Source organism: Cyprinodon tularosa, unplaced genomic scaffold (assembly GCF_016077235.1).
Source record: "Cyprinodon tularosa strain WSP-4 unplaced genomic scaffold, ASM1607723v1 ctg195, whole genome shotgun sequence".
NCBI lineage: Eukaryota > Metazoa > Chordata > Actinopteri > Cyprinodontiformes > Cyprinodontidae > Cyprinodon > Cyprinodon tularosa.
In genome coordinates, this window is record NW_024038707.1 from 1,269,540 (window position 1) to 1,341,628 (window position 72,089).

Consider the following 72,089-nt stretch of genomic DNA (forward strand, 5'->3'; position numbering starts at 1 on the left):
CTTATTAAACATAACATAGTGCTTTTTCGCTCTGGTTCATAGACACTAATTCCTAAAAATGTCTTGGCTCCAAATAAATTGGTCATTGTCTCCCCCTAGTGGTCTGGAGCTTTTCCATTACATCAAGCCACTTTGCAGCGGAATATTTTTTTGTTTGCTGTTATTTTTGCTACTCGAAGGATTTTCCCTTTGCGTGTGTGTTGTTTGGTAGCATTATTTATGTATTTGCAGCAAGTTAAAATGAAAGGATTTACTCAAAAACATCCTTTTTTTTGATTAAAGGTTTGTTTTTTTCACCGACAAATATAGGATATTTTATTCTACAAATTTCTGACTTTACAGTGTCATAAATAGACATAGTTTAAAGCAGAGGTCTTCAAAAGGGGGTACTGCACGGGGGTCGCGAAAGTCTTAGTTGATTACTTTTTTTTATATTCCCTCCTGCAATTTTTGCACTAATTAAAATGTCTTTAAATCCACATTAACATGAATTCAAAACACTGTAGTAAACAGATAAATGGAGGCAGAAGATGTCTTTCAGTCATCAATGCACACATTCAGAGACACACAGGAGCTCTTTAAAAGCAGGGCACCGTTTCATTCATAACACCTGTCCCATCAACCAGGAATCAGAATCAGAAATACTTTAATAATCCCAGGGAGAAATGACTTTCGTTACATGACTCCATATGTAATAGAGAGACTATAGGACCAGTTTGATATAACACAATTTCATACAATATATATAATTAGGGGGTCCCCGCTCCATTTCGCAATCAGTTTGGGGGTCCTTGGCCTCGAAAACATTGAAGACCCCTGGTTTAAAGGTTGAAGAAAATTTGGTTTTAATCAAAATTTATGATTTATTTATTTATTTAATTTTTTGACAGGAAATAAAGACTTTAGAGCTTCAAAAAAGTAAGGTGTTCTTTGACAGATTTGGATGACTTTGTAACATTAGATAAATTTACATTTTTATTTTTTATTATTTTTTTTTTTTTTTGAAAATGTGCAAATTAATCCAAAAAACTGAGATTCCTTCCAGCAGAAATTAGAACTTTTCATTTTCAAAAAGTTTGAAGTTGGTTTGGTTTTTCTGGAAAATATGTGAAAATAATTAAAGAATTACTTCTTTTTTTTTCGCAGAATTTTCTAAATGTTTAACATGAGAAAGCTGCTTTTTATGGAAAATATTTTGAAATTATAAAAAAAAAATCTGTGTTTTTATGGTGAAATGTATGACTTTTGAACATCAAGAAGTGCCGAGTACTTTTCTAGACTAACAGTATTTGGTAAAATTGATCACTTTTCAAGTTCCATATATTTGAAATTATTCTAAAAACCTTTTAGAAACCTTTTAAAAAACAATTTTTGGCAGAAATGTACTCCTTTTTTTCCCTCTCATCCACAATGGCCCTAATACTGTGCTGTACTTTAGCTACTGTAAGAACTCATGCATGAAAAACTTCTGTTTGGAAATGTTTATCACCCTTGCAATTCAACCAGACACTGTGATGAAGGAGGTACCTGGTACTTTGGCTCTTTACCAAATTGAGTCAAAATACATTAAAGTAATTCCTGCCATACTTGATTTACAAATTAGTTCTACTCCAAGCACCCCAGCAATTTTCTGATTCCATCGCCACCTACTGGTTCTTTTTGGGGAAAAAAAGGTGATTGATTTAATTTAGAGGAAGAGAACCCAAAGACACTCTGGATCTCATCGTGTCCTAAAGACGAAGCAATTAAGTTGACGTGTTTTCCAAAGTTTAAATGTAAGGTTATCTATCAAATGTGATGACTTTTTCTGTCTCCTTTACACCTTTAGATCTAATAAGTGAAAGACCTCTCTTCGGCTGTCAAGATGCCAGAGCTGAACTGCTCTCTCGCTGCTCTCGTCATGACCGCTAACACAGTCTTCAGTGACAGGCGCTGCCCGGAGATTGCTATGATGTGTGGGATGAATATCTCCTGGCTTTTAGCCAATGCTACAGAGAGGGATGTGAGGGAAATGTGCTTGAGTGAGGAACAGTACCTTACCCTGCAATTAGGGCCAGTAAAGTCCCCCTGCTTTCTCCCCGTGTGTATCACCTACCTCCTCATTTTCATGGTAGGCGTCCTGGGAAATTCCCTGACCTGTGCTGTGATTTTGCGCTACAAAGTGATGCAGACGCCCACCAACTACTACCTGCTCAGTCTGGCCATCTCTGACCTGCTGGTGCTGCTGCTGGGCATGCCGCTAGAGCTCTACGAGATGCAACAGAACTACCCATTTCTGCTCGGGATGGGGGGCTGCTACTTCAAGATCTTTTTGTTTGAGACCGTCTGCTTTGCCTCCATCCTGAATGTGACAGCCCTCAGCGTGGAACGTTACATCGCAGTGGTGCACCCCCTTAAGGTCAAGTACCTGGCAACCCGCGCTCACGTCAAGAGGGTCATCTTAGTTCTGTGGGGGCTTTCCATGCTGTGTGCGGTGCCAAACGCCAGTCTGCATGGGATTGTGGTCGTTCCTCCACGGTTTGGACGAGAGTTTCCACAATCTGCTACCTGTAGTACGTCAAGAACTTCGGACGTATATAGTCAATATTTACAGTCTTCTGGACTTGATACCTCACTGGATGGGATTGTTTAATCTCTTATCTCTGTCCTCAGGTCTGGTCAAGCCCCCCTGGATGTACAACCTGATCATTTTGATCTCCACCATAGTTTTCTTTGCCCTCCCTTTGCTGATCATCAGCATTCTTTACCTGCTCATTGGTCTGCAGCTGCACAGGGAGAAGGTCAGAAACATGGCAGGGGCCAACGGCAGCTTAGGACCTGACAGTCTTTCCAAGTCCCACAATCAGAGACTGAGCAAACGCAACCTGCAAGTCACCAAAATGCTCTGTAGGTGTTTTATTTTAATTTTTTTCCTTTATTTAACAAATAATAAAAAGGTGGTAGCATAAAAGGAGGCAGAAGATGCTGATGGCAATGTGGAAGATTGTTTGCATTTTGAAAGAAATCCCTCTCATGTTAAATTTCATTGTTAGGTTCCCATTTTGGGTCAAAGCCTCGGTTCCGGGTCGTTAGACCCGAGGAAAGGTTTAAGCATCTGACTGATTGTTGTTTAAGTCAATTTAATTCAGTTTATTTATAAAGTGGAAATTCACAAAACATTTAATCAAAAGGCCCTTTACAGAGACAATTCAACCAGATCATCCAGTCAGATTAGTTCAACTTTTCTAAGGAAAACCAGCTGATTGCATCGACTCATTGACTCGAAAGCAATCCCTCACACCAAGCATGCCTGTAGCGACAGTGGAGAGAAAAAACTCCCTGTTAACAGGACGGATCCTTCAGCAGAACCAGGCTCAGTGTGAGCTGCAATCTGCGGCCGACTGGGATTCAAAGAGACAGAAGCAGACATAAAAAAAATAAGCAGAGATATAAGTAAATATATAAAGATATAAAAAAAGACATAAGATAAAAGGATTCTTTTGTTTTTTACAGTGATGTTGAAAGGGTAAAAGCACATGCCCGGTAAAGAAGTGTCACTCATTCACTTTTTAAAGTAAAAGTTCAGTCAGTAAAGAATAATCAATGGATCATTATTTATACCTAAAACTAATATGTTTGCAGTGATTTAATGGATTTAACATTAATCAGTAAAAAAATTAAAACAATAATTCTCGTCGATTCACTGAGTCTGGGAGCGGCCATTTTTGCCCAAATTTAGTAGCCCCTCCCTCCTGCCATCTTCCAGCAGTGACGTCACGGTGCGGTAAGCCTAGCGCCATTCTCCCCGCTTTACAAGCAAAATCAATGGGAACTACTAGACACATCTGCAATCAACAACAATTATTGAAGATTTCCAGAGGACTTCACCATTGAAATTCACCAGAGCTATAATGAAACTGACAATGTCCACGTGCATGGCAGCTGGATGTTGGAATACATCGGGTAAAAGGGGGGAAAAAATGAGTTATTCCACCTTTCTGATTCCTGATCCTCCACGGACGGGTTGGTCTTTGGATCGCCAACATGAAGAGGGAGGATTTGCCATCGAACTTCTGGCCAGAGAAAAAACACGTAATATGTAGCCAACATTTGGAAGAAGAATGTTTTCAAGATGACTTGGATAATAGCGCGTTGTGACAAACACCAGATACAGCACTGGGACTTGATCAACAGCTGATACCGCACCGTGACATCACAAACCAGTAGGTGGCAGTAGTGTTCTTTGACAAACATGGATGCCTCCAGTAAAGCACATTCAGAGGACAATTACTCTGAATTAAAAACACTTATTTATTGAACAGTATGTAATAATTTCTTATTTAAAGTACTTTCAGAAGTTTGAATTCTGAACATGACCAGACTTTTCCTTTGAGGAGTTAAGAACCTTAGTGATATTTTTTTGGTGTTTTTTCCCCCATCTTCAAAAAATAAAAACAATACTAAAGTTTGATCCTGTTCCTTAAAAAGAAAATAGGGGGGAAATGTTTTGTAATAAGCTGTAGGTTCTGTTATTTGGGTCCTTCAATCCAAAGCAGACATACTAACCTGCACAGCACAGATATTTGTAAAAAAAAAAAAACTTCCAAAGTTTAGCGCAAAATATGTTCTGTGGCAGTAAAGACAAAGAGTAAATAGCAGGTCTGTGTGGTTTTATTTTACCTACAATGTTAAGTTTAAATTCTGTTCTTTGAGTTGGGATTAGGTTTAGAACTAAGGTGTTAATTCAGTTTAGGTTAGGATTAGGTAAATGTTGGGTTAGGGTAAGGGTCTGGGTTAGGCTTTATAAAAAGAATGCACTTCAATGAAATGTCCCCCATATGACATGAAAATAAAGCTGTGCGTTTGTGTGTGTACTCCAGGCGTGCTGGTTATCGTCTTCAGCCTCTGCTGGGCCCCCTTCCACGTGGACCGCCTGATGTGGAGCTACATCACCTCCAAGCAGCATCAGATGATCTATGAAAAAGTCCACATCATCTCCGGGGTCTGCTTCTACCTGAGCTCCGCCGTCAACCCCATCCTCTACAACCTGATGTCGACCCGGTTCAGGGAGAGGTTTGGCCACATTACATGCCACGCCAAAGGCTGTCCGGCACGTTCACACTTTAAGATGAATCAGCGCAACACCTTGAACGAGGAGGTGCAGAACAGCAAGAATTGGACTAAGAGAGAGACCTTGAATTAATAAAAATAAAAAATAAAAAGTTGCCAGAAATAAATTGGCAAAAGAAAAGTGAAAGAAGGAAGCGGGGGCAGGAATTGGACTTGACAGGGTTTGTTTATATGGTAAATTAATGAGCTCTGAAATCCTCTGGAGGATTCTGGGCTGACCACCACTGTCATCCAGGCTCCAAATTAGAGGATATCTTTTAGAAAGGAAAGTTTTTCCTCATACCAACAATTGGCTTTTAAGTTAAATCCTATTATAAGCATCAAAGCCCTCCTCTGGGCAAAAAAATCCAACCTGCACTGCGATGTGTCTCTAATTCTATATCTATTTCTCACAATTATGGTCAAAAACACTCTGAATATGGAAGATTAAACTAGTAACTTTTAATCTAATTCTGAATCAGAAGGCCTCAACTTGACTTGGTTTTCTTGCACTTCACTTTGTGAAAGTTCTCCATCTCTTCTCAGCTTGAACCACTGATGTTTCTCTGAACTCTGACCTTTACTTTCCTCTCATGCGGTGAACGGTTCACTGCTTTTGGAAGCGTGCTGGGACTCATGCTTCATGACTATGAACGTTTTTAGCAGACACCTGCAGCGTTTCAGCCTAAACCGACTGCTGCTTGTAAATGCATTCACCTCGAGTTTCATCCGAAACCTGAGAGTATGATGTCACCTCTATCCTCTGGTATTCTTGTGGTGATGTGCAGTGCTTTGTTTGTTGTGCCAAACTTAACTGCAAAAAGTTAAAGTAGCCTAAGTATTTTTTTCTTGAAATGAATGTATTTTCCCTTGATTTAAAGTTGGAGGGAATTTTGTTCCATTATTTTTGCAAGCAAAAGAAAAAGATATTTTAAAATGGAAATTTAAAAAGAAATTATGAAGAAATGATTTAGAAAAAAAATTAGTAACTTTGCTGTTTCCTCAAAGTTTAATCTTTTTGGAAAATTATAGTTTTCCCACTTTTCATTTTATTTTTTGCTGATTTTATATTTTCATGTTTTATTAAAATTCCTCTTTCAGATATTACTAATTTCAGTCTTTCCAAATTGCATTTCTGAGCATCCTCTTTACTTCTGGTTGCAGGTTTTCCTCTGGAGTGAGGAGCAAAGATGCATTTCTATTGATCTGCTTTGTATCTGGCTTAAAGTGAAGAGAATATAATCTGTTGAACTCAACTAAAAAAAATAAAAATAAATAACTTAATTTTAAAAAGAAAAATCTGAAAAACTTAAAATACATTTTGAAATATACAATTTGTAAAATAAATAAATAAAGTTTCTTTTTTATAAAGTTAAAAATCATTTTTGGAAAAAAAAATTAAAGGAATGGGGAAAAGAAAATGCTATCTAAGGAAACAGCAACATTTCTGAAAACCTTTAAGTTCATTTCTGGATTCTTCACATTTCCATTAATAAAACTTTTTTTTTTTTCGATTTAGAAAATTATTTACTTGGAATAATAATGAAACAAAATTTACTCCATATTTGAGCAATGGTATAAGATGATTGATGTTTAAAAAAAAAGGAAAAAAAGAACTTCATCAATTCAGGTGAAAAAACCCTGGATTCATTGGCAGATAATGTTATTTACCTGCTGAAATTGAGTGTAAATACACTTATTTTGAGACATTATATTGCATTTTTCTTAGATCCGTTTTTGCAGTGCATTTCATTTATCACCTAAATGTTTCCGTTTGATAACAAACCATAAAAAACATTCTCCCATGAGGTTTTGGTGTGAATTTTGTCTTGAGTAGTTAAGCCTTCTTTTTCCATCAACTTATTAAGAAATGTGCAGTTGTTGGAACTATATTTAGAAAACTTTAAAATGATTGATCGAAGTCTTAGTTTGTCATTCAGGGTTAGCCCTGGGGGTGGGGGGGTGGGGGGGATCAATACCTAATCCTAAATCAGGATTAGGTATCAAAGTCTCCACACTTTTGGGTTTAGGCTTCCTCCAAAACATTATTTTTTTTATTTTTTTATTTTTTTTTTATTTGTTTAGTTGTTTCAAACAATTATTTCACAAAATGACACCAAAAATTGTACTAATCTAGAAAAATGGCTTAAAGCTACAGTGTGTAATTTTCAGCGACATCTAGCGGCCAGACTGCAGACTGCAGCAACATGAACATCTCCCCCCCACCGCTTCTCCCCCCCAACAGTACGGCGAGCGTTACGGGACAAAATGTCTTCCACGACGTCCGCATCACCTACCTTCTCAAGTGATGAGGTTTGTTTACATAGATAATTTTACAGATAGTATTTCATTAGTCTGTGTAGGGTATAGATTTCATGTAGACTTAAGATAATAAATATACCCGTTATTTTTTCTACGTCGTTGTGACGTTTTGGTGAGCTGCTTTGCATGGTGATATAAACAGACGAAGTAATTGTAGTCATTAGTTTAACAGCGAGATTGTGTTCGCTGGAAGAATATATATTCCCCGTTTACAGAGTCCAAGTCTTGTTTGTGGCACGGGGGTTACAACGCGAGGGAGAGGGAGAGGACGAGGGCGAAGGCAGGGAGGCCGTGCAGCTAGGGCCAGGCGAGAGAGGGGAGCCAGCGGGGTGAGAGCAGAGGAGGAAAGGCTTGAAGATCTCCAAAGGAGCCGGAGAGAAGTAACCGAGGTATATATCCAGAAAATTATTTTACAGAAAATTACTGAATCATTACCTGTGAAATGTCAGGGACGTTGCTGAATAAGTATACTGGAGAGTAACAGCATCATCACGCCGCATGTTATTGTTTTAGACAGGTCTGAGCATCCTGTACTCCAAAAACTGCAGTGATATTAGACAATTGTGTGTATAGGATTAATTACCTGTCCAAGAGAAAACTGGCAACTTGAGCGTCACTTTGAAAACCTTTTTCCTCCATCAGTGACTTCCATCGTGTAAATGCCGTGCCAATGTTGATCCGTGTTTTTTGCCGTTTCTTGTCACTCTTGCGTTTATTCTCGTCGTGTTTCCGCTTCTTAGATGACGGGGGTTCGGTGTCCGCCGCTTTTCGTTGTGATACAGAGTAGGCATGATCCTCCATTCGTCTGATGTTTGGCCACACAGTGCCAAACAGTTTGCAAAGTCACTCACGCCTGCCGCCTTGTTTACCTTTCTTGTTACCGAGGCGCAGTATACCTGCTTCTTCTTCTTCTTTGGTTTCAGGCAGACTAAACGCTTCTCAGGCATAATACTGCCATCTACTGTTCAGTACCGTCTCAGTTCATCTCTCTCAACTTGCCGTAGTTATTTTCGAGCGTCATGGGAGATCTCGCAATCGCTAGTTTGTTGCCTCTGCGCTGCCGTAGCGCAAAGATGTCAGCCTCCATGGCTGCGAGACCCGCTCCTATGTAATTATAAATAACGAATTCTAAGGCAACGCAAATGTTATGGTTAAAAGGCTGAGCTCATAGGTGATGATAAATAACATAGTTATGTATAATATATTAAATTTCTGAATTTATATGCCTGTAATTATTACACACTGTAGCTTTAAAGAAAATGAGGTAAACCAAGACCAGCTTAAGTGAGGCAGCTTCTGAATAGCGCAAATCGGTTAGGACTCTTTAGCCACGGCAGAAATTAGTCAGCAGGCAGCATGATAAGTGCTATTCGAATGGTTTCAATTCAATTAAATTCAATTCAGTTTATTTATATAGCGCCAAATTCACAACACATGTCATCTCAAGGCACTTTACAGTTCAACCAGATCATACAGTCAAATTGATACAAAGTTTTCTATCTAAGGAAAACCAGTTGATTGCATCGACTCAAATACAATCCCTCACACTAAGCATGCTTGTAGCGACAGTGGAGAGGAAAAACTCCCTTTTAACAGGAAGAAACCTCCAGCAGAACCAGGCTCAGTGTGAGCGGCCATCTGCCGAGGCCGACTGGGGTTCAAGGAGACAGAAGCAGAGATACAAAAAGCAGCTGTAAAAGGCGGCCCCGTCCAGGAAACACACAGCCAGGCAGACGAGCTCCAAGGCAGCTCCCATGCCAGAGGACGAAGAGAGCACATCCAGCCAGTCACGGTCAGAGAAACAGGACCACTCTGGAAAACAGGCCGATCTCCAACATCTATAAACAAGGGTGTTGATGGAAGCAGCACAGCTGATGTTTCTTTCCAGGATGACGTCACAGCCAAACAGGAACAGACGAGGCAAAGCTACTCTGAGGAAAAGCAGAGAGAGCAGAACGTTAGAGATTGAACTAACAGATTCTGCAGTTAGGAGAACAGAGAGAGAATGAAGCAGAATGATGAAATAGGGGTCCCTATGTCCTCCAAAAGTCTAAGCCTATAGCAGCATAACTATAGAGATAGCTCAGGATAACCTGAGCCACTCTAACTATAAGCGTTATCAAAAAGGAAAGTTTTAAGTCTAGCCTTAAAAGTAGACAGGGTGTCTGCCTCACGGACTAAAACTGGTAGTTGGTTCCACAGGAGAGGAGCCTGATAACTAAAAGACCTGCCTCCCATTCTACTTTTAGAAATTCTAGGAACCACTAGTAAACCTGCAGATTGAGAGCGAAGTGGTCTGTTAGGAACATAAGGAACAATCAGATCTCTGATATAAGATGGAGCTTGGCCATTTAAGGCTTTATATGTGAGAAGGAGGATTTTAAATTCTATTCTTGATTTAACAGGAAGCCAATGAAGAGAAGCCAGGATAGGAGAGATATGATCTCTCTTTTTAATTTTCATTAGAACTCTGGCTGCAGTATTTTGGATCAGCTGAAGGCTTTTAACTACAGTTCGTGGACTTCCTGATAGTAAAGAATTACAAGAGTCCAGCCTTGAAGTAACAAATGCATGGACTAGTTTCTCAGCATCACCCCTGGACAGGATATTTCTAATTTTTGCAATGTTCCTCAGATGAAAGAAGGAAATTCTAGAAACCTCTTTGATATGGGATTTAAATGACAGGTCCTGATCAAAAATAACACCAAGATTTTTTACTTTATTATCTGAAATCAGTTTAATCCCATCCAAATGAACTGACTGGCTAATCAGTTTCTTTTTCAGAGACTCTGGTCCAAAGACTATAACTTCTGTTTTATCTGCATTCAGAAGCAGAAAGTTAAGAGTCATCCAGGTTTTTATGTCTTCAAGACATGCCTGTAATCTATGTAATGGGTTAGCTTCATCTGGATTTATAGCCAGATATAGCTGGGTATCATCAGCATAACAGTGGAAATTAATCCCATGCTGTCTAATAACTCTACCAATTTGGAGCATGTATAAAGTAAAGAGAATTGGTCCTAGCACTGATCCCTGTGGTACTCCACAGGTAACCTTTGAGCGTGTTGAAGATCTATCATTAACATGAACAAACTGAATTCGATCAGATAGATAAGATTTAAACCAGTCTAGTGCTGTTTCTTTAATTCCAACAAAATATTCAAGTCTTTCTAAAAGAATATTATGGTCAACTGTATCAAATGCAGCACTAAGATCCAACAGGATGAGCACAGATACAAGTCCATTATCTGAGGCCATGAAAATATCATTAGTAACTTTCACCAGAGCTGTTTCAGTGCTATGATGAGCTCTAAAGCCAGACTGAAACTCTTCAAAAAGTTCATTATGGTGTAAGTGATCGCAAACTTGTTTGGCAACTACTTTCTCAAGAATTTTGGATAAGAAAGGAAGATTGGATATAGGTCTATAATTGACCAAGTCATCTGAGTCAAGAGACGGTTTCTTAAGCAGTGGTTTAATTACAGCAACCTTAAAAGCTTTAGGTACATATCCCTGTAACAGAGATAGATTAATCACATCTAAAATGGAGGAGGAGATCAAAGGGAATACCTCCTTAAATAACCTGGTTGGAACTGGATCTAACATACAAGTTGAAGGCTTAGATGAAGACAATAATTTTGCTAATTCAGAAAGTTCAACTGGATCAAAGCAGTCTAAACCCGGTTCAGATTCCATGACTACCTCAGGTACAATCGCGGATAGAGGAGTGCTTATGATTTTATTTTTAATAAGATCAATCTTATTTATAAAGAATCCCATAAAATCATTGCTGCTAAGAACAGGTGGAATGGACGGTTCAACAGAGCTATGGCTCTGGGTGAGTTTGGCAACTGTATTAAAAAGAAATCTAGGATTATTCTTATTCTCCTCTATTAATGAGGAGAAGTATGCTGCTCTTGCTTTACAAAGGGTCCTCTTATACAGCAGTAAACCATTTTTCCAGACTAGGAAGGACTCCCGCAGGCCTGTGGAGCGATATTTTCTCTCCAGTTTCCTAACATTTTGCTTCAAAGTACGCAGCTCTGCATTAAACCAAGGAGCAAGCTTTCTATTTTTAACGGTTTTCATTTTCAAAGGAGCTGCGTTGTCTAAGGCAATACGCAGAGAACTAGCAACCCCATCAGCAAAATCATCAACCTGTGAAGGGGAATAAGCTAAGCTTTTGCACTCTGCAGCACTGCTCAGCGACACAGAGGAGAGAGAAAGTGAAGCAGATTCTTTAACATTTATAACTGCACTATCTGATAAAGATCTACTAAAATTGAACCTTCTTTTGGGGGAGGAGAACTCTGTTAAAGTAATCCTAAAGGTTATTAGAAAGTGGTCAGAGAGGACAGGGTTGTGAGGAAATACTGTTGTTTCTTCACATTCTATGCCGTATGTCAGCACAAGATCCAAAGTATGAAGATGAGAATGCGTGGGACTATTCACATTTTGAACAAAGCCAATAGTGTCTAAGATAGCATTAAAGGCTGCTCTTAAGCTATCGCCTTCAATGTCAGCATGGATGTTAAAATCTCCCACTATGATGTCCCTGTCAGTATTTAATACCAAATCAGAAAGGAACTCTGAAAACTCATCTAAAAATTCAGAGTAAGGACCTGGTGGACGATACAAAGTTACAAAAAGAAGAGGTTTTCTTGCCTTGAAATTTGGATCAGGGAAATTAAGGGTTAAATGTTCAAAAGAGTTGTAGGTATTAACTGTTTTGGGAGTAATCAGTAAGTCAGACTGGAAGATTGTTGCTACTCCTCCTCCTCGCCCAGAACTTCTGGGTATGTGAAAATTTAAATAGCTTGAAGGAGTTGCCTCATTTATTCAATTCAGTTTATTTCCAAAGCGCCAATTATCAACACATATCATCTCAAGACACTTTAAAGTTCACCAGCTGATAGTCAAAACCAGTTAATTGCATCGACTCATTGACTCTTCAGCAATCCCTCACACTAAGCATGCTTTTAGCGACAGTGGAGAGGAAAAACTCCCTTTTAACAGCAAGAAACCTCCAGCAGAACCAGGCTCAGTGTGAGCGGCCATCTGCCGAGGCCGACTGGGATTCAAGGAGACAGAGGCTATGCTGGCAGTAATGAAGGAGGTAGGAAGAGTTAGCAGGATGCTTCCTAGCGACAATGCGGTTAGCATAAGGAACGTCTGTATCCCTCACGGCAGCTAGGAGCTTTATGGTTCCCCACAATCCTTTGGACAGGACATATAGGCACAGCCACTGATCTCTGTTCACTGGATTATCCGTTGGCAGTACGGGGTTTAAGTGAAGCCACCAGCCGCCATATTGGTACTCCCTAGTTAGACCGGTTGCAATGTAAACAATACGTGCGCTACAGCATCGAAGAAGGGGGACTTAACAGCATTTTCAGGGGGACCTAACACCTAAAATAAAGATGAATTCATCACTTTGACACACACTTGCTTTTTCATAGCATAAATAGATTACTTTAACTTATAACAAAAAAATAGGTACATCACCTTGCATAGTCATTATGAAGTCAATGAATTCTATAAATCATGTAACAGCATATTATACAAATCCATCACAACAAAATGAATGTGTTAATTTAGCATAACACTGAAGTGGCAAAAGTGCTAAATTGATGTACATGTAATATACATGGATTTATGACATTGTTGTTGTTATAACATATAGTTTCAAAATTTTACTGAATTTGCTGAATTATACGTACATGTCTGTTGCTATAGTATTTTCCCATTTTCAATTTGCGCATGCATGATGCCATATACTATAATACTGTGTCTGTGCGTTAGCCTTTAAAATGTTTGAGTTGCTTGAGTTCCATCAATATAACATGCAATATATTTCATGACTTTTTCCGACAGCATCATCCACATAATTACTACATTGACATTTCACAGTGAATTACTTTCTATTTACTCTAGTTTCTATTTCCCAACGTTAGACGCAATGTCAATGGCTAACTCAGTCAATGTCTTTGAGTCAGTCTGAGATAGCCAGACTGATGTTAGGCTACATACTATACAAAAGGATACATCGGAGTATTGGTAAGGTAATCAAACGACTCTAAATTACCTGAAACTTCCGCCCACAGCCGGCAAACTGCTTGTTCTTGCAGTCAAATGCTACACATGGAGGCATTTTTACTTTGAATCTCCTTGGGGGTAGGGAGTACCAATATGGCGGCCGGTGGCTTCACTTTTTTCAATCAGCAAACCAGTGAATAAATAGAGAACAGTGGGCACATTCCACTTCATGGAGTCAAACAAAAATAAATCACTTCTTCACGTGTGAGACATTCTAATACTAATCTCTTCATACGTTTTGGGGTTTAGAAGGGAGCTTTTTTTGTTTTTTGTAGTTCTTGACAGGTTGTAGTCCCACATTTAGCTAGCATTGTCCATCGTGTAATGATGTCTAGAAGAGCTAAGGATGTCCAGATTCAGCACAGCAGTCCAGAGCCTATCCTTTCCTATAGAGTTCTTACTCTTAACCCTGCTAAAGGTGAAGGGAGCAAGGGAACAACAATCTGGGGTATTAAAAGGAGCCCATGTCTCAGAAAATGAACAGAAAAGGCAATCATCTAATGAAATATACAAGCCGTTTAATAGATATATGCCACCTATTAGCAAAAAAAAATAAATGTTTAAACTAAACTGAAAAAAGAAATCTAGCTTCTGTAGGATCTATTTAAGCATCTTCAGTTACTTTAACACTGTTATTTCACGTCCTAAAGAGATTAAAGAAAATGTTATAATATTGGGTAAAATCTAAGACTGGAGACAGAAAAACATGCATCTGTTGGACGAATCTATCGATCAATGTACTTTGAGAACATGATAATGTTACATAGATACATGCATACATATAGAAATGTTACCTTTATGTGTGACAGCAGGCATCCTAACATTGAAAATGAGGCATGAGGTCACAAAGTTAAAGAAAATGCTGCATCATCATGTTTCAGAAAATGTTCAAAAACTAATCAAAATAAATGCACTGAGAAAAATTTATTTTCCTGAAATAATCTGTTTGTCTGTATGTTTGCTGCATACAAGCTCTCCTCACCTATCTGCTGTCCGCTAAGGTTAACATCACAATATGTTAACATGAAGAAGTCAGGGGGGGTGATCATTCACAGAACACAGGAGCCTACCTGTACCTCTGGGCTCAGAGTTCAACTACGCACCAAACAAACAGCTCATGGAGTAAAAAGACACCATGTAATACCAAAAACCTCTGAGTTTCAATTGATCAAAGACCTTGGAGCGAAGTGACAAATTTGTTTTGAATTAACCCAACAGATTACTGCCAGAGCAAAACATCTACTATTGAATAAAGTAGATACAGCGTGTTCTTTTTTTTCAGTGCGACTATAAAAAAACCAGACATGTTTGAAAGAATAGAATGAAATAAAATCAACCAAACACAGAGATAGCTGGAAGAACCTCCAGACAGAATTTATTGGCACAATTTTAGACAATCAGCAGCGTGTAGCCATCTCTACAAGCAGCAGGCAGCGGTTATATATTTACAAAAGCTTGAAATCAGAGTATAAATTCCTACTTTAATGCACCTTATGTTCCAAAATATAATTAACAGTAATTATTAAATATTTGGCTGAATGGACCGACTTCCAGTTGATGTCGCTGCAGTAGGGGGTCCAGTTTATCAGGAGTCAAAGAGCAACTGTAGATTTTTAGATAAGGAAAGAAAAACAGGAACTAAAATCAAATCTAAACCATAGAACAATTGAAAGAACAAGTTAAAAGTTAACCTCAGTGTTAAGAATATTGGTGAAATCCTGATTATTAGGAATAAGTAATTGGGTCAATGTTTGTTCTGCAGCTGTTCTGTGTTTTACATTTACTAAAGTATAGAATTCAGGTTTGCGCATCAAATGCTGATTAGTGTCGACCTTTTCCTGAAAGAGAGAACTGTGTGTAAATAGAATGTGATTGATAATAAAGCCAATAAACCGAGCTGAGTGAATTTACATTAGATTGTTGGCTTCTGTTCTTCGTTAAATCACAAACCTTACTGTAATGTTTTAATATGACCAATGTTGCCATTTGAAGGGTCTGCTTGGGTGCAGAACTTGTTTTTTTCTTTATCAAATCTCATGCCTTCTTATACCAGTAGTTGAACTTGGACTTACCTTGATCCAAACATCTGTCTTTTGTGTGATTTTTGTGAGAAAGATCTTGAAATTCAAGTGTGGTGGTGGTGATGAGGATGGTGGTGATGATGAGGATGGTGGTGATGAGGATGGTGATGAGGATGGTGGTGATGGTGGTGGTGATGAGGATGGTGGTGATGGTGGTGATGATCATGGTGATGATGGTGATGGTGGTGATCATGGTGATGGTGGTGAGGATGGTGGTGATGGTGGTGGTGGTGATGGTGGTGATCATGGTGATGGTGGTGAGGATGGTGGTGATGGTGGTGGTGGTGATGGTGGTGATCATGGTGATAGTGATTATGGTGATGGTGGTGAGGATGGTGGTGATGAGGATGGTGGTGATGATCATGGTGATGATGGTGATGATCATGGTGATGGTGATGATGGTGATGGTGGTGAGGATGGTGGTGATGATGGTTGTGATGGTGGTGAGGATGGTGGTGAGGATGGTGGTGATGATGGTGGTTTTGGTGGTGGTGAGGGATCATGGTGATGTGGTGAGGATGGTGGTTAGGATGGTGGTGATGGTGGTGGTGATGGTGGTGATGGTGGTGATGATGGTGATGGTGGTGAGGATGGTGGTGATGATGGTGATGGTGGTGAGGATGGTGGTGATGATGGTGAAGGTGGTGATGATGGTGATGATGATGGTGGTTTTGGTGGTGGTGAGGGATCATGGTGATGTGGTGAGGATGGTGGTTAGGATGGTGGTGATGGTGATGGTGGTGATGATGGTGATGGTGATGATGGTGATGGTGGTGAGGATGGTGGTTTTGGTGGTTAGGATGGTGGTGATGGTGATGATGATGGTAATGGTGATGGTGGTGATGATCATGGTGATGTGGTGAGGATGGTGGTGATGACGATGGTGGTGATGATGGTGACGATGGTGGTGATGATGGTGACGATGGTGGTGATGGTGGTGAGGATCATGGTGATGTGGTGAGGATGGTGGTGATGGTGGTGGTGATGGTGGTGATGGTGGTGAGGATGGTGGTGATGGTGGTGAGGATGGTGGTTTTGGTGGTTAGGATGGTGGTGATGGTGATGAGGATCATGGTGATGTGGTGAGGATGGTGGTGAGGACGGTGGTGATGGTGGTGGTGATGGTGGTGATGATGGTGAGGATGGTGGTTTTGGTGGTTAGGATGGTGGTGATGGTGATGATCATGGTGATGTGGTGAGGATGGTGGTGATGATGATGGTGGTGATGATGGTGACAATGGTGGTGATGATGGTGACGATGGTGGTGATGATGGTGACGATGGTGATGGTGGTGAGGATCATGGTGATGTGGTGAGGATGGTGGTGATGATCATGGTGATGATGGTGATGGTGGTGATGATGGTGAGGATGGTGGTTTTGGTGGTTAGGATGGTGGTGATGGTGGTGAGGATGGTGGTTTTGGTGGTTAGGATGGTGGTGATGGTGATGATATTGGTAATGGTGATGGTGGTGATGATCATGGTGATGTGGTGAGGATGGTGGTGATGGTGGGGATGAGGATGGTGGTGATGGTGGTGATGATGATGGTGGTGATGATGATGGTGGTGATGATGGTGACGATGGTGGTGATGATGATGGTGATGATGAACGAAATAGTTGTAATATTTATATTATAAAATTACAATTTTCCGGTTTCCTGATATAATATAATCATCAAGGTATGATAGGAGCATAAAAACAGAACAGACTATCACGATTATTCTGCTTTAAAGCAAAGAAGCTTTATTATTGTACTACAGGACAGAATGACGTTTATTTTTGGCAGCATTTCCATTAACTAGCAGTGTCAATGTAAGGTTTGTTGGTTAATGAACATTCAGTATAAATGTAAAATAATCTGTGCAGTAGCGTGTGTTTTCTGTGTTCCTACAGCAGTTTATTGACAACCAGTTGGGGAAAAGCTTTGCTTTAGCTGTTTCCTGTCAGCACAGGCTAACCAGACTGTAAGTCTGAACAAAGAGAAGGCTGGTGAGATGAGTGTCCTGAGTGGGCGGGTCATCTTGGATTTCTATGACCAGTCTGGGGAGATGCATCATGTAAAGTAAGTGTAGGAGTGGGGAGCCAATGATCAAACACTTAAGTTGTTCCGTCTCTGATGCAGCTGGTTTATCAGATCAGGTCAGGAGTATGGTGCAAATTTTAAGACATCCTTGGGTCTCAAGAAATATGTTACCCACACTGGGAAAGTCTCAGGCAAAAAAACTGTTGTGACTAAGAAAAAAGGTTGTAAGGTCTCATGAAAAAAAAAGGTTGTCAGGGCTCAGGCATATGGTTGTCAGGTCTAAAAAGTTATCAGTTATCTCCTTGGTTTGTGAAGATGAACTTTGATCTATAAAGAGGAACCCTTTCCAAAGACCTGGGTACTGAGGCCCACAGGTGAAAATACCCAATAAATTACGGAACAAGTTACAAAAACTTGAGTGATACAAACTCCAAAACATGCAAACACAAAAAAGTAATGCAACAGAAAAATGTTGCCAACAAAAATCCTAAAATTGCTGAAATAAAACCAAATTATATCAAAACAAATGAATAAAAAAGAATTCAAGATAGTGATGCAAATAATAAAACAGCAAATTTGCTCCATAAAACAGAAGTGCTCCAGACCACTAGAGGGAGTCAAACATATCAGGCCAGAGTATTGCTTATGGTGCTGTCACACCTCGATTTAGCCAGCGTATGCCGACATCCCAGAATCTTCTAAAACGCTGGAATACGCTTAACGTTCTGTGTATTTTTCCAATCTTGGACGTATACATAGAGTATTCATAATAAGTCCAGAACTTCTGTCCAACAAAAGCCCAAATTATGCATAAGGCATGGCAGCATAATGCCCATGAAATGATGCACAAGCCAGTGTCTAGAGGGGGGCAGCAATGAATGCGGAGGCGCCAAGCAGATTCAGCGTCACGTCTGCCAAGAAGGTTGTTGGTCGTTGGTGTGAACGCAGGAAGAACACACTTACCTTCTCACTCACCCTACAACTGGAACAGAGTCAAATAGATGAGATCATGCTAATATTGGAGGACTGCTAGTATGTATTCCTGTCTCAGCCTTGCTGGATCCTCAATCCAGTGTTGGGAAAGTTCTCTTTCTACGTGAACTAGTTCAAAGTTCAGTTCACACATTTTAAAATGAACTAGTTCAGTTCATAGTTCATAATTCAAAATTTTGAACTAAGTTCACAGTTCCAAAAAATGAACTAGTTCATAGTTCTTTTTTTTCATAAATTGCTCAATTACACCATAGCCTACCTAGAACCACAGACAACAATTATTTTATCAGTTGTAACTCTGAAACTGTGCGTCAGATTTCATCTTCATATCCAGTTTTGAATCCTTATCCAACCAGGGTTTCCATTAGCATTGAAGGGACAGCATTTCCCCATTATTGCTTTAATGCTTGGTTGCTGTCCATTCACTTCACACTAGTAGCAGCTGCAGCTTTCACCCCTAAAGAATATTCTGAAAAACATCAGGAAACATGTGCTGCTTGAATGGTCTTTTTTATGAGGAATTATTAAAAGAAAAACAGGAAAGTAGTCTTTAAGGTGCAAATGTTTTTTTTTTTTTTATTATTATTTTTTCCATTTGAAATTTCATTTCAGTACATACTAAAAAGGAATCCTGGAAAATTATACCAGGCAGGTTTAAATGCGGATTTTTTTACTGAAAGCCGGCGGGCAAAGTTTGCAGAGAAATGTAAGATTGTTGCCATCATCCTCACCGACCACCTGGTCATAAAACTGTTTTAAGTGATCATACTGCTGCTTTGTCGCCTCCATGGTCGCCTCCATGCTGCTGTAGCTTCCACTATGCATTTTGTTTTGATGACGCACACGGCTGTAGGCTACGACGCTGGTAGCTGGTGTTGCCAGATTGGGTGTTTTTCCCGCTACATATTAAGGCTTGTTTACGGTGTGATTTAGCCGGGGTTTTGCCTGGAGGACTCTATAGAAATCTGGCAACCTATTGAATGGAGCTGAACTGAGAGAGCGTGCCGTTCACAGACACCAGAATGAACGAGTTCACAATAACGTTCATCAGGCAGTAATACAGTACGTTCAGTTCACGTTCGCCCAAAATATGAACGAGTTCATGAACTTTCGTTCAATGAACGCGTTCAGGCACAACACTGCCTCAATCTCTTGTGAAACGTCTGAAGTCTGGAGAACTGATGGTTTCCTCCTGTGAACCTCCTTTCTCACCAAAATGCTGCCAATACAATATACAGTAGCTGTAAGTTAGAAACATGTTCAAAGGTCGTCTGGAACACGGTCTTGATAAATTATGCATAAGTTACTCATAGGTTTTGGATAAGCTAGACGCAATAACTTATGAGTAACGTACACTTAATGTCAACGTTCAGTTAACTTACCTGTAACGTATGGCCCAAGTATGGCATATGCTGGATTACGTCGGGAAATTTGAGCATCAATACTTACCGTATGTCGATGTGTGCCAGCGTGCTCATAACTTATCCATTGTATCTCAGCGTTTTTGCCATTTTTAGCTTTTTTCCATTTTCTAATGATTGCTCCAGCAATGGACCTTTTTCACCAAGCTGCTTGGCAGTTTCCAACATTTCCAGCCTTGTGAAGATGAACCATTTTTTTTCCTAGTGTCTTTGAACAGCTCTTTGGTCTTGGACATGTTAGTTGGATTCTTACTGATTGTATGTACTGGACAGGTGACTTTATAGAGCTAACGGCCTCAAACACGTGCATCTAATTAAGGATAATAAATGGAGCGGAGGTGGACATTTTGGAAGCAGACTAAGAGGTCTTTGAGGGTCAGAATTCAAATACGTATTTTCAGCTGTATCATACAAATAGTTAAACCATATATTGTGATTTCTCTCACAGTCTCACAGTTGAAATACTTATTTTCCTCACTGTAGTAGACAGCGCTTTGTTGACCTTCCTTATTATAAAGAATACACCGTAGATTATGTGCTTTATTGGAGACGAAGGAAACGTTTTCATAAAGGTTGTTCAACTCCAGTTGTAAGACAACATGTTCCATTTACCTTATTGGTTTGATCACTGGTTTAACTTGGAAGTCAAGATGCTCTCTGAGCTGCAGAGTGGAACTCGAATGTCTGTTGTAAACATCCCAGTTAATAGGGGCTGGCAACTCTGTCTGAATAATGAGATCTGCCAGGAGTCCTTCCGCTGTGACGTCTCATGAAAAATTCAGATGACAAACCGTGAAGAGGAAAACTAATTTCTCTGGATGGATATGAGAAGAAACTCAGTGAGGAAAGTGTTTCAGTAGGTCAACAATATGGAAAAGAAGAAAATTAAATGCATGGATGATGTCAGATAGGGACGCAGCAAAGATTAGCCAGCCAGCGAATACTGACAAATGGTTCTGTAATGACGGGGCATTATGGGTGTGCCACAGCAACACTAATGAAGATCACTGGTCCCAGTTTTCCATCACTGTAACCAGAGCTGAACACACTGCTCCCACGCTGGCTCTGCTAATAAACTTTTTCACTGTTTGGGTGTATCGCCCCAAGTGATGGTATTCACTGGAGCAGACGACGACATTTACAGCAAGTGCGTGAAACAAAATGGCGATGTGAAAGTAAAGTGACACGTTTAATCTGCTTCATTTCAAAAACGGAAACAAAAAAGCCATTAAGGCCCAGAGCTGGAAACCGTATAACAGTTCATGTGATGTAGAACATCAGCAGCAGGTGGGAGGAACTGGGAACTATGTGGAACTAATGGCGCTGGATCTCTTTCATCAGAACGGTATCTATCCTGATAGACCAATATGACGTACGCAGAACCGCTAAATTACCTTTATTTTGAGCATCTAACTTCTTTTTGATTAGTTGTGAACAAGAGCAAATAATAAAATAAACATTGAGGGCTAAGTGCTTTATTTTTTTCCTTTTAGCTAAACTGAGGCTGATACGGCACCTGCAGAGGTCCCTCTTTAAAGAAATATATAAAAAGATTAGTTATATTGATTCTTGATTATCCATCCATCCATCTATTTTCTTACACGCCTAATCCCAAGCGGGGTCGCAAGAAGAAGCGGGAGTACCCAGGCATGCTCATTGAGAACATGCAAACTCCATGCAGAAAGATCGAAACCGCAACCTTCTTGCTGCAAGGCAGCAGTGCTACCAACTGCGCCACTGAGCAACCCCTTAACACTTCATTAATAAAAAATATACTTTCATACATAATCGTTTTGACACAATGAGCGAAAGGAGTTCACAACAGGAGCTTGTCCTGCAACCGCAGGGTTGTCGGTTCAAGCCCTGGCTTTCAGTGTTGTTGTGTCCAAGGGCTGCATCCTACTGATGGTGGTCGGAGGGACTGGTGGGACGCCATTTTTTGGCCCCGATACCTGGCCGTGCAGTATCGGCCGATACCGATACCATACTAATACCATCTGTTTGAAATTGTTGTGTGTGTGTGTATAAGAAAAACTGCATCCTACTTGGATGTAAATAATCGCCATCAGGGCTTTGTCAAGCTGCTGCCTACTTTTGTGAAACAGGAAAAAGACTAATACAAAGTGAATCCAGTAAAACTTTTTATTGCCTACCTGGGATGGGTGACAATAATTGAATAAACTTTTGGCTTTCAAAATGGTTATCACTGCCCTCTTAGTTGGTACTCACCGATACTGATACCACCATATTAGTGCTGAATCGGGGCCACGCCCGATACTGGTATCGGTGCAACACTACTCCTCATGCAAATGCAATAACATGTCCAATTGAATTTTCACCTGAGAAACATCTTCATTCCTCTCTATGAGCTCCTTTAAAGGTACACTATGCAACCGGTGTTGATTTTCCAGCAAGGCTCCCCCCAGAGGGCGAAAGTAAAAGTGCACTGTCGTAAATATGCACAGCTGTTCTCCTGGTTTCTCCGTCAAGCCAGGCGCGGTTGTTTGAGCTTAGCAGACAGGCGAACGCAACGAATGACTAATGCTGCGTTCACACTGGACGCAGCTGGCGCAACAGAAGCAGCGAGTTTATATGCAAAGTCAATGGTTGACGCGCGTCAAGGCGCAGCAAAAGGTCCCGCGGCGCGTTTTGAGCAGCAGGCGCAGCGCGTCGGGCGCGTTTAAGCATCTCACGCGCGTGACGCGCCGCAAACGCGCTGCTGCTCGAGATGGAAAAATTTTATTTTTGCTGCTCGACGCGCCACGTCCACCAATCAGAGAAGCTGATCTGGGAGCTGGCTGGGAGAGAGACACATCGCTGATGATACAGAGCGCTATGATCACTCCTCTGAAACAGTTTATTGACGCCTAAATTAACTTAAAATGCAGAAATCTGCCGGCAGAATAAGTTGGCTTTTATTATCCTGGTGCCTGCAGTTTAGATTATTTACATGAAAAACACCTACCAGCTGCCGCGGTGAACCGCGAGGAGGCGACCTGGCCAGAGGCTGCTGATGAAGGGATTCCTACTGTCGGCGCACCGCTGGTATGTGGGGGTCTGAGCGGCTCCGACAGAAAAAATATTGGAAGGCAGGATGATAATCTGAATTAACTGACTGCACTGATTACGTTTTCAGGTGTATTTTCTCACTTAAAAACATATTAAAACTACTTTATAGGATAGTGAAGCTCTGCCCAACGCGCGTCAGACACACTTTTGCACCGCGCAGCCAGAGCAGCAAAGCTGCTTCAGCCGCGCGTCAGAACTAACTGGTACAAGCAGCAAAAATGAAGCAGCAGACGCGATTTTGCTGCTTTTGCTGCGTCCGGTGTGAACGTAGCATAACTGCACAAAGATCGCCACTGTGCTAGCAACGAGCATGCTTTTAACTGGGGGGTGTAGCAGTTCTCGCCGTAATGCAAGACCGACTCTCGCGAGACTTGAGAGCCTGTGGGTGCGGGTCGGTGCTCCTGCAATTGCAAGTGCGGTATTTCCCCCACAGACCACCAGGGCGGCCGAGAATACCTTTGTTCAACCTGAAATGACTCATTTAATCATCTAAAACGTTATGGAACACATTAATTATCTGAAAAATGTTGCATAGTGTGCCTTTAAAGCAGTTATCATGCCTTTAAATTTATTCACTCTTACTTGGCGTTCCTTTTGCAGCTTTTCTATGGTCCAGATCAAATCCTTTTCAAAGTAGGAAAAGTTTTCCTTTTAACACCATCATTGCTACGAGTGTCATTTACATGTCAATCAGCCTTTGATCCACTTATATTAATGTCCAGCAAAGAGTGCAACACAAACATTCAAAAAGCAGGTTTGGGCATAAATCTGCATCCATACATCAACAATCCAATATTGCATCCAGGTCTGCACTTTGATTAAGGCTTAAGCATCAGCAGTAACAGCATCAAATATCCAACTTCTCTTCTTTGATATGCACAAATGAGTGATCCATATTTTCCACAGGTTCATTCAGTCTTGAGTAATCTGGCTGAATAATATCACCAGCAGCCACAGCATCCAAATACGCAGTGGTAACCAGCATCAACTGTGTCCAAAGCAAAAATGAACTTCACAGAATGAATAAACTGAATCCAACATGCCACAGGTTGTTTCATTCACTTTTACTCACAGTTTGCGTCCAAAATGGCTGAGTGGTCCATTGTCTTACATGCACAGTTCCATCAAAGCATCAAAGTGTTGCCTTTCTGTTGACAATATAAGTGACTATCATCCAAAAAATGAGTCACGGAGAGGAGAGCAGGGATCTGTTCGATGCGCTGGATCCAAGGAGGACAAATAAAGCTTAACTGCAGTTAGGGATGTTTATTGTACTCTTTTTTTGTAAAAGATTGTAAAATAGACACACTTGCAGACGCAATAGGCTTTAAACTTGCGGTCTACAGAAATATTGGTACCCTGCCTTAGCCTCTCTCTGTATCAGACAAACAGAACCCTGAGCAGATCCAGGTGATATTTATTAGACAATCATTCAGCCCCTACACACGCCAACACCCACTTATAGCTCCACCCACACACGTCAATACATACTTCTAACACTTGCATCCTACCCCTAGAGACAAGACAAAAAATGCATCCTTGCCTTAATGGTTTTAATAGAGGCCACAGATGCAAGTTAATATACAGACTGTATTTATGGATTAAAACTGTTTTTCTGTTGTTTTTTTGTTTTTGCTCCTTTAAACATTTAATGAGTTTTAGTATATATTGAAAGTGAAAAAAAAAAGAAAAGTACACAGTTAAGTCCGAGATTAGTTGAGTATTATGTACTTCAGTATATTTGAAAATAAAGCAAAGAAAAACCATCAGCCGGTACTTTTTATTTAAGTTTTGGAATTGGATAAAATATGAGTTGACTAAAATTATCTAGCAAAACAAAAGTACATCTTTAGTTGATAAAATACATTTGATAGTAAATCTTTTTTTTTTTTTTTTTTTGAGTTTTTTAAAACAATTCTTACTAAGTAAAATTAACTTGAGTAAATTTTGTAAAGTGGAAAAAGTTTGTGTGAAGAATGGATCAGCCTTATTAAAGTCATCAGATCTGATGGATTCCAGCAGTGGGTAGGAAGCAGCTGCATTTATTGAGCTACATTAGAGTAACACATATTTCTATAGTTTATACTGAATTTTTTGCAACACTTTAGTATATTTTCTTATTACCTTGTGGGAATTATTTAACTAGATAACAGGCTTAACAAAACAATAAACACACAGCTAGAGTTTATATTGAAGGGAGAAATGTTTTCATTTAAGAAAAGCTTATTTTGTATTTGTTAAAATTTGAATTTGTTAGAATTCTGACTTTTTTCTCAGAATTTTGACTTTAATCTCAGAATTCTGACAGCTAACAAACATGTTAGCATCAAGCCATAGCCATGTCTGTTTTAGAGACTAGCTCTCTTGTTTTAATGACCTTCTGCTCCTCCATTAATGAGGGGACCCCTCAGGAATGTAAAAAGTTGCCTAATTCCACCATTTTCCACCAATGTGTCACTGGCCACCTCAAACAACTCACATCTTTGTCTCTTCCTTCATGGTGCCCATCTACATTAAGAACCTAAATTCTGAGATTAATCAGAATTCTGAAATTAAAGTCGGAATTCTGAGAAAAAAGTCGGAATACTGAGAAAAAAGTCGGAATACTGAGAAAAAAGTTGGAATTCTGAGAAAAAAGTCAGAATTCTGAGATTAAAGTCAGAATTCTGAGAGTAAAGTCGGAATTCTGAGAAAAAAGTCAGAATTCTGAGATTAAAGTCAGAATTCTGAGAGTAAAGTCGGAATTCTGAGAGTAAAGTCGGAATTCTGAGAAAAAAGTCAGAATTCTGAGATTAAAGTCAGAATTCTGAGATTAAAGTCGGAATTCTGAGAAAAAAGTCAGAATTCTGAGATTAAAGTCAGAATTCTGAGAGTAAAGTCGGAATTCTGAGAAAAAAGTCAGAATTCTGAGATTAAAGTCAGAATTCTGAGAGTAAACTCGGAATTCTGAGAGTAAAGTCAGAATTCTGAGATTAAAGTCGGAATTCTGAGAGTAAAGTCGGAATTCTGAGAAAAAAGTCAGAATTCTGAGATTAAAGTCAGAATTCTGAGAGTAAAGTCAGAATTCTGAGAGTAAAGTCAGAATTCTGAGAGTAAAGTCAGAATTCTGAGAGTAAAGTCGGAATTCTGAGAAAAAAGTCAGAATTCTGAGATTAAAGTCAGAATTCTGAGAGTAAAGTCAGAATTCTGAGAAAAAAGTCAGAATTCTGAGATTAAAGTCAGAATTCTGAGAGTAAAGTCGGAATTCTGAGAAAAAAGTCGGAATTCTGAGAAAAAAGTCAGAATTCTGAGAGTAAAGTCAGAATTCTGAGAGTAAAGTCGGAATTCTGAGAGTAAAGTCGGAATTCTGAGAAAAAAGTCAGAATTCTGAGATTAAAGTCAGAATTCTGAGAGTAAAGTCGGAATTCTGAGAAAAAATTCAGAATTCCGAGATTAAAGTTGGAATCCTGAGAAAAAAGTCAGAATTCTGAGATTAAAGTCAGAATTCTGTTTTTTCCCCATACTAAGTTGAAATAAAATTTTAACTTTTTTTTTTTTTTTTTTTTTTTTTTTTACAGTGGCCCTAATCCTCTTCCGTGCTTATGGGTTCAGTCCGGTTGGAAAGATTTTTTTTTTTACATTTTATCCTATAGTAGCAGCCATTCAAAATGGCCCTTCCCAGTCAAACGCCAGCCAACTTCCAGCCACTGGAGTGAACCCCCCCTTGCATATCTTTTTACTCCGACTCCACTCTTTCACTGAATTACAGGGTCTGACCAGAAGATGGCGCCTCTCTTTAGATCTTAATGTCCACAAATCATGACAGGAAGAATATTTAAGTACAAAGATTGTTTAGAAAGGAATCTTATGGGACCAACCAAGGACCCATCAAGGAAAGTAGGGAAAATGTTTAATGGCTACTACTATATTTATACTTCATTGACTTAATTGTTTCACCACCAATTACAGCTTACAACTGATGGGAATCATAATTTGGCATAACATTAGAATATATGATGTTCTAATATTTAACAGAAGCCTTTAAAAACCAGATGTTTTAGACCTGAGGGAAGTTGTTCATTCTGAAACTAAATTATAAGTTGCTAACCTATGATTATATAATTTTAAACTGTAAAAAAAATGTTAGAGGCACAAACGAAAAATTTTGCTGCACAAACGTAGCACAAACGTTTGACACTAATTTTGTCTGATTTGAAGAAGGATAGGATGGGTTGGAAACATTTTCAGGAACAATAGAGTGAAAGTCTTGTTACATGAAGCCTGTTGTCTGGTTGACTGAAAATGTTCACAGGTATCACAACATCTAATACAGAAAGAGCCTTTCATTTCTGTCAGGTAGGCAACATTTTCCATTGGTCCAAATTAGACCTTAAAGCTCCTCAGGTTTAAACAGACATCCAATAAAACCAGATTAGAGTCTGAAAGAAAAGTTCCATGCATTTCTTTTTAAGTTTATCCTCTGCTAAGAGCCGACTGGGTGGAAGTGGAGAGGTTGATGTTTTAATTACGTTTGCTGAATGACAGCCCCCCCCCTCTATAACTGGGCTGACATTCACTTCCTTATATAGACGCACAGCCCCACGTCAGTGTGAGCTTGGAGGAGCACTTCTTCCTTTCATTACATTAATAAACATTAATAATAATTAAATTTAATTTTCAATCGGTCGTGGTTTTAACATGTTAAAACACATTTATGCTGCTTTAAATGCAAGAGGGGTTTAATTCTGGAATAAAGGAGCAGCAGGATATAATGCGTCTACCTGTGGAACTGCATCATTTACAGTCAGAATCTTGAAAGCAAACAGAAAAACAACCAAAATCATCCATTTGATCCATTTATTGAAAACACAATCCTAAAATCTGTAGAACTCGGGTATAAAAAGAACAAAAACAGGAGTGCTGTAACAATGGGTTAGAAGAGGACTCAGCAACACATTTCTGAAACATCCAAAATGAATATATAAAAACCATCCTGCAAAACCGTTCCCAGGTTGTCGTCGATTAGAGAGAAGAAAAGGTCCCAACATAACATATACTGAATATATCAGAGACAAACATCTAAGGTTAAAAAGAATGACAAGCTCCCTGAGGTAAAATGCCGGAGATGCAGCTCATCAAACACTCCCTCTACGTCCTTCCAAGCAGGCCAGGCTTTCAGGCCGTTTTGGGACGGTACTTCCTCTCAAACCGAGCTACGTCGAACTTCCGAAGGCAGCCTTTGTAGTTCATGTAGCGGATTTTTCCAAAAACCGCTCTCTCAGCCCAGCCCTGGTCGTGGATGCCGCAGATGGACCACATGCAACCTATAGGACGGAAACCCAGCGGAGGAAGGACTGAGGTGAGAAAAGAGCAAACCGAGGATCTGATGAGCAGCGGCGTCTTGGTTCCTTACCTACAAAGCCGTTTGGGTCCTGACCGTCCAGCTCGTAGCGGTCATTGAGGTAGAGAGCGATGGACAGCGCCTCCTCTGGTGAGCGGGTCCATTCCAGGATCTTCTTGGCCCAGTACATCCTCAGGAAGCCGTGCATCTTCCCCTCCGTTACCATCTGGTACTGAAGGGCAAACAGGCGTTAAACTTGGATTTAAATAATTCAAACTGTCTAAGAAAGTGGAAGGAAACTCTTTGATAGTTTAACTCTAATCATCAGCATTGCTGCTAAAAGCATCCAGTTAATTCTCTGTTTAATGTGAAATAATTAAACTTTCCCTCATATTCTACAACCAACATCAACGCTTCTCATTGGAGTTAAAAATAAGACGATACTTTCATTACATGAAAAATAATCTGAAAAGTGTGGCACGGATTTGTCATCAGGCCCCATGAGACCCAAAAAATAGACGTCTAATTTTAAAGTTTTAAGAGGTCCACAAAATTTTAAAGCAAATGTTTTTTTAAATAAAAATAATACCGTAAATTCCGGACTATAGAGCGCACCTGATTACAAGTCTAATTTTAGAAACAAAGCCGCACTGGATTTTAACCCGTTTCCCACGTTGTATGAGATATTTACAAATAAAGATATTACAGGTCAGCATTTTTTTAACGTTTGATTTAATCCGTATGATAAAACAAACAAATGCGGTACATATTATGAATGCTTTTTTCTTTTAAACTACCTGTAACACATTTAAATATACGCATGTGTCGGTAACACGCAAATAACGCCGCATATACCGGTACTTTTAATTGAACAACGCACAGAACATTGCAGCCGACCAGGATCGCTTTCTTCTTCCTCCTGCGCACTAAAACCCTCAAAGTCCTCTTCCTCGGTGTCTGAATGGAACAGCTTCAGGATGCTGTCACTGACTTCAGTCTCATCCTTGTCGCTCTCACGGTCCTCTTCATCCCGCAGCAGCCCAGCCTTTCGAAACCCGCCTGTGATGCTGGATGTTTTCACACGGCTCAACGCATTGAGAAAAAAAACATGTATTAGTCGCACTGTATTATAGGCCGCAGTGTTCAAACAGCGGGAAAAAAAGTAGCGGCTTATAGTCCGGAATTTACGGTAAATAAACCCCATCTTCATTTTTTTCATTATAATTACCATCTTAACAGTTAAATTAACTTGCAATATTTAAATGAAACATAGTGTGATTTCTGCAGGAAGGGGATCAATAACAGATGGAAACCGATTCAGATTATTTCGACATCAGCTCTGGTTCTTTTCATTATATCTTTTGAAGCAGATATTTGACTTTTCTTCCTCCATTTACATGATAAAAATAGCGATTAAAAAAATATTAACACTGGATGGCAAATGGAGGAAGCGGTACCTTGCAAAATGTAGGGTTTTTGTTTACATGTAAACATAAAGGCTGCCAAACCCTCAGAATGAATAAAAAAAAAAAAAAGTTTTTTTTACAAGTTAAAATCGTGTTCTAATCATAATCAGATTTGAATATCGCGACTATAAGGCGCATATAAATGTCTTTTTTTCCCTCAAAATGTGCGGTGCGCCCTATGTGTGTTGTTACTGCGGACGTTGTTGAGAGCGCCATGAGAATGTTAAAGGGGGAAGTGTGGACAGAAACTGCCGCCTGTGGTGATTTTTAAGAGAAAGACTTTGCCTAAAGAGACTTTTCCAGCTGGAGTCGTTATTAAGGCAAATGAAAAGGGCTGGATGGATGAGGAGATGATGAAGGAGTGGCTGAGGGAGGTGTATGTAAGGAGACCAGGTGGTTTTTTCCATGCATCACCATCGCTGTTAATCTGTGACTCCATGCTTGCCCATCTCACAGCCGATGTGAAAAAACAAGGTGAAACAAATGAACGCTGTTATTCCAGGAGGTCTGACAAAGGAACTTCAACCGCTCGACATCAGTGTGAACCGGCCGTTCAAAGTAAGGCTGCGAGCGGCGTGGGAGCGACGGATGACCGACAGAGACCAGTTTCAAGTAAAGTGGAAGGCAGCGCCGGGCAAGTTACGCCACAGTTTGCAGATGGATTGTTGATGCTTGGGCTAACTTGTCTGCTGGCTCTGTTGTTCCAGCTTTCGCAAAAGCCGGCATCATTTCCAAGGAGCCGCGCTGCACGGAAAGTAACTCTGACAGCGAAGAAGGGGAAATTGGCATGTCTGATTTAGCGCAGCTGTTTAATTCAGAAACAGAGGATGATGACTTTGATGGGTTTGATTAATACTTTGTAATAAATACATTAATAAAGCACAATCATACTCAGTTTTGCTCCCGCTTTATTTTTAAATATGCAGTAGAGGTATTTAAACGTAGTAGAGGACATGTACCGGTATATAAACCCGCGCCCTATAATCCAGTGCGTACGGAAGAGGATTAGGGCCACTGAAAAAAAAAAAAAAAAAAGTTAACTGATTTTTAAATTTTATTTCAGTTTAACATGGGGAAAAAAAGTCAGAATTCTGACTGAATTCTGACAATAAAAAAGTCAGAATTCTGAGAAAAAAAGTCAGAATTCTGAGAAAAACAGAATTCTGAGAAAAAAAGTCAGACTTCTGAGATTAAAGTCAGAATTCTGAGATTAAAGTCAGAATTCTGACTTTTTCCCATACTATACTGAAATAAAATAAAAAAAATCAGTTCACTTTTTTTTTTCCAGTGGCCCTAATCCTCCTCCGTAGGTGCGCCTTATGTGTGTGTTAAATACAGTAACTGAAACTGCCCCTTTTAGTACGGTGCGCCTTATGGTCGTGAAAATACGGTAATAATTTAATTTCAAATGTGAAATCACAAAAAAACTTCAACTTGGATTTTTAAATCTGATGAAAATGTTAAATTTGATATAGCTGCATCTCTTTTCACCAAATCTTCCCATTCTCCAAAGTATTAAACCTTAAATTGTCTAAATTAATATTTTAAACATTAGAAAAAACTGCAGCCTTAAAGGAATACTACACCCAAAACATGATTAGCCTTCATTTTCTACTCACCCCCATGCTGAACAACACTCTGGAGTACTTTTTTGATATCTCAAATGCATCTGGAGATCTGGGAGGCTTCTTGCTGTCTGCTGACATTCAAATAATGGAGGTCTATGGCGCCCGAGACAGAAAGGTCCATAAAAGTCCACAAAAAACGTGTCAATATTCCTCCATACTGCTCGTCCAATGTATTCCAAGTGTCCTGAGTGGGTAGCATCCAGAATTTACTCGAAACGAAGTCATTTAGAATGTTTTTAGAGCATAAACAGTAGTGTATAGGATTTCCTGAAAGCGCGCACATGCGCGTTCACGACGCTACGGAAGCCGGCAGACCGAACCAGATGAAAGTGCGCATTCAGCGTCTGCTCTGCCAATAATGCAAGCGTAGAAGAAGAAATGTGCTGTTTACCTGTGCAAAGAAAGAAACAACGAAAGAAAAATGTCTGAGGACTTCAGTGTTGAGGAAGAGCATGAGTTCTTTGCCGAGCTGAATGCGCTGGTTTGGTCTGCCGGCTTCCGTAGCGTCGGGATCGCGCAGGTGCGCGCTTTCAGGAAATCCTATACACTACTGTTTATGCTCTAAAAACATTCCAAATGACTTCGTTTCGAGTAAATTCTGGACGCTACCCACTCAGGACACTTGGAATACATTGGACGAGCAGTATGGAGGAATATTGACACGTTTTTTGTGGACTTTTATGGACCTTTCTGTCTCGGGCGCCATAGACCTCCATTATTTGAATGTCAACAGACAGCAAGAAGCCTCCCAGATCTCCAGATGCATTTGAGATATCAAAAAAGTACTCCAGAGTGTTGTTCAGCATGGGGGTGAGTAGAAAATGAAGGCTAATCATGTTTTGGGTGTACTATTCCTTTAACGTTATAAAAGTGCATCTGCATCAAGCGGCGTCTGTAATTCTGCTGAAGGGCCACTTTGGGCTCCACCGTCCAACCTTCACCGTCCCTGATTAAGAAACGCTTCCCTGCCTTCACTCCTCTTCCCTTTACGGTTTGTGGAGAAGAAAATAACTTGGATGCTGATTTGTGAATATTTTTACTGTGAATCACTGGAAAAGTTAACTTGACCTCATTCTGGAAGCCACTGGGAAGTTTATCAGAGGTTTTTTTTGGTACCTGAGCTCCGTTCCATAACTTGTCATGAGTCTTGGCGTTCTCCAGCTGCTCCCGCGTGTAGATGTACTCCCTCTTGTCCTTGGCGTGGTCTTTCAGCGTCTTCTGAGCCCACTCGTAAGCACCTGAGCGCCGCAGAGAAACGTTTAAAGAAGCTGCCGCTGCAGGTCTCCGCTCTGATCGGACACCCACTGACCTTCCACTTGGTCGTACTTCTCGTTGTAGTAGCAGAAGTTATCCGTCAGCTCCCGTCGCACCACCAGCTCCTCGATGAAGGCGGCCACCGACTCGCCGGCGTTTTTCCCGCAGCGCCGGACCTGCAGCGCCACACGCTGCGCCGAAAGCTGACCTGATAGGAGGAAGGAAACGGAGAGATGCAGCTGGAGTGGCTGAACGGGACGAGGGAAATGATGCGAGGCTACTGACCGAAGCGGATCCATGGGGAGAGCTGGCTGAGGGCGGCCATGTTGGGGTCGTTGCGCTGGGTGGCGAAGAGCTTCAGGCGGACGTCGATGAAGGACTCCAACATGGCCATTCCTGCTTTGGAGCCTGGCTTGGCCCACTCTGGTTCTCCCACCGTTCTGTCGACGTCCAGAGAGGAAAGCGTTTGCTCCCAGTCCACCGGCTGTGAGGCGGAGAAGCAGAGCAGAGATCAAACCTCATCCATGAAGCAACAGAGGAAGGATGAACAAACTCAGACAATCATCAACACCTGATCCACAAACGGATTCACCTCTTTTCTTAAGTTTTTGCTTTATTTTTTCCAGATCTCAAACTAATTTAAAGGTTAAATGCAGTGTGATGGATGATCCCCCCACCACCACATCGTGTTGGTATTTTCTTTTCTTGCTTTATATTATATTACAGTTTATCTTTAAGTTGGTTATTTCTTTTAGACGGGTATTTTCTAATGGGTGCACACTTTAGTTAATGTCTGTCTGAATGGTTTATTTACACTTGTTGTTTTGTTTGAGGTGCTGCTGATGCAAACCAGCTGGAGGAGGAAACCTGGAGCGTACCATTTTTGAAAGACTGACGGGGGAGACTTGTTTCAAGTTGTTTTCAATTAGTTTGTCACTTAAATACTCACTTATTGTTTCTGCTAAGTAAAAGTTAGTTTTGCTTTATTTGTTTCATAGAATGGTTAATTTTGTATTTATTGGTGCTTTTGTTATGTAGTGTCTCCCTCATGTGGTAGACTTGGGTTACTCCATCCCTTTTTAAGCAGCCTTTAGTTCTTTGTTTGGAGGTCAGTTTTTCTTTTTTTTTTTGAGTTAGATCCTCAGTTGATCTCAGTTAAGTTTGGCCCAGATCCATGTTATTTTGTATTTGATTCAAAGGGAAATGTGTCTTTGTCCCAAACATGAGAAGATTTGGGCATCAACAGCCAGAACACGTCAAACTAAGACTTTACAGAAGTAACCACGATACTGCGAAAACTAAACTTTGAAATGAGTCATTAGCCTAAAGCTTCTTCTGCATTTCACAGAACTTACTTTAGCCGTTCTGGTAGCGGTGTGTGCGTGTTTCTCTACAGGAGGGAAATCAGTGAGAAACTCTGGCAGGAGGTTGGTAATTTTGCCCCTGATGGTCCTGGCAGAGTACTCCAGCTTTGGCGACGCCACCCAGCAGGGGACGATGTTGTGGGCGTCAACCTGCAGATGGAGGACAGAAATGATCAAAACGGTCCACCATGAAGGGAAACATAAAGCTGCCATTTTTCCTAAACACCTGAAGTTTCTCTTCTATCAGGAGGTCTTTCCGTTCATATTTATTTTTACAATATGCTGAATTTAAAACAAGTTTTTATTTCAAGAATTTATTGCATCAGCTGTATTAAATACTGACAAAGTAAATCAATGACTTCTTTCACAACGTTAAACTTATTTTACAGGATATAATAGGAACTGATTATGTTACTGAATAATGAAAAAGAAGATCAATTAAATATGTGAAACACTGATGATTATCAAAGTACAGAGATGAAAAACTATCACTAAGAGACAGGGTATGTCGCTCTTATATACTGTCGGAGTATTGGATTCTTTGTTTCAATTAAATGGATGCTAATTCCGATATAGCTCCCTGTTTTTTCTGTAATCCAGTAATCAGTAGTGGGAGACCTCATGCTGTTAGCAGCACATTTAAAGGAGAATTCCGGTTTTTAACACTTTTAGCCCATTTTCTGTAGTGTCCAGGATGAAATCGAATGATCGACACCAAAATTTTGACAATTGGTCCTGTCTCTGCTTTTTGGCTCATGCAGAATCCCCCCTGGCTGCTTCAGAATGGCTTCCATAGTGCATGTCCGATAAAGTCCTTAAAACAACCTTAAACGTTCTTTTTTTAAAATATGCTACTCACCGGGTCGTCAGCGCTGTTCAATGACGTTCCAAAAAAAGTTTCGTGAAGAAAAACCGTTCCTGTATTGTTTTATTTAGCATTTTGTAAATCCCAGAACTATTTTTTCCGATACATCACAACCGCTTATAAACTTCCGCTTCCCGTTCGAATCTGAAGCGTTGCACACTCCAGACCACTAGTTGGCGACAATGTCTCTATACTTTGGGAATGTATATGAATATGTCCTCCTCAAGAATCCACCTTTCGTATTCCATTTTCAGAGGTTTTTAAAGTGTTTAACAGAGACGTTAGCACCTCGACGTCGGAGTACACAGAGTGAAGCGAAAAGACTACAACTAAGCGTAAACAGGCCCCATTTCCGTTTCCGGTGGCGGAGGGATATTGACTATTCCAACAGAACTCAATGGGATTTACAAAATGCTAAATAAAACACTACAGGAACGTTTTTTCTTTACGAAACTTTTTTTGGAACGTCATTGAACAGCGCTGACGACACGGTGAGTAGCATATTTTTAGGTGATAATTTAAGTGATAATTTAAGTAGTTTATCTTGTGGTTATTTTTACAAACAGAACAAATTAAGTTTTTTCTACATGCTTTTTGTCATTAAACGGTGGAAATAATCTGCTACTCTGGATCCGCTCATGTTTCTGTTTTAGCATTACCTCTCCTGTGAGGCTCATCTTAAAGGAATAGTACACCCAAAACATGATTAACCTTCATTTTCTACTCACCCCCATGCTGAACAACACTCTGGAGTACTTTTTTGATATCTCAAATGCATCTGGAGATCTGGGAGGCTTCTTGCTGTCTGCTGACATTCAAATAATGGAGGTCTATGGCGCCCGAGGCAGAAAGGTCCATAAAAGTCCACAAAAAACGTGTCAATATTCCTCCATACTGCTCGTCCAATGTATTCCAAGTGTCCTGAGTGGGTAGCATCCAGAATTTACTCGAAACGAAGTCATTTAGAATGTTTTTAGAGCATAAACAGTAGTGTATAGGATTTCCTGAAAGCGCGCGCCTGTGCGTTCATGACGCTACGGAAGCCGGCAGACCAAATCAGATGAAAGTGCGCATTCAGCGTCTGCTCTGCCAATAATGCAAGCGTAGAAGAAGAAATGTGCCGTTTACCTGTGCAAAGAAAGAAACAACGAAAGAAAAATGTCTGAGGACTTCAGTGTTGAGGAAGAGCATGAGTTCTTTGCCGAGCTGAATGCGCACTTTCATCTTGTTTGGTCTGCCACGGTTTCCGCAGACTCGTGAACGCGCTTTTAGGAAATCCTATACACTACTGTTTATGCTCTAAATACATTCTAAATGACTTCGTTTCTAGTAAATTCTGGATGCTACCCACTCAGGACACTTGGAATACATTGGACGAGCAGTATGGAGGAATATTGACACGTTTTTTGTGGACTTTTATGGACCTTTCTGTCTCGGGCGCCATAGACCTCCATTATTTGAATGTCAGCAGACAGCAAGAAGCCTCCCAGATCTCCAGATGCATTTGAGATATCAAAAAAGTACTCCAGAGTGTTGTTCAGCATGGGGTGAGTAGAAAATGAAGGCTAATCATGTTTTGGGTGTACTATTCCTTTAAGAATGAACAACAGTGCCCTCTAGTGGACACTGGTAATATTACATTTAAATAAATTCCTTCTAAGCAGACGTTATGAAATTAACCAGATGGAACAAATTTTAATCTAATAAACCGTTAACTGACAATTAAAGGTGCCGTAGGAGATCTTTTCTGATGCATTTCTTACCGTGTGGCTTAAAGGTCTCCCCACAGCCGCTTAGCAATCAGTGAAATAGAAGGTCTGGAAGTGGAACTAAAATCAATGGTCCCCGCTACAGTGAGAAATCAATCAGTAACCCCAACCAATCACAAAAGATGGTCCGTTGTACACGATTGGTTTCTGACACGTCAATCAGGGTTGTCTGCTTGTCCCTCCCCTGTCCGCATACCCTGACACATGCTCGTGCAGGACGCCATGGCTGGAAGCTAGCCACTGTTATTTATTCTACGGAAAACTATTTTTTTTTTTTACCTGTATGAGGGGGATGTCTTTAGAAAGCTTCTTTTTGACCGCGTTCAGCCACTGCTGAGGCTCTCTGAGGGGAGAGAAGTCCGTCACTACGGCCCCAAAGCGCTGATCAGACACAAAGCCGGGGAGCACTTCTCCTGGGGCCCCATGCAGCAGGTGAAACTGGATGTTCAACTTTTTGCAGGCCTGTTGGATAAAGAACAAGTAGCAAGGTTTAAAATTCTTCTACTATTTCTGCTTCATTTCTTTTAATTTTAACTCTTCCAACGGCTAGTCTCTTCCTGCACAACTAAAGGAGTGTTCACACTGAACAGGTTTTACTAAATCACAAAAACTCTGCTATGGTTGCTTACGGCGTAGAACAGACGAAGTGTGAATGCAGTCGTTTGTTTCCTGGTGCAGACCTGGTTTTGAATGCAGTCCAAACGTTTTCATAAAGGGTTTACATTGGAGCCTCTTATGTATCAAAGCTGAGGGGATGTTTACATCTGTATTAGTGGGAGTGCATGAAAATCCAGGAAAAACTAACAGTAAATTCACCCGGCTTTTTGTTAGAAGTTTACATGCATGCATCATGGAAATCCGTTTAGTAATAAATTTAAAATCTGACACTGCAGCAGTTTGGAATACAACAGATAAGGAAATTCTAACGAGGCATCCAGGGGAGAACGCATTCCTCAGTCAGACCTGATCTGCATTAAGGTAAAAACAAAAGGCAGCAAAGTTTAAAAGAATAACAGGTTAATAACAGGTTAATCTCGCTTTTATAGGATCACTTATGGGTTAACAGTGTAAAGAATTTAACTAAACTAAACGCTTAACCTTATTTTTTTTACAAAAAAGTTAGCATTTCCCGTGACACAACTTTCTCATTTCCAACAATGACAGAAAATAAATAACAACATAAAAAGGGGACAGGTGCTGCAATCACTGAAAGCAAAAACCTAAAATCAACAAATCAAATTCAATCCAAAAATGCTGCAATCACAAAGAAGACGCTGCAAAACACAGTGCTGCAAATAGTAAAAACAATAGCAAATTTGCTGTTAAACACAGAACCACAGTGTTAAATATATATATATATATATATATATATATATATATATATATATATGTGGTTTGTTCTGTGTTCGTTTCCCTCCAGTGCAGTTAATCCTAACTGGGGATATGCGTACCCCTAGTGGTCTGCGAGTGCATTGCAAGGGGTACACGAAAATATCTTATTTCTTAGGCAGTAAAATAAAGTATGGCTGGAAGCTGTTCTGATTTTTGTACGGAAGAGGATTAGGGCCACTGAAAAAAAAAAAGTTAACTGATTTTTTTTATTTTATTTCAGTATAGTATGGGGAAAAAGTCAGAATTCTGAGATTAAAGTCAGAATTCTGACTTTAATCTCAGAATTCTGACTTTTTTTATTGTCAGAATTCAGTCAGAATTCTGAGATTAAAGTCAGAATTCTGACTTTTTTTCCCATGTTAAACTGAAATAAAATTTAAAAATCAGTTTACTTTTTTTTTTTTTCAGTGGCCCTAATCCTCTTCCGTATTTTTGAGGACCTAATTGAAAAATTAAATAAAATTTTATCAACCAAAAAGCTGAAGTTAAAAGATTAAGTAAAATAGTTTTCATTTTATTACCAGTTATTGCACACTCCACTTTTGGACAATCAGCAACACTTTTGATTGAGAGGGGTATAAAAAATTCACACAAGTAAAAAAAGACTGGGAAACAAACTAGTGCGGAGGTCTTGAACAGGAGGTCCACGGAGGAACTGCATGGGGGTCTCGAAAGTTTGGATTGATTAGACTTTTTTTCTTTATATTCCCCCCTGCAATTGTTTCCACTAATTGAAATGTCTTTAAATCCACATTAAGATGAATTCAACACACTGTAGTAAACAGATAAATGGAGGCAGAAGATGTCTTTCAGTCATCAATGCACACATTCAGCGACACACAGGAGCTCTTTCAAGCTGGACACCGTTTCATTCACAACACCTGTCCCATCAACCAGGAATCAGAAATACTTTAATAATCCCATGGAGAAATTACTTTCGTTACATTACTCCATCTGTAACAGAGTGACTATAGGACCAGTTTGATATAACACTATTTCATACAATATACATAACTAGGGGGTCCCCGCTCCACCTAGCCTGGAAAACATTGCAGACCCCTGAACTAGCGATCTGGAGCATTTGCCGTTTTATTAATTGCATAATATTCTCCAGTGATCTACAGCTCTCACTGGATCGGTTCGCAGTCGAGTGTGAAGCAGCCGGGATGAGGATCAGTGCCTCCAAATCAGAGACCATGGCCTTGAGCCGGAAAAGGGTAGAGTGCCATCTCTGGTTGGGGAGGATGTACTGCCCCTAGTGGAGGAGTTTAAGTATCTTGGGGTCTTCTTCACGAATGAGGGGAAGATGGAGTGGGAGATTGATAGGCGGATTGGTGCGGCGTCTGCTGTGAAGCGGACCCCGTACCGGTTTGTTGTGGTGAAAAGAGAGCTGAGCCAAAAAGTTCAAGTTCCTACCCTCATCTATGGTCATGAAATCTCGATCATGACTTAAAGAACGAGACCCCGGATACAAGCGGCTGAAATTAGTTTTCTCCGTAGTGTGTCTGGGCTCTCCCTTAGAGATAGAGGGAGGAGCTCAGTCATCCAAGTAGAGCCGTTGCTCCTCCACATCGAGAGGACCCAGTTGAGGTGTCTCGGGCATCTGGTTAGGATGCCTCCTGAACGTCTCCCTGGTGAGGTGTTCCAGACACGTCCCACCGGGAGGAGGTCCAGGGGGAGACCCAGGACACGCTGGAGGAACTATGTTTCTCTGCCTTGGGGTTCCCCTGGAGGCCCAAGTGGATGGGGGAGAGGGACGTCTGGAACCCCTACTGAAGCTGCTACACCTGCGACCCGACCCCGGATAAGCGGAAGAAGATTGAAGGATATCATAATATTCTATCTGTGATTGTTTTTTTTGTGGCTGCAGCATTCTATGTTTGCATTCATTTGTTGTGGAGTTTGCATTGCATGTTTCTGCAGCTCGATTTGTCGTTACCTGCAGGTGTACACCTGTCAGCCACATAGATATTACAGCATTGGGACATTCCCAGTAAACCCCAAACGTTACCTTAGCAACCTGTTCCAGTCCCTTCAGCAGGAAGGCGTTATGTCTCAGAGTGGACAGCTCAGATTTAGGGACCAGCAGGCAGTAACAGACATGCAGGGGAACCTCCTCCTTAGCAGCCAGCTGCTGGGCGCGGATCAGAGCCCAGTTATCTGATGGAAACAAAGGAGAGATGATGAAGCAGAAGATAGAGCAGGTCTATGTCCCAGGTGTGGAGCAGACCTCACCCTGCACCCTCTGGTCTCTCAGCATCCAGTACAGCACCCCCTCTGAGCCCTGCTTCATCTTCTGGCTGTCAGTCAGGAACCTCTGCCGCTTCTTGTTGAACTTCATGTCCTTCTTCTCCTCCCTCTGCTGCTTCACCTGGCTCTCCAGCCAGCCTGCAGCCTTCTCCTCCTTGGGCTGCTTGGCGCTGGGCCCCCGCTCTGCTGCAGACGGAGCTTTGCGCTTCTTATCAGACATGTTGCCTCCGATAAATAAAGAGCTGGATGGGAGGAAGAGGAGCGATGCTGAGCGAAGCTGGGTCTGAACTTTGGAGAACCGCTGAGCTGCGAGGAGAGGAAACCTGCGAGGAAACGTTACGGTTAAAAACTAATAAACAAACAAACAGTCCGAGGATCATTGAACCAAACAGCGCAGAGACGCAGACCTTTTGCAAACACCGAGCAGCATACAAGGAGTCTACCGGAGGGAATCTTTGTCTGCAGCTTTCTGTGGAAAATAGCTGTAATGTATGGAAAACAGCAGGAAGCTAACATGAAACAGCCGCATATGTAACCCGCTGCTCTTTACACAACCGCTTACATGAGCACGTTCGCTGAGAGCTTTCGTAACTTGTAAACCCCGCCCACAAGCCCGACACCCACCCACAAACGATCCTGATTGGATAGTTCCTCCCATCTCTCAAACCCATTTCCGGTTTAATGCATCCAAATCTTTTTTTTTATTGTTTGTTTATTTTTTTTTATTGCAAACAAAGACCATACATACGGAAGAGGATTAGCGCCACTGGAAAAAAAAAAAGGTTGACTGATTTTTAAATTTTTATTTCAATATAATATGAGACTTTTTTCTCAGAATTCTGACTTTAATCTCAGAATTCTGACTCTTTTATCAGAATTCGGAATTTAATCTCAGAATTCTGACATTTTCTCACAATTCCTAATTTAATTTTAGAATTCTGACTTTTTTCTCAAAATTTCGAATTTAATCTGAGAATTCTGACTTTTTTCTCTGAATTCTGAATTTAATCTAAGAATTCTAACTTTACTCTCTTTTGGATCTTAACATAGATGGGCACCATCAGAGATGGCAAAAGTACTCACTTTCCATACTTGAGTAAAAGTACAGATAAAAAATACTCTGGTAAAAGTGGAAGTACTGATTAAACTTCTTTACTCAAGTAAAAGTAACAAAGTACAGGCTTGTAAATTTACTTAAAGTATAAAAGTAAAAGTAGAAACCACTTTTTTCATGCCGTTGCCTACATTTTAAATGGATGTCTGCCAATAGGACTAGATCTCCGTTGTGTTCATTTTCAATCATCTCGTCGTCCATGCTACTATGCTAACGCCACCGCCACCAAGCTGCAATGATTTGCCGCAAATGAATACCGCCGAATCTGTCGATTCATCTTGTAGTGGTGCGTCAAATGCAACGTAGATTCCCATCCAATTAGATTGAATTTGGTATTGATGACGTGAATAATAATAACGGTAACTCCATTGAAATGATTCAAAACTAAAGTTTCGAGCCAATTTTTAAAAATGTAAGGAGTAAAAAGTACAGATATTTGTGTAAAAATGTAAGGAGTAGAAGTAAAAAGTCGCTATAAAAATAAGTAGTAAAGTAAAAATATCAGAAAAATCTACTTGAGTACAGTAACAAAGTATTTGTACTTCGTTACTTCCCATCTCTGGGCACCATGAAGGAAGGAAGAGATGTGGGAGCACTCAGCTTCACTGACAAAGATGTGTTTATTGGGAGGGCCAGTAACACCTTGGTGGAAAATGATGGAATTAGTGCCTGAGATTAAAGTCAGAATTCTGACTTTAATCTCAGAATATTACACATGAAACCATAATTTATGAGAGTAATTAAAGTATGTATAACAGAAAACTGACGACATAAACTTTGTTACTGTTTTTTAGTTTGACCTACATTACATAGATTGTCTCCGTAGATAAAAGTAACAATAAAAAAAAGAAAATATTGTATATAAAAGTGAATAGTAATCTTAAGCTTGTCCTTCTGTCTGTTATATTTTAGGTTTAAATGTGCTGGTTTTCAGTACAGTGAGTAGAGAAGCCAAACATTGTATAGACTTAAACAGATTTTATTTTGTCATTTTGTACACACAAGTGTAAACAAAAAGAAATTTCGTTAAGTGCAGCTCTCTAGACTATTTCTTTTATTAAAGTGCAGCCTTGATAAAGGTAAGCAAGAGTGATAAAAAATATTGTGATGTTTTTTTGCGCTTTGTTTTTTGGTCTAGGATGTATATGTGTATATAAATGACTCACTAATGTTTTATAACTTTTTGATCTTGTGGGTAGACTAGACGCACAGTAATTCTGAGGGGTGGAGGTGTAATTTATCAAGTTTAAAAATAAAGAAAACGTATCTTGAGCCAAGAATGTAATTAAGTTTTGCTTTGTATTTAATAAAAAGAGATAAAAAAAAAAAAAAAGTGATGGAAAAAGTGATGTAAACATATGACTGTAGTTACAGTTCCAACATTCAGGTTTGCTTTTTTTGTTGGGTTCTTTTTCTAAATAAAAGTGCAGAAAAATCCTGATAATACTACTTGAGTAACAGTAACAAGTATGGTGTAGTAAAACCAAGGGCGTAGGTTTGATTTTAACTTTGGTAGGGACACGATTGGTCGGGTGTCATTGGTGCAATGCAATATGCACGCCCTTTTTTATACTCGATGTGAGCATCCGTACTGATAAGAGGAATTCAATGTTAAAAGAGAAAAGCATAATTTTGCTACATTAATAAAAATTAAATAAAAAAAACACTACACTCATTAGATGCTGTTTATCAATGTTTGAAGCATTAATTGATTATTTCAATAATCGTCAACTAATTTAATAATTGATTCATCATTAACTGGAGTATAAAGACTCTAAAACATAATATAAATGTAAAATGTGTCTTTTTCCAACAGAGCAACCCACTTAGATCAGTAATTATACCAAAATTGTAAAACTACAATACATATATATAATCAAAATTCTCCAACCAGAACTCCTCATGTGGAAATATTTTAGTTTCACCTGGTTTATTTAGACGTCACCTGAAGCACTGAATGGCAGCTGCTTCACCTACAAGCTGCCCTGCACCATTATTACTGGATATCTGTGTTTCCTATAATCATATAATGTATAAGTGCATTTTTAATAGTAAAGGATTAAATGTAACACAACCTTTTATCATTGTCCTATATTGCTACTGTCTGACTGTATAAATAGCTCCTTATGTATATTTTCTTTTTAGTGGCATCATCTACAAACACAACACTGAGAATGAGCCTAAGAGTGTTAAAATATAAAATCACTTTTAACAATTATAAAAGACAATATAACACTATCTTATCTGTAATTTAATAATATCCAAAATAAACAGTCAGATTCCAGCATTTTTACCAGACATTAATGTTTGTACTAATTTACTTATAGACTGTGTGGAAATCTATGTAAGATAAAATCAATGTTAATATTCTTCATCTGTTTGTTCTTCTCTTTATCCTATTTCTAGAAGTATAAATAGTCAATTAAATTATTATTATTATTTGGAACCCTAATTATGCTTTTTAAACGATAAACAGCAGATGTTTAGCTGCCATTTCTTGTTGTTTTCCTCTATAAGAGAAATAACACCTGCTAATAATTATACCTGAACTTCCTCAGAGTCATCAAAAAATGAAACCAGTAACAGCAACTAAATATTGGTAAAAAGGAAACCGTCACATTTTCTTTTTTAGGTGGCTGTGGCTAAGAATCAGAAATGTTGATGGCTTACAGCCTTTATTTGCCCATTTTGTGTCTTCAGAACTCCTGGCTGACTCAGAATATTTCGTTTTATAAAAGAAAAAAGAAGGTTTTTGTTTTTTAGTGTACATGATATTCATTTTTTTTATTGGGACTAGTTTCATAGTCTAATATTAATTGTAGTAACCGCTGCATTCTAGTGTGAATAAATTTTCAATGTTGTGCTCCAAGCACAGCGGACTAGAAAACAGCCAATCAGAAAGAGAGAAGGCGGGACCTAAGGCAGAACAGCCAATGAGAGTGGAGTTAAACAGCGCAGCACAGTTCAATGCGCTGCTAGGTGAAAGGGACAGGAGAGACCAGGCAGAGGAGCTGCGAGAGGAAAAGAGCCACTGCTGTAAATTATAAACATGTTGCTCACATCCAATTATTGGTCGGGACAATTAGGACGGTTCAAAACTTTGGTAGGGACATGTCCCTATGGTCCCTATGCAAACCTACGCCCATGAGTAAAACTACTCCTAAAGCAACTTTTTTTATATATAAAAAAGTTTATCAAGGAAATGTAAGCGAGCAAATGTTATTACCTCCTCCTTACCAGCTGGTGGCGGTAGTGCTACTTTCAGTTGTTTGCCAACCGCCATTAAAAGAAGGAGAAAGGATGTTTTGTTTTTTCATGAAAGGAGGAGGCGATGGTTGAGCAGCTGGTGGCGGAGCTCTGGAAGTAGAACCTTCCGCTGACTGCTCGTTCATCCGAACAGCGCGTCTCGTTATTCGGCTGATAAAATAACGGGCGAAGGAAAATGGCGGCCGCTCCGGATAAAGTCGACATGTCTTTAGGTAACATTCGCTAGTCACTGCTAACTGGCATCAGCCGGTGGATCTGGCACCTGTGAGAATACAACCCATGCTTTCTCATTTCGATAGATGACATAATTCGCTTAAATAACAAAGAGAGACAGATGGGAAGAAGACAAGCCAACGGGAGCCACAGGCCGTTCAGGAAGAAAGGAGCAGCAGCCCGGACAGGTGGGAGCTAAAGCCGGTCTGCTGGGGCCACCAGCTCCTGGTAACTGGCACTAAACGGTCGGTAAATGCTGATCTCACCAGGCGGCGGAGGACCCCGGGGAGGAGCGGCGGTGCTGAGGAACAAGAGGGTTCCGATCCCTGCGGGTCGGCGGAGAGGTCAGGGGGTCATCACCGGGCTGGCGGCCCGGAGGCCGGCGGTTCTACTGAGGCGAGCCGGAGCGCTGAACAGATCCACAGCCGGTCAGAGCCAGGTAGCATGAAAAATCACACTCATTAAATATCACATTCATTAAAAATCACTCTCATTAAAAAAATCACATTAATTAAAAATCACACTCATGAAAAATCACATTAGTTAAATATCACATTCATTAAAAATCACTCTCATTAAAGAATTACATTAATTAAAAATCACACTCATTAAAAATCACACTCATTAAAGAATCACACGCAATGAAGAATCACACGCAATGAAGAATCACACGCAATGAAGAATCACACTCAATAAAAAATCACACTCATTAAAAATCACACTCATTGAAGAATCACACGCAATGAAGAATCACACTCAATAAAAAGTCACACTCATTGAAGAATCACACTCATTGAAGAATCACACTCATTAAAAATCGCTCATTAAAAATCACACTCATTGAAGAATCACATTAATTAAAAATCACACTCATTAAAGAATCACACTCATTTAAGAATCGCACTCATTGAAGAATCACACTCATTAAAAATCGCTCAATAAAAATCACACTCATTAAGAATCACACTGATTGAAGAATCACACTCATTGCAGAATCACACTCATTAAGAATCACACTCATTAAAGAATCACACTCATTAAAGAATCACACTCATGAATAATCACACTCATTAAAAATCCCATTAATTAAAAATCACACTCATGAAATATCACACTCGTTGAAGAATCACACTCGTTGAAGAATCACACTCGTTGAAGAATCACACTCGTTGAAGAATCACACTCGTTGAAGAATCACACTCGTTGAAGAATCACACTCATGAAGCATCACACTCATTAAAAATCCCATTAATTAAAAATCACACTCATGAAATATCACACTCATTAAAAATCACACTCATTGAAGAATCACACTCATTAAAAATCCCATTAATTAAAAATCACACTCATGAAATATCACACTCATTAAAAATCACACTCATTGAAGAATCACACTCATTAAAAATCCCATTAATTAAAAATCACACTCATGAAATATCACACTCATCAAAGAATCACACTCATTGAAGAATCACACTCATTGAAGAATCACACTCATTGAAGAATCACACTCATTAAAAATCACACTCATTGAAGAATCACACTCATTAAAAATCCCATTAATTAAAAATCACACTCATGAAATATCACACTCATTAAAAATCACACTCATTGAAGAATCACACTCATTAAAAATCCCATTAATTAAAAATCACACTCATGAAATATCACACTCATCAAAGAATCACACTCATCAAAGAATCACACTCATTGAAGAATCACACTCATTAAAAATCCCATTAATTAAAAATCACACTCGTTGAATCACATTAATTAAAAATTACACTCATGAAATATCACACTCATTGAAGAATCACACTCATTGAAGAATCACACTCATTAAGGATCACACTCATTGAAGAATCACACTCATTGAAGAATCACACTCATTAAAAATCCCATTAATAAAAAATTACACTCATTGAAGAATCACACTCATTAAGGATCACACTCATTGAAGAATCACACTCATTAAGGATCACACTCATTGAAGAATCACACTCATTAAAAATCCCATTAAAAATCACACTCATTGAAGAATCACATTAATTAAAAATCACACTCATGAAATATCACACTCATTGAAGAATCACACTCATTGAAGAATCACACTCATTGAAAAATCCCATTAATTAAAAATCACACTCATGAAATATCACACTCTAAAGAATCACACTCTAAAGAATCACACTCTAAAGAATCACACTCTAAAGAATCACACTCTAAAGAATCACACTCTAAAGAATCACACTCTAAAGAATCACACTCTAAAGAATCACACTCTAAAGAATCACACTCTAAAGAATCACACTCATTAAAGAATCACACTCATTAGGGATCACACTCATTGAGGATCACACTCATTAAAAATCCCATTAATTAAGGATCACACTCATTGAAGAATCACATTAATTAAAAATCACACTCATGAAAAATCCCATTCACACAGTTTGCTCAACATCAGGGTGTAACTTAGTGATGAAAGGTGGTGGGGACACAGGGTGGGGGCTGATGGACCTACAGCAGGGGAACCAATTAAAAATCAGAAATTAAGAAAATCAACCAGTAAAGGTCTGGAGACATTTGTAAATATAATCTGTTACTTTAAACAGAATTTAACAATGAAATAAAATGAGGATTTTATGCATCCATGTTATACATTGACTCTTAAAATACAAGAAATAGAAACATTTTTCCATTTTAAAATCTAAATAGTTTTTTAAGTAGAGAACAACAATTGTTCAGTTTGGTATATAGACAATTTCCTGATTCACATTTTATAAAAACTGACCTTTTTTTCTTTTTTTGATGTTGGCAGTGGGCTTTAGACTGCCCTGCGAGGCTTTAAACCTGGGTTTAAATGGAGACTAAGCCATTCTCAAGCACATATCAAGGAGCTCATTTTGAGCCTGGATCCAGATTTATTGTTGATTCTGTTCATGGTGGAGAATCCTGCTTCACAGCAGCAGGTTGAGCCAAACATCCTCTAAATGTGCAGGGTCATCTTTGAGCACGCCATTTCACTTCTCCTTCTTTTCCATCGCCCGGCTTGCCACAGGTTTGCCTGCTGTGTCTAAAAGTAGCAGCAGCAGCAACCCAGACTGACGGCTCATTGTCTCATTTGGATCACGTGCAGCCTGGAGCCGGACGCTCCGGAGGGCTTTACCGTATTAACAGGAGAAGCGGCGCAAGTGAAGTTAGACTCTGGTGTCGGACAACATGCAGTAATTTATAAATATTTTAAATCAGGTTGGGTCCGGATTAGCCAGCAGACTGAAACTCTCTATTCCTTCTAGGCTGCTTCAAAATTTTTGATAATTTTAATGATAAACTGCAAAAGATGAGACATTTTGTTAGCAGATGCATCATGTTGATAGACGCGCTTTTAGACACAGTTTAGTGCGTCAGCCAGTTAGAAACAACTCCTGTATCGGTCACATGACTTTCTTGAAACGACACACGCGCCGATACAGTGTTTTGCTCTACAGGTTCCACGCATGCACCGACGCGTCGCTGTTAATGGACCCTATGGCGTAAATATCGGTAAGATTGATAAGCGTCTCCCTGAAATGAGTTTGTGGAACTTGCGATGTCTGTAACATGTGGCGGTGCGCTGTCACCAAGGCTTCCATTCAAGGTGCACAGTCACTGTTTTTCCAATTGTGATCAAATACTACTGAGAATTGCATAATTGTATCTTCTTGGCCGATTGACGGAACCGTCGCCGTATCCTGAACATTTATCACGTGTTGTACTTCATATGGAGCCCACCCAGATAATGTTGCTTGCAGGCCCTATTGTTGTGCCGTTACGCCATTGGCTGGACCCATCACTAGCATCCACTTTTTGAGGACGATTACGGAAGAAACCTTCCGATGAGAATCTCATCTGTTCAGATGCTGCTGCATGAAGCAACCAAAGCCTGTGTTTTTATGCAGAAAACCCGACAGAAGCCAAGGCCCTTCGCTCAGCGCTCAGACGCTCGGTTCTGGAGGACGGAGGTTCAGAGGCGCCTCTACCTGCAGCCGGGCTCACAGAGAGGCCAGAACGCTGCGATGTCCAGGAGGCCTTTTCAGCCTCGGTGGCGGTAAGACAGACGGCCGCTCAAACGCACGCTAATTGACCGTCTGTGGTAGACGGGGACGCTCTCAGTTTGGGTTTCTTCCTGCAGACCGCCGCTCCAGCAGGCGCAGAGGGAGGCCCGCCAGGCCACCTTCCTTCTTCGCAGAGGTCTCAAGGTTGGTGCGCTTCCCAGCTAGTTTTTAAGACCGCTAACGTGCCTCAGTGAGTCATGTCAGCCGTTTGCTCGTGTCCTTCAGGTTCAAGCTCAGGTCCCAGAGCCAAATCCTACCTCTCCTCCATCCGAAACACACCAGTAAGCATCCCCAGCGGATTCACACAAGGATCTGTGAGCTCTGTAGGTGTGAGACGGACTTCCCTCTTTGTCCATTAGGTGGCGCACGTCCGCAGCAGGCAGCGGAATCCTGACCGTTTCCATCGACAACCCAAAAGCCAGGACCCAACCCGAGTGAGCCTCCAGCACATCGGCTCCAAGCAGAAAAGGTCTGTGGAGTCATGATGCTTCATCTACGCCTCCGTCTCTTTTTAGGCCCCCCACTGCGTGGACTCTACACCCCCAACACGTCGCCTCCGCTCCCGTTAAAACAGAGACGGTGGAAAGGAAGGACCCCAAAGGAGTAGCGCTGCAGTTTGACATCAACAGCGTCGGGAAGCCGGTAAGAAGAATTTACAACGGTTCCAGAAACTACAAACATTGGAGAGAAAAGACTAAACCTGAAACAATCGGATTAAAAATTTATTGAAATAATCGTCAACTAATTTAGTAATTGATTGTTAACTGGAATATAAAGACTGTAAAACATGCGATTAGTTGACAGAGCGACCCTCTTAGAGGAGTCATTTTACCAAGAGCACAAAATAATAATAAAAAAGGGCTCCCCAAGTGGAAAATTCTTATTACACCTGTTTTCATTTGTAAGAGGTATGCAAAAACGGTAACTTGCCCTATAAAGGGTTATTAAAGAAATAGTACACCCAAAACATGATTAGTCTTCATTTTCTACTCACCCCCATGCTGAACAACACTCTGGAGTACTTTTTTGATATCTCAAATGCATCTGGAGATCTGGGAGGCTTCTTGCTGTCTGCTGACATTCAAATAATGGAGGTCTATGGCGCCCGAGACAGAAAGGTCCATAAAAGTCCACAAAAAACGTGTCAATATTCCTCCATACTGCTAGTCCAATGTATTCCAAGTGTCCTGAGTGGGTAGCGTCCAGAATTTACTCGAAATGAAGTCATTTAGAATGTTTTTAGAGCATAAACAGTAGTGTATAGGATTTCCTGAAAGCGCGCACATGCGCGATCACGAGGCTACGGAAGCCGACAGACCAAACCAGATGAAAGTGCGCATTCAGCTCGGCAAAGAACTCATGCTCTTCCTCAACACTGAAGTCCTCAGACATTTTTCTTTCGTTGTTTCTTTCTTTGCACAGGTAAACAGCACATTTCTTCTTCTACGCTTGCATTATCGGCAGAGCAGACGCTGAATGCGCACTTTCATCTGGTTTGGTCTGCCGGTTTCCGTAGCGTCCTGAACGCGCAGGCGCGCGCTTTCAGGAAATCCTATACACTACTGTTTATGCTCTAAAAACATTCTAAATGACTTTGTTTCGAGTAAATTCTGGATGCTACCCACTCAGGACACTTGGAATACATTGGACGAGCAGCATGGAGGAATATTGACACGTTTTTTGTGGACTTTTATGGACCTTTCTGCCTCGGGCGCCATAGACCTCCATTATTTGAATGTCAGCAGACAGCAAGAAGCCTCCCAGATCTCCAGATGCATTTGAGATATCAAAAAAGTACTCCAGAGTGTTGTTCAGCATGGGGGTGAGTAGAAAATGAAGGCTAATCATGTTTTGGGTGTACTATTCCTTTAAGGAACCTTTTGCTATCCGATTGTTAATCGAAAAAAAATAATCGACAGATTAATCGATTTGGAAAAATAATCTTTAGTTGCAGCCCTAGAAAGAACACCTCTTAGCTAGTGATGGTATGAGATGAGCCGAGGGGTGATTCATTTAGAGGAGGGGCCAAAATTGATGGCGTCCGAGGCCTCGCTACCGTGATACCAGTTGACCGCTTTGCGAAGTGGTTCATTAAGTGCAAGAATTTTGACAGGCATCTAAACAGCCTCAGTGTTCAGTCAAGATGTGGGAGTTTGGAGGAGAGCTGCTGTCAGCTGGATAAAGTTTGGATAGATTCTAAGAATAGATTGGTTGGAAAAACAACCAATCTCGTTGGTTAAAACGAATTTGGTTAGAATAAACAATGTAATGATCAAAATTTGAGGAAACCACAGGAAAAAGTCAGTGTTAACACGTTACTATGAAGTAGTATTTTCTCCCCTACTGTCGTTATCTATATAGGTGGCGTCAGCTGTAAGAGACAAGCTCTCAGTCTAGAGGTTGATGGTTCAAGACCTGCCTTAACTTTTGAAAGTTGCGATTAAACTTTATTATTTTGGCTGATGAAACTAATTTGCATTGTTTTGCCCGAGTAAAAATATAGATTGGGTAAATTAGGTTGTTTTAGTCAAAAGATTGGTTGAACACAACTTCCAACCTGATTAAAACCAAAAAAACAAGGAAAAACTATCATGTTTGAATAAAAATGACAAATACCTTTCATTTTTCTCATCATTGCCCAATTTGCACAAACACTTTCACTGTCTGCTTGAGTTTATTTCATTAAAATGGCAGAAAAACTGTAAATGATTGTTCTAAGAAATTTTATGAAATTACAAAAGATTTTATTATACACACCAACCATTGACAATTTCAAAGGAACCTAAAAGGGGAAAAAAAAAAGTTGCAAAAAAATCAGATTTTTATTACAAACTGTAGTTCTGCAGTGACATGTTCACATGAAGCCTCATGAACTGTGAAGCAATTTGGCCAAACAGTTCAATGCCTAATGAGGCTTCATCTCACCATCACTAGTCTTAGCTTACGTACGGCATATATAACCACAGCGCCTTTCCTTTCTCCAGCAAACGTCGATGACTCTAAGCGAGCGTTTCCGTATCCTCAAAGATCAGCGCGCCGCCTCGACCAGAAGCGAAGGTGGCAGGTTTGTTACCGTGGGTACAACCCTCTCCAAGCAGAGCAGTGTGTGGCGTGTTGGACGCGCCTCGGCTTCCTACAGCGTCTGTGTTCTTCCTGTCTGCAGTGGTCGGTGGAGTCTGAGGACGGCGGCGCAGAAGGTCCCCCAAGGAGCGGCTCTGCAGTTTGACATCAACGGCGTCAGGGAGCCGGTAAGAACGGCATCTGATTGGTTCCCGCAGATGATTAACTCTTTAAGGATTTATGGAGTGAATTTGGTTCCATTATTGTTGTAGGAAAAAAAAAAGAACTTGTAAATTGAATTAAAAAAAAAAAAAAAAAAAAAAAAAGGATATTTAGAAATGAATTCTTTTTTTCCCTTTACTGTTTACTAAACTTTTTCTTTTCAATTTCAGCGTTTCAGGTTGAGTTTTAAAAATCAAATTTTTTTTACTGCTTTTTTTACAGGTCACATTCTCTTATGTCCCTGTCACACCTTCACGTTTTAGCACGCGTATGCCTGACGTACGTAAGATTTGGCAAAAACGGTGAAACACGCTGGCACACATCAACATATACCCATACACCAATTAGAGCATGCTCAAAATTTCCCAACGTATGCCAGCGTCATACGTTACAGCTCAGTTATCAGATCGTTGACATACGCTAAATGTAAGTTACTCATAAGTCGTGGCGTCTAGCTAATCCAAAACCTCTGAGTAACTTCTGCACAGCTTATGCCGAACTTATCAAGAACTTCTCTCCAACGCATCCTAACATATCTGACATCTACGGAAGAGGATTAGGGCCACTGGGGAAAAAAAAAAAGTTAACTGATTTTAAAATTTTATTTCAGTTTAACATGGGGAAAAAAGTCAGAATTCTGATTTTAATCTCAGAATTCTGACTTTTTTATTGTCAGAATTTTGACTTTTTTTTCTCAGAATTCTGACTTTTTTCTCAGAATTCTGACAATAAAAAAAAGTCTGAATTCTGAGATTAAAGTCAGAATTCTGACTTTTTTCTCCATACTAAACTGAAATAAAATTAAAAAAATCAGTTAACTTTTTTTTTTTTTTTTTTCCACTGGCCCTAATCCTCCTCCGTAGACGTCTTCCACATTAGAGACTGACATTTTTTCGGGAATCCCACGGGTCACGGGATTCTCGTGGGATGGGAGTCAGTATTAGTAACGATCACGTGATTGGGACGGTACAGGAGTAAACATTAACGGGAGCAGACGGGAGCGGGAGCAAACCAATAGTAACTAAAAAAAACTAGGATTGATGCCAAAAAATAAAATAAAATAGAAAGAAAAAGAAATCCAGTACTGGCGCCGCCATTTTGTAGTTTTCTTCCTTGAAGCCTACACTATAATGCGAGTCAAAAAAACTACACGACCCAAAAACCAACAGTGCTTCCGCTCTGAGTTTTTCACCCGCGCTCAAAAACAACAATGGAGGGACCAACAGTTAGTTGCGAACTCAACTTCGAAAAGTTTGATTTGATTGTTTATTCACCTAAGATAAGCATGGTCTGTTTCCTTGTTTGTTACTTTTATAATTATTATTCCTTTTACTTTAACTGACCTTTACTACAGTTAGAAACAGGAACTTAACTGACCCTTCATAGATATGCAGATTGAATGTATTGGCAGAAATCTTATTGATGACAACAAGAATGGGAGCGGGAGTCATTCTTAATGGGAGTAATTTCACCAGGAGTGGGACGGGACAGGATTTAGATTTCTACTCTGGCCCGGGATCGGGACGGGACACAATTTATTTTTTTTCTGTGGGAGTGGGACGGGACAGGAGTGAAAATCCACTCCCGTGTCAGTCTGTACTCCAGACGATCGTCGAACGTGTTTCTAACTTCCTGCTACTGTATAATGGCGTATTGGCAGCGTTTTGGTATAAAGGGGTTCATAGGAGGAAACCATCAGTTCTCTTCCAGACTTCATCCCCATCAGGGTGAGCCAGAAGGTGAGTGTGATGGATCCTCCCTGCGTTCACGCCAACAAGCAACAAACATCCTAACAGACATGACATGCTGCTACTTCTTTTTCTTTATTATTTTTGGCAGGGCAGTAAACAGCAGCCAGGTTAATAACTCAATCAAAGATATCTTTTTATGCAGACCGGGCGCATAGCAGCGATGCGGCTGAGGGGAGCAGCTTCAACTGATGCTTCGTAATTCCATGGGCATTATGCTGCCGTGCGTTAAGTTAGGCTGTCATTGGACCTATGCTCTGGACTCGTTATGATTACTCTATGTATACGCCCAAAATTGGAAAAATATATTGAAAGTTCAGCGTTTTAGCAGATCCTGGGGCGTCGGGCGTACGCTGGCTAAATCGCCATGGTGTGACAGGAGCACTATTGGCAAAGGTTATGCAACATTTTTATCGGTCAATGTGCGCATCAAGAGCGAGCGTTTGCATCATACTGAAGAGAATGTGATCGATATCGTGGAATCTCAAAAACCAAAATGTAAAAAAAAAAAAAATACAGATGGTTTAAAAATGAAAATATAAATCCTGTTTTTGAAAAAAGTAAACAAAGTGTGGAAAAAAATAGAGAGATGAAAAACAAAATCTGAGAAACCTGCAAAGTTAAGCTTGACACCTGATTAAAGCTCCATAGAACAGACCTGTTCATTGTTTTCCTCCAGCAGACGTTGGTTGACTCTGGACGAGCCGTTTTACATCCTAAACAATTGACTCGCTGCAGCCGAGGCAGCAGGTTTGTTGCCGTAGGTTAGCAGACGTTAACTCACGTGTTTCTCCTTTCTATTCTGACCCTCCTGTAGGACGGACGTGCGTCGAGTCGCTGTGATGTCGCTGCTTAAAGGGAAGAACTGAACGGCTCGGTGTTTTCTGGCAGAGCGGCTCTGGGGGACAAAGGCCCCCACTTCACCTTTGAGTTGCCGTCCTTGGCTTTTTTTGTTCAGGGGGAATAAGTTTCCTCCTCAGTCCGACTCAGAACCGTTGAAACTATGAACTCTTTTTAAATCTTTTGTTGTCAGATTTGTTTTCGACAGCGTAAAAGAAAACCTGCATTTTTTTTAAACAAGTTTTATAATTTATTGAAATAATAAAAGATAATCTAAAAGCTGAACCTTGAATAGCACTGTTACTGACTTGAGTTGTTTTTCTTTTTTACTTTTTATTTAAATCTACAGGATCTAAACTTTTTTTTTTATGGTGCTTTCAGGACGGTCACAGCGTCCCGACTGACTGCAGTGGATTCACATAGAATTCCTATTCAAACCGCGCGGCGAAGCGGCCAGCAGTGAACTCCTCTCAGTCGGAGTGTTTAATGACGTACCGAGAAAATAACGTCAAAAGGGTAGAAATAAGGAATTCTCTCAGGTGGCTTTAAAAAAAGCTGTTTTAATTTAGTCCTAGAAGGGCGTTACTGACGCCGTTACCTTGTTTTAGTAACGAGTAATCTAACTAATTACTTTGACTGTAACTATAACGCAGTTACCATTGCAGACACCCCGTTACTGCGCGTTACTCAGGTCGCACAATGAACCTTTTTTCATGATAGGACTCGTGCGCGCGACATGAGAGAGAGGAGGATGAGATTGGCTGATGTATAGTGAGATTCTGTCTGTCAGTTGGGTAGGTGGGTGTTTCTGCTGGCGGGTGTTAACGTACAGCACACACAGAGAGATGGAGAGTGAGGAGGACTCCTCCGGTGTTACGTCGAGCTGCGTTTCCCCATCACATACGGTTTCCCCTGCATCTCCGCACAGCGGAAGCGGCACGATTCACCGCGCAAGCGACAGGAAACGTGCATGCTCGCTAAAGGCGCGCAACAGTCGCCCTGTGCTCGCGCCACAGAAGAACTATGGAGAGCGTGAACGATCAAATGATAGCCTATATGGAGACAGAGAGAAATCTGGATGGATGGATGGATGGATGGATACTCTGCCTTTTCAACCTACTGTATTTTTTATTTTAAACATTATTTAATGGCCTTTGTGGCAGGGATGGAGATCCATATTTTATGTCACACACAGAGTATAGATCTCAGAATCAGAATCAAGTTTATTGCCAAGTAGGTTTGCACTTACAAGGAATTTGACTTGGTGTTGTTGGTGCAGACAAAAAACAAAATAGATCGATGGATAGATGTTGCAGTATCTATAACAACCCAAACACAGGATTTCAGAATTAGACATCCCCAGTTATTAATTTCATATACTCACCAGATCTGAATACCCTGTTAAAAAACTTCACATGGCGTTCCCCCCTAATGTCATTTACGTTGAGTTGCAATAAATGCAAATCTCTCTGCAGGTTCTTGTCTTTGTCGTCAGCTCTATTCAGCTGGAACACACGGCGAGAAGGTGGGGGCTGGGTGGTGAGGGTTACGGGGGCGAGAAACGCAATAGTTACTTTTACTAGTAACTAGTTACTTTTATTGTGGAGTAACTCGGTTACTTTTTGGGAGAAGTAACTATAACTAATTACTTTTTCAAAGTAACGTGCCCAACACTGCTCTTAGCCAATCATTGGCCACCTCTGTGTCCATCCCTACTATTCTTTTCCCTCTAATACGGACGTTGGAGGCAGTAATACTCGGAAGTGGAATTTTCTAACTTATTTAACATTTAAAGTTTTCATATGTTAACAGTTACATGACAACACAAACACTGGTTAGTTATGCACATCAATATACTAACATTAAAGATGATTAATACAGAATTCATGCTCTTTTCAGGACTAGATTTTGTGTTATGTGTGGCAAAGAGAAAATTATGTCTGCAAGTGATCTGAGTCTTCAGTGAAATCCATTTAATGTAGATATTAGTACATGTAAATATTAATTTTATGCAGAACGATTATTGATGTAAGTAATGACAATGAGCAAGATAAATCAAACCTGAAAGACTTTTGTCCTCTAAACCTTTAATTTAAACAGCATGGATTTTTAAATATATCAATATATGTGTTTGCAAGCTGTAGGAAAGTATAGTTAAAGTATAGTTAGTCTTTATTTAGAAAATATGCCTGTTGTGTGTGTTCATTTTCCTGCTGGAACAGTGTAGATTGACCCCCCCCTAGCCTGACACATTAAAACTACTTTTTTTTCACACATAGCTGCCATTGCTACAGCAGCAAAGATGCGTCAGCCACTTGTCAGAACTAAACTCATACAAGCATAAAAAATGAAGCAGTTTTTGCTGCTTGTGCTCTGAACGTGGCATGATTGGTTTATGTGGCGCCTCGGCAAGCAAAAGTTACATTTTTCCAACTCCAGAAGCTGCTGCTCCTGAAGCGCGGCGCTGCAGGAACTTTTTGCTGCGCCAAAATGTGCATCAACCATAAACTAGCTGCTTCTGCTGCTTGCCGTCTGAACGCAGCATTAGTTATTTCACCTTTTCTGATTCCTGATCCTCCACAGACGGGTTGGTCATTGGATCGCCAACTTGAAGAGGGAGGATTTATCTTAACTTCTGGCCAGAGAAAAAACCTGTAATATGTAGCCAACATTTGGAAGAAGAATGTTTTCAAGATGACTTGGATAATAGCGCGTTGTGACAAACACCAGATACAGCACTGGGACTTGATCAACAGCCGATACCGCACCGTGACGTCACAACCCAGTAGGTGGCAGTAGTGTTCTTTGACAAACATGGATGCCTCCAGTAAAGCATATAAAATGAATATTACTCTTAATTAAAAACAGTATGTTTCAGACTTCCGGGTATGACCGCAAGGTAGAAGGTCGCGTTCGACGCTGCTCCTGACAAAAATCCTGAAAATTCCCTTTTAAAAATCACTGAACGCTACAACCAAGGAAAATACATTATAGGGGGCGACTGGAACCGTGTTCTGGACCCCATTTTGGACAGGGCTTCAGGAGCTGACCAGACGCACAGCAGAAGCAGGGAAACGATATGCAATTTTATGAAAGAATTAAATTTACTAGATATCTGGAGACATTTAAAACCTACTGAAATAGTCTACTCATGCCATTCAAAAACATTTAGGACTTACTCCCGCATAGACTATTTTTTGATTTCAAAGGAATTACTCTCAAATATATCTGATTGTTGCTATGATAGCATACTAATATCGGATCACGCTCCCTGTAATTTACTATACAGTAATAATAGCCTGTTGAGAGACCCTCCCCGATGGTGCTTACACCAGAAATGGCTGAAAGATGAAAAATTTCTTAAATACGTTGGAGAAAAAATAGATGATTATTTCAGTATCAATACCACACTAACCTCAGCCTTTATAAAATGGGACGCTTTTAAGGCATGTCTGAGGGGTTACATAATTAGTTACACCGCCTCAAAATCTAAAGAACAACGTAAGAGCAGACAACAATTAGAATCCAAGATCAAATTACTAGAGCTACAAACTTTTAGAAATAGCAACGCAGAAATAGAAAAGGAATTGCTGTTATTAAAAGCACAATATGAAAAAGAATCTGCAGACAGAGCGGCCTCCAGTTTACTAAGATTAAATCAATCATTCTATGAACAAGGAGAAAAACAAGGGAAACTCTTGGCATGGCAAATAAAACAACTGGAAGTGCAAAAAAACATAACCTCTCTTCTTAATAGTAAAGGGGAAACTTTAGTAGACCCAATCAAGATAAATGAAGAGTTTAGACAATACTATGACAGGCTGTATGATTCTCAAGACACCTCAAATATACAGGAACATGACTCATTTCTAAATAAGCTAGATATTCCCTCAATAGATGAAGTGTATAGAGAACAATTGGAAGCTGAAATCACAAAAGAAGAGCTGGGTAAGGCTATTGACTACATGAAGGATGGGAAGAAAGCTGGGCCTGATGGGTTCACTATAGACTTTTATAAAAAATTTAAAAAACAATTAATAAGTCCTATCTTCGAGATGTTTCAGGAGGCATATCGCAATGGTGGTCTACCAAAATCTATGACAAGTGCTTTAATCTTTGTGCTACCCAAGCCTGGGAAACCCAGCAATAAATGTGAAAACATGAGGCCAATAAGTTTGCTTAATGCTGACCTAAAAATACTCTGTAAATTATTAGCAATACGCTTACAAAACTCACTTCCTTCAGTGATACACAGGGACCAAAATGGTTTTATTTTGGGACGGCAAGGCCTGCACAATGTGAGGAGGCTTCTAAACATTGTTCATGGCTTGGGTGTAAAATCAGGATCTGCACTTCTTTCTCTAGATGCTGAGAAAGCGTTCGACCGAGTCGAATGGGTCTATCTATTTAACATCTTAAATCGTTTTGGTTATGGAAATAATTTTAAAAAATTGATTCACTTATGATATTTAAACCCAACTGCAGAAATATTAACAAATAAGAATGTGTCTAAACCGATTGTTATCAAACGAGGTTGTCGTCAAGGTTGTCCTTTGTCCCCTTTGTTATTTACATTAGCATTGGAGCCTTTTGCTATAGCTGTAAGGTCCCATAAATCTATAGCTGGCATTACAATTAGACAAGTAGAACACAAACTTTCATTATATGCAGATGACATAATCCTGTTCATTTCAAACTTAAAACAGTCTATTCCAAATTTGCTTAATTTAATAGAGGAATTTGGTCATATTTCAGGGTATAATATAAATAAAGCTAAATCTTCATTACTATTTTTGGATGAAAAAGAAATGTCCCCGGTAATAAGTTCAGAGTTCAAGGTTGTTAGAGATTTTACTTATTTAGGAATACAAATATTTTCAAATCTAGATATGATTGTAAAGAAGAACTATGAGTGTTTAACAAAAGAAATCACTGAAAGTATTAATAGATGGATGCCCCTTCCCTTATCATTGATTGGCAGGATCAACACCTTCAAAATGAATATGCTTCCAAAAATACTGTATATTTTTCAGAATGTCCCCCTGCCGCCTCCTGCAAACTGGTTTGATGATTTTAGGAAGTTATTTGTTGGGTTTTTGTGGCAAAATAAACGGCCCAGGGTTAGATTGTCGCTCCTACACTTACCTCATAAGAAGGGAGGACTAGGGTGTCCGAATATGAGGTGGTATTACTGGGCAACCCAACTTAGGACTATTAGATATTACTTTAATGCCAGGGACGCCCCTCAGTGGACAGAAATGGAATCTGATTCTGTAAGTCCACCTTTGCCCTTATACATTTTTTCTGATTCGGTCTCAAGACTGTTGGGAAGAACAGTTAATCCTATTGTTAAAAACATGATCAAAATATGGTATGACGTAAAGAAATTCATAAAAGAACCAGTTATACTCTCACAGTTTACTCCTATATGGGGAAACCAAGATTTTACTCCTGGAAGAGCAGACTCTGTATTTAAGCAGTGGGCCTTAAAGGGAATAGATAAGATTCATGATTTGTATCAAGCAAATTTGACTTACATGATGTCTTTTGAGGAACTCAGGCAGAAATTTAATATAGATAAAAAATACTTCTTCAAATACCTTCAGCTCAGAAGCTACATTAGGACAAAAAACAAAGATTTGTCCAAGCCACCAAAGTCCCAGTTAGAGGAAATTGTTTGCAAGTATAGCACAAGTAAAGGTGCGATTTCAGAATACTATAACTTTATGGTTTTGAATTCATCAGAGGATTCAACACGGAAACTAGAAGCCTGGAAATTAGACCTGGGAATAAACCTGTCACTGGAAGATTGGCAGTCTGTCTGTGCAAAGGCTCAAAAGCAAACTGTTAACTCTCGCTTAAGGTTACTGCAATACAAATGGTTAATGTGAATCTATATTACACCAGTCAATTTAAATAGGTACAACCCTAATATACCAGATGTATGCACAAAATGTTTAGAAGAAAAGGGGACTTTGTTTCATTGTATTTGGAAATGTACGGAAATTCAAAACTTTTGGAAAGCCATAAGAAGAACTTTGGAACACCTTGTCTCTAAAGTTGTTGCACTTGATCCTGCTTTTCCAAATTTAGGTTTGTACCCTAAAAATACTTTGTTTACCAAAAGTGAACAATTGTTGATTGATATATGTCTACTACAGGCTAAAAGGCTGATAGCACTATCCTGGAAGAGAACAACAGGACCAGGTATCAACCAATGGATTAAGCAAATGCTGAAGACTTTACCTCTGGAACGCATAACGTATCTCCAGAAAGGGAAAAGCGATCTATTTGAAAACATTTGGAGACCCTTCCTGAATTTTGTTGAAGGAGTGGACATATCTCACAATGACGAAACCAGTTAGAGACAAGTTTAATGTCAAAACACAATGTGCAACAAGGGAGCCTCAACAGTGGACTATTTTCTCCTGTATACTTAAAGGAGTCTATGCAGATATGTATCTAAGAGGGTGTTCGTAGGTCCTGTTTACTGTACTGGTTATGTGGCAGGTGTATCTGTAAAAAAAAAAATACAATAAAATTTTTGTTGGAAAAAAAAAAAAAAACAGTATGTTTGAATTCTGATTATGAGCGGACTTCTTTAAGTTTATTTTCTGCATCTGGACCACCTTTGAACTGGTTCTGCTCAAAAACTAGTATTATCCTATAATAATAGCAGAATGCTTAAAGCACAGTTTGACATTTGGAAAAACTTAAAGGGTCCCATTAGTATTTTCTGCACCTTGTACAGAACTTAAAATAGTTTTAAATGCTGGTTTCTGGATTTTTGGGGGGAATCTCTACAATTCATTCCAGCAAACATAAAAGCAAAAGATGTGAAAAATGATCTTTAAAAGTCATGAAAACTTCCGGTAAACATCAGAGATGGCAAAAGTACTCACTTTCCGTACTTGAGTAAAAGTACAGATACTTGTGTTAAAAAATACTCTGGTAAAAGTGGAAGTACTGATTAAACTTCTTTACTCAAGTAAAAGTAACAAAGTACAGGCTTGTAAATTTACTTAAAGTATAAAAGTAAAAGTAGAAACCACTTTTTTCATGCCGTTGCCTACATTTTAAATGGATGTCTGCCAATAGGACTAGATCTCCGTTGTGTTCATTTTCAATCATCTCGTCGTCCATGCTACTATGCTAACGCCACCGCCACCAAGCTGCAATGATTTGCCGTGAATGAATACCGCCGAATCTGTCGATTCATTTTGTAGTGGTGCGTCAAATGCAACGTAGATTCCCATCCAATTAGATTGAATATGGTATTGATGACGTGAAAAATAATAACGGTAACTCCATTGAAATTATTCAAAACTAAAGTAACGAGCCGATTTTTTAAAATGTAAGGAGTAGAAAGTACAGATATTTGTGTAAAAATGTAAGGAGTAGAAGTAAAAAGTCGCCATAAAAATAAGTAGTAAAGTAAAGTAAAAATATCAGAAAAATCTACTTGAGTATAGTAACAAAGTATTTGTACTTCATTACTTCCCATCTCTGGTAAACAAACCGTAAACGTTGATCCGAGCCACACATCACAACCAGCAGACCGTTTGAATCTGAATATTGCTTTTATTTAAATACAATAAAATTTGCAAAGTAACAAAACTATTGGCATATGAAATTCAAACACCATTTAAAACGAACAAAACATGGCTCACTTCATTTTTTTTTTCTCGCGACCAGTGTCGGCAAACACTAGCTTTTATTTTCAACTCGCTGCTCACCCCTACCCCACCCCACCCCCTCACCATGGCCTGCCTGCTCCCCCCTCCATTTACACTGTTCAGACTATCTTACAATAAAGAGTGCTGAATAAAAATGAGGTAAGAAAGTGGTTTGAAGGTTACAGATCATGCAGAACATGCTGAACAGCAACAAAACTATTTCTGTGAAGGAGGAAGTAACAAAACTTAAAGAGGAAAAGAATGGATTCACACAGCTTTTAATCTTTGGTTGACGTACGTTGAAGTATGATGGATGATTTCACAGCTTTTTCTCCCTCCGTTGCCCCACCCCCTACAGGTAATCCAGAGTTGGGGGGAGGGGGCAGTAATACTCTTAAATTCACTTTAGGATCAAATATGTTTTTTTTTTCTTCAACCTTTGCCGGCCTCCATTAACATGGGATGCAGACGGGTGCCGTCGCCCGTCCAATAATACTTTATACTATACAGAAAATGTACATTCTATGGAGCTCAAGCTAGAAATCGCCGATCGCAGCGGAATATCTTAGTGTTAAACGTGTCAGAATTTGATTTCTCGTCTTCACAGAGGGCAGCTGTTAAAACACTGTAAAAAAAGAAAAAGAAAAGAAGAAATGAGCCAAACGGGGTTCGGTGTTTTTAGATTGGTGTGAAATTGTTCATTTGTGGAAATAGCAGCCCTGTAATAAATAAAACACTCATGACAGTAGAACATCAGAGGGACTGAGGCGAGAGTCGGACTTGATGCGGGAAGGTGAACGGCAGCAGTGTGGCGCTCGGAGAAAAAAAACAACAAAAAAAAACTAAATAAAGACTCTCCCAGTCCCCCCCCCCCAAATAAATGAAGCAGCCAGGCAAAAATGACCCGTCTACCCCCCCATCCCCCCCCAGACTTCGTCTCATTTAAAAAAATAATCACTTTTTTCTACTTCCTGTCCATCTCTATGCTGTGAACCTCCTCCATTCCCTCAAATTCCAGAAGGTTTCCGGTCAGGTTGGGAGTTCTGGTGGTTCTGCTTTGGAATGACCCCCCCACAGCCTGCCTGACCCCCCCCCCCCCCTCCTCCATTCACTTCCTGTAAGCCCCTCTGTCTCATTCGATGATTGCATTAACACTGGAAAAGGCCCACAGTACAGACGCACGCATACATTCCCCAACCGCTTCAGTCTCGCTTGCTAACGCACACACACACACACACTCACACACACACACACAAGCACTGTACTCTGTGGTCAAGCTGGTGGCTAAAGGACAGTTTAATTTCACATATGCTAATTATGTTAAGTTGTACAAGAAGATGCTCTTTATCTCTGCCCTGTGAAAGCAGGGCAGACCCTCTTCAAGCCGAGGTGACGTTGGGTTGCGGTTGCTGACTAGCGTCGATCTGAGTCTGGAGCTGCTGGGGTATGGGATGGATCTGCGGCAAGCTGGAGGCGGACCCAGGGGTGGCGGCAGTCGCAGCAGCAGCAGCGGCGGCGGCGGCGCCCGTCTGAGCCAACAACTGAGACAGCTGCTCGCTGTTGGCCAGAGACTTCAGCACGGCGTTTTCCCGCTCCAGCACAGAGTTCCTCTCAAACAGCTCCTTGATCTGCTCCTTCAGGACCTCCACCTCCTCCCGCACGGCATACATCAGATGGCTTTTCACCAGGTCCTGGAGAACACGGAGAGGAGCCGCCGGGTCAGATTATCATCTACAGAAGCATCTCAGTTCACATCAAAGACTCATTGATTGATTTTAAATGAGGTGACATATGTCACCTCAAATCTCTGTGACACCCCCATGTATTTTTTTATTTCTTATTTTTATTTTGTTTTTCATTGTGTGATACATGTAATCCTTATTTATCTTGATATACTGTATATATAGTCTATTCTTAATGCACCTTCTCCTCCTTGTTTGCACCTTTTTCTTTAATTACTATGCCAATATGTGACCAGTGAATTTCTCCGCTGTGAGATCAATAAAGCTCATCTAATCTAATCTAATCTAATCTAATCTAAAGCTTACAGCTAATAAAACTCCCGTTGGTCTGAAAAAGGTCAGTTTAACAAAAATGAAATACATAAAAAAAAAAAAAGGGTTGTTAATATTGGATAAAGCAGGGTCAGGGGTGTCCAAAGAGCATCCAGGGACTATTTAGATAATCTTAGACTTAAAAAATCTGAATTCATTTATTTTTTTTTTAAACACCACGTTGATATAAATTTAATATAATATAAGTTTGTAGATTTGTAAATTTTTCCACCAATAAAAATACCCTGGAAAGCGTCTCCTCTTCTTTCCTCAAACATGTGTATCTTTTTCATTTCAATAAAATATTCGGTTTAACTTATGGCTTAGAAGGTAAAACAAGTCCCAATAATTTAATTTTGAATATATAAAAAGAAAGAAAGAGAATCATCTATGCCTCACAGAGAGGGGAGGCCTCTAAAGGAAAAGGGAAAGTTGGTTGGAAGGAAAAACTGGAAAACAAGATGCCCAAACACAGAGTTTAGAGGAGGAAACAAGCTAAAGGGTTCTATTAGCACTTTATACGGAAGGTTACTATTTTTGATCACTTGCACAGATCTAGAAGCACAAGATCTATATCCAGCCATGTAGCAAAGATCCTGCTACATGGCTGAACATCTTATTTTGGCATTCAATGATAAATTACCTACTGGAAATTAAGTGTAAAAAAAAAAAAGTGAAGTCATGAAAAAAAGGTAAAAAGCTAATTGAAAAGTTAAAAAGTATATTAAGGTTTATAAAAAAAAAAAAATGTAAGTGCCTGTATCAGCATCAATGTCTAGATGGTTATTTTGGACAAAAAAGAAAAATTTATTTTTTTCACTCACATTTCTTATAGAAGCACTTTTGTTATTTTTCTTAATAAATTCGGGCGAGTTGGCGTTTCTCATTACATTGACTTTCATTGTTGCGATCAAAATATCCATATTTGTTTAATGGTATAAAGGTAATAAAATCCTGGATTCCAATAAAACTTTTGGCTTGATTCTTTTGGATTATTTCACTGATTGCCCTATAAAGGGTTAAAGCAAAGCGGGGTTCCTAAACCCCTCAGCAGAAACAATCTTTGCTTAATTTGGTCTGATGTAAAACTTTAACCTTCTGAAGTTTTATTAGCTGCAAGTTCTTGATCAAAACTAATAAACATAAAGGCTTAAAATATTTTATTTTATATATCAAATAAATCTAAATAAGATTTTACTCCATGCAATAAATTAAATATGATTTAATTGAAATCAATTGAAGTAACTGAGAAGCAAATATCTGTTTTTATTAATAAACAACAACATTCTTCTATCGACCAATTAGCTTATTAGCTGAACCGATGACTCACCATTGCTTGTTCAATTTTATTATCGATGGCAACGATGTTGGCTCCAGAGGCACTGAAAGAAAGAGACGAATCCAGTTAGTTTCCCAGCATGAGTTTTTCCTTTAACTACTCTATATTTACTCTAAAAATGTAATAAAAACGAAATAACAGAAAAAAATAAGAGGAACAGAATTAAGCCACAGTAGAAACAATCAACCGCTTCAATATACTTTAATAAAAATAAAAAAAACTCCAGGTAAAAAGGGAAAAACATTTCAACATGAAAAGCAGGAACAGATCTTCCAGCCGTTACCTTTACCTGCAGATTCTTTAAAGGTTTGAAATGTTTTAAATCTAAAAAAATGTTTATCAGGTTAAGCTTTACTCTGATACACCTAAATAAAATGAAGCAAATGCAGCAGCCTGAAACATAAAGATACATTTTTTTACAATTGTTTTTCTATTTAAGTATAAATCTATTGAGCTAAATTGGGGCCATAAGTTTTATTTAAAAGAAAAAAACTGAACCAGAAAAATTAAGGTAAAAAAAAATAAAAAAAACTCAGTTTCTGGGATATATGGAGTGATGATTATACGTATATACACACGATATACTCCAAGCTGTTGCAAAAAGGAAGCATTGAAACTAGAATTATTTGTAAAATCATCAAAAAAACAAAACAATCCCATACATGTAAAATATTAAGAATTTTTTTTCTTTTAACCAAAATTTATGGCTCTAATTTAGCTCCATATAATCCAGAATAAACAGCGTTTTAGGTTCTGGATGTCTCACACAGAACCATATAACAGAGCGCTGCAATCAAAGCCCAAACTTACATCTGATTGAGAAGTTGTGCAACATCTTAAAAAAACAAACAAAAAAACGATACATCGACAGATATTCTGAGTTTCAGTTTACTTCAGGTAAACGCCTCCAACCCGCTGTGATCACACAGGGAGAAGGTTCTGGTTCCGGTTCAGGATGGCTGAACACCAGGGCTGGGTATTTTTGCCAAAGTCCTGAATAGATTCGATTTTGATTAATAAAGTTCTTACGTTTTTACCGTAATGAAAGTAGTTCAACTGTTTTTCAAAATACAGTTGAACAATATAAAATGTATTTTTTTTCTGTCATATTAAACACAAAGTGCAAACTTGTAAATCAGACAGTTTAAACTTGAGATGTGAACCAAACTGTCTCAAAAGTTCAAACTTATTTGTGAAAAGTGAAAAAATGAAGCCTCACTCACTCAGACATGCATGAGCTGCATTATCTCCACTGTATAAACCATATATGCAGCTTTATCTGTAACAACTACAGGATGTTTGCTGCTCAGCCCCCATTTATTAACGTCTTCAGTCAACCTATCAGCTATATTTGCAGCTGTCTGGCTTGAAGTAATCTTTAGAGCATCTTTCCTGCTCATTTGAATGTGAACGTCATGTACTAATCAATCTCATTCCATAGACATCGATTTTGTAAAAATGTAAAGGAATAGATTTAAAATCGATTTTTTTACCCAGCCCTACTGAACACAAACTCTCCGGATTTGTATTTCTGACAATATCTCAGCAACTGCACATCGTCTCCCTCAGCTGTTGACCACAGGTATCGCTGGTTTTGAATGGAGAAAGTTTTAATAAAACCAAATGCTTTTACAAAATATGAGAAGAAGCACCATAGAGAGCGTTCTGACCAGCTGTGTCACTGTGTGGTGAGGAGGCTGCAGCGCCTCAGACTGGAAGAAGGGGTGTGCAAAATAATCGTCATGATGATGCATCGTGATTCTAATTTTCGTGATCTACTTCATCGATTCTTGACGCCAAGTATCGATTATTAATAAAAACAAATTAATAAACAAAATTGCATGAATGGTTGGCGAACATCAGCCAAAAACAACTGGAATACAACTTTCAGTCCAGTAGATGTCGCTGCAAATGTGTTGACGCACGCTGCCTTGTGTCACAAGCATTTCCGGCCGCGAGATACTGCGCCGAGTCATTCAAAAACAAAACATGGAGGAGAAAATATTGCAATGCATCACAATAATTCAAGTATCGTGATGCATCGTGATAGAATCGCATCGTGGCCTGTGAATCGTGATTCGAATCGAATCATGACTTCTTTGGCAATACCCACCCCTAGTGAGAAGACTGAGAACAGCAGAGAGGATCATGGGGGCATTTCATCCCAGCTTTGCATGTCCAGAGCCCGTTACATCGTCATCAATGACCCCCCAAAAACCCCACCATGGACCGTTCTCCCCGCTGCCCTCTGGGAAGAGGCTTTGCAGCATCTGATGCAGGTCCAGCAGATTCCAGAACAGCTTCTTCCCAACTGCCATTAGACTGCTGAATGTTTTTATATATATATTTAAAAAAAAAGCGCTGAATGTTGGAATCTGTAAATCATATATCAGTCTTAAGTTTACATTTTATCACTGCTGCACTTTAAAAATGGAAATTTCTTGAGAGCTTTTTTTTTTTTTATAAAAAAAAAAAACTGAATATCAATGAACATGGACATTACAAGAAACTAATAAGATCACGACTCCTATTAACTCCAATAAAAAATGTCAGGAAGGGAAAAAAAAAACTAAACTAAAATAAATTATCAAGAATAGGGGACTAAATTCTTCCAATAAATCGGACAATTTATTTGCTTTAAGGTTCTGCGTCTTCTTCAGACATCAGTTGAAGGAGGAAAGTTCGTTTTTGAAAGCAGAGAATGAGAGGGAGCATTTTGCATGACGAAATTTATGGATATAATATTTGGTTATTTGGAATTCCACCTTTTTTCATTAATATATAAACCAAACTGAATTATTTGTAAGGAATTAAAGTCCACATTTATAGATCTAGAAGATAAAAAGATCTGAAGTTGATCCCATAGGTTTTTAACTTCTTTACATCCATAAAACAAATGATTAGTAGTTTCCAATTGAGTTGTACAGAAACCACAAACCCCAATATAGAGTTTAAATCTCTTTAAATTGTAATTCTTTATATTCAGGAGGAATTGGAAATGTCAAATAATTTGTCCTAATTTTGATTAATTTCTTGAGAGCTGTACTGAACGAAATTTCTAAGTCTTAGAAAAAATATATTCTCCACTAGAGGGAGCCAGAGAGCTTCCTGGTACAGACAAAATACAGCATTTAGAGGACAAAAAAAGTTTTTTTTTGTCAACAAAATCAGTATGTGGTGAGAAGGTGAAGCACTCACACACCCACACACACACACACCCCGGGGGACAACATGTTCTGTTCCTCCACAGTCCAACTGGAGGGTGTGAGAGCCTCCCTCAGATGGTAATCATTGTGATGTACTGGGGAGGAATGTTCCCCTTACCTCTGCTGCTGCTGCTGTACCCCCACACACCCCTCTGATACGATCACACCACACATCACTAAAAGACACGTCAGCTATCCTCCATTCCTTCCATCAATTCATAACCCAAAGCCGTGGATGTATAGACCGGAATCTCTGGGTTCCACCCTTGTTGCTTCAGACAGTACAGAAAACAAAAACAGGCTCCAATTGGATCCTGCAGGCCTGCATGTGTTTGGTGCAATCTACAATCCCTCTGACTGACATCTGAAGGGTCGACAGGACTAATCAGGGATTCCTCCGGTTGTGGTCTGACTCCTTCCAAAAAAACACCTCTTCAACAAGAACCGCCAAAACTAAACGTTTAACCTTTAACTATAACCAGCTAACCCAAACGGGGACAGATCTCCCCGTGACCTCACTTCCTCCCTGGAGGTTTCTCCTGCAGCAGGTTCCAGAGGAGGAGCAGGACTCCTGTAATCACATCAGGGGACGAGAAGACAAGGAAAACACTGGTGTGTGTGTGTGCTGTGAGTGGGACACGCGCCAGCCACGGATCTGTAACTATGGTGACGGGGAAAACATCAATAACACAACAACCGTTCCTATGAAGTCACATAAGATTCCCTTTCTTTTTTTATGAGGGAAAAAAAAGTCAAAGCTTTTAGGAACTTTGCTGCTTCACTGCTATGAATATAATTTTTTTTTTTCTTAAAATAAGTTTATTTTCCTTTTATTACTAAAAAATAAGGAATATTTATGTTTCATATAAACAAAAAACATATTTTAAGAGTAAAAATACCTTAATTGGCAGATCTTATTTATCTGCACAATTTAAGACCAAATACACTTAATTCTAGGAAATTCGACTCATTTTAAGATTGATTTCTGCAGTGGGGGAGATTATTTAAAATGGGGAAGGTTTGAGCTGGTGCTCGTGACTTAAGCTACACTGATGTAAGCAAAAAAACCAGCGCAAAGGAAAGGATCAACACCATATTAGGGCACCATCTGTGTAATGAAAGCATGACGTCCAAAACTACTGGCACAGGTGAGGAAGGAGTTCTGCAAACCACAAACCAGCAACGTCTGAGGGAGAATCAGCACGGATCTATCCGTGTTTGCAAAGAGGAGCCTCTGAGGCTGATGGGTCAGGCTGAAATGAAACAGAACGCTAATGAGGGTTTCAGCTTACTCCCATTGCGCAACCAACACTTCTGTAAACTTCTACATCAACAAGGCTGACATTTACAAGCTCCACCGTACGGTTTCCCTTATAAAAGAAGGAATGGCAATAAAAGTCTATTAGAGGCGGCGGAGGTCAAATCGAACAGCCGTCATCTATGACAGATCTGAAGAGCAGCGGGTTTCCCTTCGACGAAAGCTGTTTATGGCCGGCCGCGTTACAGGACAGGTGCAGGGATCAACCGGCTGTTCCTGTCGTAACGGCGTTGCATAATTTCACAGCATGCCGTTTATCTATAATGCAGAATTTGCTCGGATTTACGCAACAGGGTGAGAAAAGCAGCCTATTGGAAACAATGACAAGGTTTTTTTTTTTATAGTTACCCGATTTCTAACAGTTTTGATTTAGGGGGGAATTAGAAAAAAACCTGCCACACTTTCCAGACTTTCTAATGGATTATTACATCAAATCCTCTAAAATGCATTCAGGTCAGGGAGCGTTCACCTTTCTCTTATTTTATCCGACAATTTCCACCAGTCATGTTAAACGAGTCGTTATACAAGCAGAGAACATAAAGAGGAAGTACAAAAATGAACACTAAGCTTCAAAGTGTAATTTAGGTGCTAATTTCATGCAGAAACTACAGAGCTGTAAACGATCCGAGGCTCTGATCGAGGTTAAATGCAGAGCAGCTGATGAGAAACAAGTTCTTACCCAAAAAAAAAAAAAAAAAGGTTTTGAGGAAAACTTCTCGTTTTGTTTTTTTTTCTTTTTTTTATTTCACAATATACAACCATATTCTACTTTTTTTTTCAATGCTTTCATATTTTTTATTTATTATTTATTTATATTTATTATTTATTTTTTCATGTCTGATTACCATTCTTTTTAAATTGGGTTTTTAGATCACATTCTCTTCCCTTCTGAAGGCGCCGTTCCTCTGCACTGGGCGGCAAAGGCACATTTCTATAGATCTGTACGAATGTTAGCAATAATATTACTTAAAAAAGAAATCAATTTGTACAACTCTGAAAAACAGTAATTTAAAAAATTTTAATCTGAAACAGAATTATGAAAACAAATTTTTTGGGTAAAAGAAATTAAAAGAAAAAGTTTATATCACCATGTTTTTTAACTTATTTGCTTGCAAATTAATGGAACAAAATTAACTCCATAGTGAATTCTGCTTTAATGTACAGCGATCTATATTTATTTAATTTATATATATATATTAGGGATGCACGATATTGGGATTTTGGCCGATATGCCGATATTTTAAAACTCATGTAGCCGATAACCGATATCGATAACGATGTTAAAGCTGGACAAAAATAAGTAGTCATTGAAAATAGCAGTTTTGTTATCCATTTCTGACACTTTGAAAAATAATATACTCAAATTTATTTTAATATGCTGATATCAAATTGACTTTTAAAAACGCGGTATCGATCTATTTTACTTTCAAAATCTCGTGAAATTTCATCGTTCGGTTACAAACTCTCGTGATATTTTGCAAATTTTTGTGAGATTTTGTTAGTAAAATAGATGGATACCGTGTCAATATATCAACAT

General features: G+C 39.6%; 4 protein-coding genes across 4 annotated transcripts in view; 2 read left to right on the forward strand and 2 right to left on the reverse strand.

Annotated features, from left to right (window-relative positions):
- Window positions 1-5,217, forward strand: part of LOC119782566 (neuromedin-U receptor 1-like) — a 12,186-nt gene extending 6,969 nt beyond the window's left edge. Inside the window, exons 2-4 of the mRNA XM_038283587.1 lie at window positions 1,829-2,552; window positions 2,653-2,886; window positions 4,860-5,217. Coding sequence (XP_038139515.1) covers window positions 1,865-2,552; window positions 2,653-2,886; window positions 4,860-5,182 — 1,245 coding nt within the window. The 5' untranslated portion in view covers window positions 1,829-1,864 and the 3' untranslated portion in view covers window positions 5,183-5,217. The remainder of the gene's footprint in view (window positions 1-1,828; window positions 2,553-2,652; window positions 2,887-4,859) is intronic.
- A 22,698-nt stretch (window positions 5,218-27,915) lies between these two features.
- Window positions 27,916-40,745, reverse strand: LOC119782564 (CPD photolyase). The gene is made up of 9 exons (XM_038283585.1): window positions 40,387-40,745; window positions 40,163-40,311; window positions 37,039-37,221; window positions 34,117-34,275; window positions 33,047-33,245; window positions 32,817-32,969; window positions 32,624-32,745; window positions 28,486-28,645; window positions 27,916-28,396 (listed from the first exon to the last, which is right to left on the reverse strand). The coding sequence occupies exons 1-9, from the start codon at window positions 40,619-40,621 to the stop codon at window positions 28,248-28,250; spliced, it is 1,509 nt and encodes a 502-aa protein (XP_038139513.1). The 5' UTR covers window positions 40,622-40,745; the 3' UTR covers window positions 27,916-28,247.
- A 4,044-nt stretch (window positions 40,746-44,789) lies between these two features.
- Window positions 44,790-55,244, forward strand: LOC119782519 (UAP56-interacting factor-like). Its single transcript, XM_038283513.1, has 11 exons — window positions 44,790-44,994; window positions 45,082-45,183; window positions 45,265-45,434; window positions 48,934-49,082; window positions 49,167-49,233; window positions 49,315-49,370; window positions 49,449-49,523; window positions 49,605-49,731; window positions 52,074-52,153; window positions 52,253-52,337; window positions 54,937-55,244. Exons 1-11 carry the CDS (start codon window positions 44,958-44,960, stop codon window positions 54,973-54,975), a joined length of 987 nt encoding a protein of 328 aa, XP_038139441.1. The 5' UTR covers window positions 44,790-44,957; the 3' UTR covers window positions 54,976-55,244.
- Window positions 55,245-62,520: 7,276 nt separating this feature from the next.
- The window catches only part of LOC119782543 (TSC22 domain family protein 2-like), a 59,449-nt gene continuing 49,880 nt past the window's right edge, over window positions 62,521-72,089 (reverse strand). Inside the window, exons 3-4 of the mRNA XM_038283551.1 lie at window positions 66,020-66,071; window positions 62,521-64,326 (exon numbers count right to left, since the gene is read on the reverse strand). Coding sequence (XP_038139479.1) covers window positions 64,015-64,326; window positions 66,020-66,071 — 364 coding nt within the window. The 3' untranslated portion in view covers window positions 62,521-64,014. The remainder of the gene's footprint in view (window positions 64,327-66,019; window positions 66,072-72,089) is intronic.

What these genes read in the sequence shown, in the direction of transcription:
- LOC119782564 (XM_038283585.1), bottom strand. Translation starts at nt 40,621, where the DNA reads ATGTCTGATAAGAAGCGCAAAGCTCCGTCTGCAGCAGAGCGGGGGCCC. An exon ending in GAGAGACCAGAGGGTGCAGG is followed by an intron (nt 40,312 to 40,386) that starts GTGAGGTCTGCT and finishes TGTTTCCATCAG; the next exon opens with ATAACTGGGCTCTGATCCGC. An exon ending in AGTTATGGAACGGAGCTCAG is followed by an intron (nt 28,646 to 32,623) that starts GTACCAAAAAAA and finishes TTTGCCCTTCAG; the next exon opens with TACCAGATGGTAACGGAGGG.
- LOC119782519 (XM_038283513.1), top strand. Translation starts at nt 44,958, where the DNA reads ATGGCGGCCGCTCCGGATAAAGTCGACATGTCTTTAG. An exon ending in CCTTTTCAGCCTCGGTGGCG is followed by an intron (nt 49,083 to 49,166) that starts GTAAGACAGACG and finishes TTCTTCCTGCAG; the next exon opens with ACCGCCGCTCCAGCAGGCGC. An exon ending in TCAACGGCGTCAGGGAGCCG is followed by an intron (nt 52,338 to 54,936) that starts GTAAGAACGGCA and finishes ACCCTCCTGTAG; the next exon opens with GACGGACGTGCGTCGAGTCG.